Below are 72089 nucleotides of genomic sequence, written 5' to 3' on the forward strand. Positions count from 1 at the left end.
AATTAGGGATGTTGAGCAATTTCTTAAATGTCTTTCAGCCATTTGAGTTTCCTCTGTTGAGAATTCTCTGTTTAGTTCTATAGCCCATTTCTTAATTGGACTGTTGGGCATTTTGATGTCTAATTTCTTGAGTTCCTTATATATTCTGGATATCAGTCCTCTGTCAGAGGTGGGGTTGGTAAAGACATTTTCCCATTCTGTAGGCTGTCACTTTGCCTTGTTGACAGTATCCTTTGCTCTACAAAAGCTTCTCAGTTTCAAGAGGTCCCATTGATTAATTGCTTCTCTCAGTGTCTGTGCTACTGATGTTATATTTAGGAAATGATCTCCTATGCCAATGCGTTCAAGACTACTTCCTATTTTCTCTTCTAGCAGGTTCAGAGTAGCTGGATTTATGTTGAGGTCCTTAATCCACTTGGACTTAAGTTTTGTGCACAGTGATAGATATGGATATATTTGCAGCCTTCTACATGTTGATATCCAGTTATGCTAGCACCATTTGTTGAAGATGCTTTCTTTTTTCCATTGTGCACTTTTGGCTTCTTTGTCAAAAATTATATGTTCATAGGTGTGCGGATTAATGTCAGGGATTTCAATTCAATTCCATTGGTCCACATGTCAGATTTTATTCCAGTACCAAGCTGTTTTTATTACTGTAGCTCTATAGTAGTACTTGAAGTCAGGGATCGTGATGCCTCCATAGGTTGTTTTATTGTACAGGATTCTTTTGGCTATCCTGGTTTTTTTGTTTTTCCATATGAAGTTGAGTATTATTCTTTCCAGGTCTGTGAAGTATTGTGCTGGTATTTTGATGGGGATTGCATTGAATCTGTAGATTGCTTTTGGTAAAATTTCCATTTTTACTATGTTAGTCCTGCCTCTCCATGAGCATGGGAGATCTTTCCATTTTCTGACATCTTCTTCAATTTCTTTTTTCAGGGACTTAAAGTTCTTGGCATATAGGTCCTTCACTTGCTTGGTTAGTGCTACCCCAAGGTATTTTATGTCATTTGTGGCTATTGTAAAGGGTGATGTATCTCTGATTTCCTTCTCAGCCTCTTTTTCAATTGTATATAGGAGGAGGGCTACTGACTTTTTTGAGTTGATCTTGTATCCTGCCATGTTGCTGAAGATGTTTATTTGCTGTATCAGTTCCTTTGTTGAATCTATGGTGTAACTCAAGTATAATATCATGTCATCTGCAAATAGGGAAAGATTGACTTCTTCCTTTATACTTTGTATCCCCTTAATCTCCTTATGTTGTCTTATTGCTCTGGCTAGAACTTCAAGTACTATATTGAATAAGTATGGGGAGAGCCGACAGCCTTGCCTCATTCCTGATTTTAGTGGAATTGCTTTGAGTTTCTCTCCATTCAATTTGAGGTTGGCTGTTGGCTTGCTATAAACTGCCTTTATTATGTTTAGGTATATTCCCTGTATTCTTGATCACTCCAAGACCTTTATCATGAAGGGGTGTTGGATTTTGTCAAATGCCTTTTCTGCATCTAGTGAGATGATCATGTGGTTTTTTATTTGAGTTTGTTTATATGGTGTATTACATTGATGGACTTTTGTATGTTGAACCACCCTTGCATCCCTGGGATGAAGCCTGCTTGATCATGGTGGATAATTGTTTTGATGTGTTCTTGGAGTCTGTTTGCCAGTATTTTATTGAGTATTTTTGCATCAATGTTCAAGAGGGAGATCGGTCTGTAGTTCTTTTTCTTTGTTGTATCCTTGTTTGGTTTAGGAATCAAGGTAATTGTAGCCTCATAGAAGGAGTTTGGTAATGTTCCTTCTGTTTCTATTGTGTGGAACAATTTAGAGAGTATTGGTATTAACTCTCCTTTGAAGATCGGGTAGAATTCTGCGCTGAAACCATCTGGTCCTGGGCTTTTTTTGCTTGGGAGACTTTTAATGACTGTTTTTATTTCCTTAGGGGTTATTGGACTATTTAAATAGTTTATCTGGTCTTGATTTAACTTAAGTATGTGGTACCTATGCAGAAAATTATCCATTTCTTTTAGGTTTTCCAGTTTTGTGGAGTAGAGGTTTTTGAAGTATGACCTGATGATTCTCTGGATTTCCTCAATATCTGTTGTTATGTCCCACTTTTCATTTCTGATTTTGTTAATTTGGATGCTCTCTCTCTGTCTTTTGGTTAGTTTGGATAAGGGCTTGTCTATCTTGTTGATTTTCTCAAAGAACCAACTCTTTGCTTCATTAATTTTTGTATTGTTCTCTTTGTTTCTATTTTATTGATTTCAGCTCTCACTTTGATAATTTCCTGGCGTCTATTCTTCCTGGGAGACTTTGCTTCTTCTTGTTCTAGAGCTTTCAGGTGTGCTGTTAAGTCACTAGTGTGAGATTTCTCCAACTTCTTTATGTGGGCATTTAGTGCTATGAATTTCCTTCTTAGCACTGCTTTCATAGTATCCCATCAGTTTGGGTATGTGGTATCTTCATTTTCGTTAATCTCTAGGAAGTTTTAATTTCTTTCTTTATTTCTTCTTTAACCAATTGTTGATTCAGTTGAGCATTATTCAGTTTCCATGAGATTGTAGGTTTTCTGTAGTTTTTGTTGTTGTTGAAATCTCACTTTAAACCATGGTGGTCTGATAGAACACAGGAGGTTATTCCAATTGTTTTGTATCTGTAGAGATTTGCTTTGGGCCAAGTATGTGGTCCATTTTAGAGAAGGTCCCAAGGCGTCCTGAGAATAAGGTACAGTCTTTTTTGTTAGGATGCAATGTTCTGTAGATATCGATTAAGTCCATTTGAGTCATGACATCAGTTAAGTCCTTTATTTCTCTGTTAAGTTTCGATTTGGGAGATCTGTCTAGTGGTGAAAGTGGGGTGTTAAAGTCTCCCACTATTAATGTGTGGGATTTTATATGTTATTTAAGCTTTAGTAATGTTTCTTTTACATATGTGGGTGCTCTTGTGTTTGAGGTATAAATGTTCAGAATTGAAACTTCATCTTGGTGAATCTTTCCTATGATGAGTATGTAATGCCCTTCTTGATCTCTTTTGATTGATTTTAGTTTGAAGTCTATTTTGCTGGATATCACGATGGCTACACCCGCTTGTTTCTTAAGACCGTTTGAATAGAAAGTCTTTTCCCAGCCTTTTATTCTTAGATAGTGTCTATCTTTGAATTTAAGTTGTGTTTCTTGTATGCAGCAGAAAGATGGGTCATGTTTTTGTATCCATTCTGTAAGCCTATGTCTTTTTATAGGTGAATTAAGTCCTTTGATATTAAGGGATATAAATGTCCAGTGATTGTTCATTCCTGTTATTTTTTGGTGGTAGTGTGTGTGTACTTCTATTCTTTGGGGTTTACTGCTGTGGTTTTATCTATTGCCTGTGTTTTTGAAGATCTATCTGACTTTCTTAGGTTGGAATTTTCCTTCTAGTGCTTTCTGTAGGGCTGGGTTTGTGGATAAGTATTATTTAAATCTGGCATTGTCTTGGAATGTCTTGTTCACTCCGTCTATGATGATTGAAATTTTTGCTGGGTATATTAGTCTAGGCTGGCATCCATGATCTCTTAGTGTCTGCATTACACCTGTCCAGGTCCTTCTGGTATTCAGTGTCTCCATTGAGAAATCAGGTGTTATTCTGATGGGTTTGCCTTTATAAGTCACTTGGCCTTTTCCTTAGCTGTGCATAATATTCTTTCTTTATTCTGTATGTTTAGTTGTTTAATTATTATGTTGCGAGGGAACTTTTTTGGGGGGTCTAGTCTGTTTGGTGTTCTATAGGCTTCTTGTATCTTCATAGGCATTTCCTTCTTTAAGTTGCAAAAGTTTTCTTCTATGATCTTCTTGAATATGTTTTCTGTGCCTTTGAGTTGGTATTCTTCTCCTTCTTCTATCCCTATTATTCCTAGGTTTGGTCTTTTCATGGTGTCCCAAATTTTTTGGACATTTTGGTACATGACTTTGCTGACTTTAGTGTTTTCTTTGACTGATGAATCTATTTCTTCTACTGTATCTTCAACACCAGAGATCCTCTCTTCCATCTCTTGCATTCTGTTGGTTATACTTGCATCTGAAGTTCCCGATCGTTTACTCAGATTTTCTATTTCCAGCATTCCCTCTGTTTGTGTCTTCTTCATTTTTTCTATTTCCCTTTTCAGGTCTTGAACTGTTTTCTTCATTTGTTTCATTGCTTTTTCATGATTTTCTTTCAGTGCTTTGTTGTTTTCTTCCAGGACTTCATTGTTTTCTTCTACTTTATTTGTCCTTTCCTCTAGTTATTTTTATAGCGTTCTTCCCATTTTTTTGTCTTTTCCTCTATATAAGCCTCTACTTTCTTCATGATGTTATTTATAAGGCTGTTTTCTTCTGCTTCTTCCAATTTTTGATGTTCAGGTCAAGATGTTGGAGGAGGGCTAGGTTCTGGTGATGCTGTATTGCTCTTCATTTTGGTGTATATGCTTCTGCCTTGACGTCTGCCCATCTCCCTGTGGTTTGTTCTTGGTCTTATCAGCGCAGTTGGTTTAGACAGAGCTGACAGAATCAGGAAGTCTAGCTCTCTTATTCAGATGGGAGTTCTCTTGTCCAAATGGGAACTCCAGGACAGGATGGGAACTCTTGTCCAGAAGGGAAGTCCGGGGCAGAATGAGAGCTCTTGTCCAGAAGGGAAGTCCGAGGGCAGGATGGGAGCTGGGGGTCTCTAAGTCTCAGGAAGTGGCTGGGTGTCAGGCAGATGGGCCTGGGGGCAGGGCGTGGAGATTGCAGGGTCTGCCGGGGTCTTGGAGAAGGGGAGCCTTCCCAGTAAGGATAGAAGGGAACCTGCCCGGTGGCCAGAACCTGGAGCCAAGTTGGGCAGGTCTTCCCCGGAGTGGCTGGTGCCCAGGGATGGGGTCTAGACTGAGCCCGGACACTCACCTCTGGTACAGAGTGGAAATCCAGGCTCCATAGTTTTCTTTACTGCTTAAGCTTGGCTGTCCTGAAACTTACTCCACAGACCAGGCAGGCCTCAAACTCAGCAATCCACAAGCCTCTGTCTTCCCAGTGCTAGAATAAAAGGTATGAACTTCCTAACCTGACTCTAAGCTTTCTTCACTTCCTTTTCACAACTAGGAAAGTTAGCAGGGTACGACCTTGCCCGGAGGTCATCACTACCTATATTCCATTTTTTTATTCTTTTTTCCTGTATTAAGAAATGTTTTTATTCAATTTACATGCCAACCATGAATCTCCCTCTGTACTCTCCTCCTCCTCCGTCCCCCTGTTCCCCAACCCAACCCCATTCCCTCCTCCAAAAAGCTAAAGCCTCCCATGGGGAGTCAGCAAAGCCTGATGCATTCAGGTGAGGTAGGTTCAAACCCCTCCCCCTGCATCAAGTCTGTGCAAGGTGTCCCACCCTAGGTAATGAACTTCAAATAGCCAGCTCACGCACCAGGCATAGATTCTGATCTTACTGTCAGTGGGCCTTAAGCACACCAAGCTACATAACTGTCTCAGTTATGCAGAGGGCCTAGTCCAGTCCCGTGCAGACTTCACAGCTGTTGGTCTAAAGTTCATTAGTTCTCACTAGATTGATTTGGTTTTCTCTGTAGGTGTCCACATCATGCTCCTTGCTCATAGAACCCCTCTTCCCTCTCTTTGACTGGACTCCTGCAGCTGGGCCTGGTACTTGGCTGTAGATTTCTACATCTTCTTCTATCAGTTACTGGATAAAGGCTCTATGATGACAGTTAGTGTATTTACCAATCTGATTACCAGGGTAAGCCAGCCCAGTCATCCTCTCCACTATTGCTAGTAGTCTAAGATGGAATATGTCTAAAAGGTATATTTCATTTCTTAATCCATTTATATCCTTGAACACAGGATTTAGCTCCATTCTACTTCCTGGTGCTCTTTTTTACCTCAAAATTTACAGTTTGTAATTTACCTTGCTCAGCTTGCTCCTTTCATTATAAATACTGATTAGTGTTACCAATAATAACCACACTATAGTGTCTATAGTAGGATGATTTGAGATTTCCTCTGCCAACAGAATTAATCCAAATCCTTTACTTTATCCTCAGGTAGCAAACGCAGACACTTTCTTTACCAAAGTATCAAAAGACCAGTCTCTAAGACATACTAAAATTCTTCTCCTACAAAACCTCTTGGTCCTCCGTGTAGTTGGAGTTTTCCTGCCTGGCCCACAGTCAGGACAAATCTCTGTCACCCGCCAGTCCCACAGCCACTCAGACCCGACCAAGTAAACACAGAGACTTATACTGGTTACAAACTGTATGGCCGTGGCAGGCTTCTTGCTAACTGTTCTTACAGCTTAAATTAATCCATTTCCATTAATCTATACCTTGCCACATGGCTCGTGGCTTACCGGTATCTTTACATTCTGTTTCTCATCATGGCGGCTGGCAGCGTCTCCCTGACTCAGCTTTCCACTTCCCAGCTTTATTCTCCTCCTTGTCCCGCCTACACTTCCTGCCTAGCCAATGGCCAATCAGTGTTTTATTTATTAACTAATTAGCAACACATTTGCCATACAGAACATTCCACAGCACCTCCGAGTTCATCAAAGCATATTCAGCACCGCTGTATTCCATGCTCCTACTAGGACAGTCCATTGTGCAGCACTGAAAGCATTCAACTGCTTTCCTAACCCAAATTCAGAGTTTATATTACCCTAAACAAAAGCATGGTTAGGCCTGTAGACAAAATTCTAAATGGTCTTATGAAATAAGAAACACAGAGCCAAATACAGAGTTAGGGCCAAGAGTCACTACTACCTTATCTGGCTACCTTGTGCCATTGCTTCCCCCAGAGAGAGAGACCTACTTCCTGTGTGATTGTCTTTTTACTGCCTCTCTGTTCTGCCTTCTCATTGGCTATAATACAGCTACATGACTTCCTTGTCACTGCCTGTCTATACAGACCTCCAGTTTTCTGTGGTATTAAAAGTTCAGGTCACCTTGCTCTGCTATGTTCTTGACCTCACAGAGACTCAGCCTGACATGTGAGCAGGTTAAGGGCATATGCTACAACTGCTTGCCTTCTGCTTAATGGCTATGACCTCTGATATCCAGGCAAGTTTATTAACATACAAATAAAATCATAATATCACCATACAGGCCTAACTCATGAATACCCCAGTCCCTCGTAGCAATGCTTATCATAATTAGACTTTCTATTGCTATGAAGAGACACTATGACCACAGCAAATCTTCTAAGGAAAACACTTAAGTCTGTGAAGCTGGATATCTCAGCTTGTCTTCAGTTTATGTATGAACCTCACAATAGTAGGCTCTAATGCCAGTAAAGGAATAAACTTGCCAGTAAGGGCAAGCAGGCAAAGAACAAGAGCTTCATTATTCCATATCCTTTAGATAAGCTGGCACCAGCACTTGTCACCTGTTATTAAGGTGGATAACCCATCTCAAAAGTTTTAGATTTAAGTTGGGTCTTCATGCGTCAAATGACTCAAACAAGAAAATAAGCCTTCACAAGTGTGTCCCACAATTAAGTTTTAGTTAATTCCAGACATAGTCAAGTTTACACCCCAAATAGGTTATGTTTATTCAATATTATTCAATAACAAGTAGTTGCACCACTAAACTTCTTATAAAAAGACAGTATTACTCTAATTCCAAAACCAGGGAACCATAAAACAAAAAGAGAAATCTGCAGGCAAACATTTCTGACATCTACAGAAGCAAAAAAATCCTCAACAAATAATTTCAAAGCAGATAAAAGTATTTAAACAAATTATGTTGCTAATGGAAATGTAGCACTGGAATTCAAGCAATGATTGCTATTTCAGCAGACCTGGGTTCAGGTTCCAGGACTCACGTGGAAAGTAATAACCCGTAAACTGAGTTCCAAAACCCCAATGGATCAAAGACCTCAATGTCATACCTGAAATACCAAAGCTTTTAGTAGAAAATATACTTAATACTCTAAAAAACAAAGCTTTTGAGATGAAATTTTTGAATAGGACTCCATTAGCTTAGGAGTAAAGAGCAGCAATGAACAAATGACACCACATAGAATGTTCAGTACAACAAAGAAACAAATACCTATTGAAGAGGAAGTACAAAGAGGAGAGAAAACCTTTGTCAACAGGACATTGAATCTGACAGAGAATTACATAGGGGAAAATGCTGGGCTCCAAGAAATGATTTCTGACTACCCTCTTAATCATTATCTTGTATAATGTGATTTTCATAGCCAGATTGGCCTGGAACTCACAGAGTCAATTCTGCCCCTGCCTGTTGATTGATGGAATAAGACCTATCTTTGTGGACAGTAACATGATCCAGTGTTTAAAGTGTTTCTTGTAGAAGCTTGACCACCTCAGTTTGGTTTCAGGACACATGTAGCTTTTGAAAGAAAAACTAATTCCACAAGGTTTCCTCTGTCATCCATATTCACATTGTGACATGTGCATACCCACACTTGTACTCCACTATATCATGCTTACACAATAATCATAAATATTTTTTTTCTTTGAAAGGGCTAATATGTATTTTTAGCAAATTATTGAGAGGTACATACTTGGCTGCATAGACTCGGGTCAATATAACAAAACCTAAAGCCATCATGAGGAAGAAATCTCTATTTTAAAGAAATGTCACCATGATTGGGCTATAGGCAATAGCCTAACGATGACAAGTTTGCCCCAGGATAGTGTGCTGATGCTGTGACAGACTAGACCATGTTGTTTTGGGGAGTGTTTAGAAGATTTTCTAACTCGGCTATAAAAGATATAGGTTTTAAGAGCTCAGTGAACTGTTCTATTGGAGCTTGGGATATAAGAATATTGAGAGCAGTGAAGACGAAGATGTCCTGGTTTGTGAAGTGTCAGATGGAAGCAAAGATGATACCTGGCCATTTGCTCTAAAAATTAGTAATTCTGGTTAGCTGGGGATGAAGAATCAGCTGTGATTAATGAGATATCAGAAGTACTAAAGTGAACACTTTGCTTTCCTGGATAATGGATGCTGGCTATCTGGAGCTAAACAAGCAGTTTTGATCAATGAGTGACCTGCAGCATCATGAAAGTGAAGTCTTCTGGGAAGTGTTTCTTCCTGGTCAGCAGACAAACCTGTGCTCCAGAATTGAACACTTTTGAACCTCCTGTTGGCTACTGATCTTACTAGTCTAAGTGTCACCTAAGTGGCACAGCTTTTGGAGGCATGGAGGAGTCCAGAAGTGTAGTTGAGACTGGCACTGTATGGTTGTGGTGCAGGCTATGAAGAGAGTCCAGCAGAGGCTATTAGTGAAAGTGTAGCCCAGTTTCAACAAGGCTCCCCAGTGTTTTTAGGCTATGAATACCAGGTGATGACCATCATGATCAGTAACAGCAGTGGAATGGAGCCAGTCAGAACCTAGAAGACAAGCTGTGTGTATGTTACAGAGAACAGACCTGAAGAAGTGACCCAGACTCTAGGGAGGTGCCCTGAAGACAGTGAGTTGATTCTAAACATCATAATTTGAGTTTTTAACATATGGGAGTTTGACTTTGCTTTGTGCAAATTGTTCCTTGATTCTTCCCTCTTGAAGAAAGAGAGTATTTTTTTTTTAATTTTTCAGGAACCCACAGTTGAGATATTTTTAAACTTTTGTAAAAATGAAATTTGGGAGCCTCATAGAGAATTCTGATTTTAAAGACACTGGATATTTTTTAAAATACTGAATTTATAAGGCATGGGCCTTTAAGGTTTTTAAAAGACTTATATTGTGAGATATTTATTTATGTGGTTTTATGGGCAAGACCACAAAAGCAAAAGCAGTGACATATTTATGTGTACTTGACAAGGGTTAAAATGTATGGGATAGTGTCCTGTCAACTTCACACAAACTGAAGATACCTAAGAGGAAGGAACCCCAATTTAAAAAAAAAAATGCCTCCATAAATCAGGCTATAGGCAAGCTTGTAGAGCATTTTCTTAATTGCTGATTGTTTGGGGAGGGAACATCCAATTGTGGGTGTTCCCATCCTAGGGCTAAGGTCCTAGGCTCTGTGAGAAAGCTGGCTGAGCAAAATAGAGGTGGCAAACCAATAAACAACACTCTTCCAGTATCTTAAATCAGAAAGGGGCTTCTTATTCTCATTAAATTTATGCCAATTTTATAGCACTGAACATGTGTTACCAGGCCAGTCATCACTGTAGCTTGCAAAGTTCCTAGCTGTGTTAGAGTGATGAATGCTTTTCTCCTCTGGTAGCATGCATAGCATCTTTTATCAGTAAGAAGGTCAGCCACTGAGGACAAAGGTCAGAATTAGGTACCAAATTGTGTCTCCTGGATCTCTGGCTGAGGTATGTGGTATTTTATGCACTAGGGTCTGTGAGTGATATTAAAGGATAATCTCAAACAATGAAAAAGCCATCTGTGGTTCTTTGGAATTTCATTAGCTCACAACATCAAAAAGGGTCATAATTCATTGAACTGAACTCTATTTGCTCTACTGTGGTATCTAAATGGGGTTTTGGGGACCCATTATATGGAAACTTCATTTAACCTTTTTTCTTTTTTAAATTCAATACTTTTTTTGCTTTTAGTTTTAGATAAACCCTAACACAATTTCCTCTCCCTCCACTCCTCCCAGGCTCCCATCCATTTGCCCATATCTGCTCTTCTTCTGTTTCACTTCATAAAAAAGCAGGCCTCCCTGGTATATTAGCTGAACACAGCATTACAAGTTATAATAAGACTAGGTACAAATCATCATGCTAAAATGCTTAGTGAGGACACCTAGTATTATCAACATAGTAAAATGGTCATACTACCAAAAGCAATCTAAAGATTCATTGCACCCCAATCAAAATTCCAACACAATTCTTTAGAGACATTAAAAGAACAATACCTAACTTCAATGGAAAAAAATGGAGGATTCCTAAAACAATGCTAAACAATAAAAGAACTGCTGTAGCTATCACCATACCTGATTTCAGGCTGTGCTACAGAGTTATAGTAATAAAAACTGCATGGTATTGGGATAAGAACTGACATGCTGATCCATTTAAACTCTTTACATTTGTGTGTGTGAGTTTATATATATTATTATTATTATTATCATTAGTAGTAGTAGTAGTAGTAGTAGCTCTGCAAAAGTACTTTTTCAGAAGGTTTTTAACACTATTAATCCCTCCACATGTTTCCTCCTCTGACTTATTCTTCCATCCTTCCCAACAAGTAATACTTTCTGATCCACAATTTCTCTTTCACACTTCTTATAACTCTGTTCTTTTTCTCCTCCCTTGGAAATTGTCCATGGTTCCTTGTTTAAGATCTATCTTTATATAATACAGACTTTTAAGGACTCACCTTTAGTAATCTTTTCCCTTATTTCATGGGATGTACTTTTACCAGGCTTTCTTCAGAAAATAATGTTCTCAAATAAAATGACATTAAAGATTCTTTATTATTTCCTTGGTTGTAGCTGACAATTATAAGGCAAAACCTTTACATGTCATTGATTTTTCAAAAAGCTCATATTTCAAGTTAGCTCTCTCTGCTTCTTTTCTGTGGTTTGAGATATAAGCTGCTACACCAGCAACCTGTTGTTCCCACTCAATATGTAGAAAGATCAAAAATAATTTTGATACTATTATTTTAATTTTGTTTATTTACTTTTGTTATTGTTGAGACAGCTCTCAATATGTAATCCTAGATGACCGGAAATGTACTATGTGGACCTGGCAGGAGTTAAACTCAAAATGAACAATGTGCCTCTACATTTAAAGAGTTGGAATTAAATGCATATGTCACCATGCCTGGAAATTGTTCCGGGAGTCCAAGAGTCCAATTATAAAATAAACACACAGGCGCTTAGATTATTTAAACTGCTTGGCCTAAAGGCTCAGGCTTCTTGCTAGCTGTTATGATATCTTAAATTAACCCATTTCTATTAGTCTATAAGTTGCCACATGGATCGTGGCTTAAAAGTACCTTATATCTTGCTTGTCATGGCAGCGGCTGGTAGTGTCCTATTTGCCCCAGACTTCCAATTCCCAGAATTCTCTCTGCTTGTCCCTCCTATACTTCCTACTTGGCTACTAGCCAATCAGCATTTTATTTATACAGAGCGATATCCACAGCATGAAGTGATTTTAATTCTACTGTTCTACCAATATATCTCAAAATTGAAAAATAAGAGACAAAGTTTCATAGGAGATATATTCTTCAGTGCCACATAATTTATCTTCAAGTATCAAGCCACTGTGTGTGTGTGTGTGTGTGTGTGTGTGTGTGTGTGTGTGTGTGTGTGTGTGTAGTCTCAGTTATTTTGAGCAATTGTGTGTTAGTTTTTATAAACAATACTATTTTTAAGCTGTCTGTAAAACTGATCATTATGATAGGAAAAGAAACTTCAAAATTGTCTTCTTGTTAGGGAGATGGAGGCTATATCAGAGTATATTAGAGGTTCGTGGAAATTCATTATAGCCAAGAAACAGGTGAAGGACCAATGGATGGAAAACTATTAAGTACTGAGGAAGACTCTGGCTCAAGAATGATCAGAGTGATAAGACATCATTTTGAAAATGGGGAGGGATGAGAAGCATATCCCAATGTGCAGGCTAGTGCATACTTGCACCATAAAAATCTCTTGTTAAGTTAGAATTTTGTGTGAAAGTGCACAGATATTCTAAAATAAGTTTCTACAATCCTGAATGAAATTTAATTAAAAAGGAAGGAACGTCATTTTTAGCAGACTTAAGTGTGTTTTGTTGTTCTTGCGATTTTTGTTGTGGTTGTTTTCCCTTATGCTTCCGGATACTGGTCTCTAGAGCTGTATACACTTGACAAGTGCTCTACAGTTGTTCAACAATGTCATTCCAATAATTCAAGGAATTTTTAACAAAATATTCCCCTATCACCTATACCATCCTGTTCCAATAAACAGCAGTCATTTTCATAACTTCAGTTGACAAGTTAGACTAATATTTGTATGAAACAACATGTTCAATTGTTTCAGATCAGTCTTTACGCAAGGAGCACAACTTTCTGATGCTCTCATGCTGAGATAAATTTTGAAATAAAGTAATATAAATATCTTCCTTTACTCAAGATAATTTTATGCTTTGTAGATTCTCATGTTCCCATATAAATTCCTGTGTTAATTTGTCAATAATTCCTAACATTATTGCCAAATATCCTCAAGGATTTCCTTTCTTCATGTCATAACATGGAAACTTTATGCAGTGATTACATCTACCATACTCTATAACATGAGATGGCCTTTCGCACTGAGCATAGCCACTATGTCATGAATCTTCTGTGACATGTGATTTAGTGTCACAGGAATATATTCCTCATCACATTAAAAGTAACAATGAGACAATGAAATAAGCTTGGTCTTGAGAATTGGAGTGAGCAAAACAACTGACTTTTACACCAATCTTCACTTCTCGAACCAGAATCTGTTATTGCGTGGTTTAGTATGTGTAATTTTATTACATACTTACCCTTCCAGGATAACACTTCACTTGTTGAGAAAATACCAGGTTATGTTAAACCTTTTGAATCTGCATAAAATAAAACAAACTAGTTCAATACGAGATTTTTTTCATTCAATGTCAAACATTCCCATGGTCTCAAATACTCATTATAAAACAACACTTAAAAATTATCCTAGTTTCACATCAAAACAATTATCCACCATGATCAAGTAGGATTCATTCCAGGGATGCAAGGGTGGTTCAACATACGAAAGTCCGTCAATGTAATACACCATATAAACAAACTCAAAGAAAAAAACCATATGATCATCTCACTGGATGCAGAAAAGGCATTTGACAAAATCCAACACCCCTTCATGATAAAGGTATTGGAGCGATCAGGAATACAGGGAACATACCTAAACATAATAAAGGCAATTTACAGCAAGCCAACAGCCAACATCAAATTAAATGGAGAGAAACTCAAAGCAATTCCACTAAAATCAGGAACGAGGCAAGGCTGTCCACTCTCCCCATACTTATTCAATATAGAACTTGAAGTTCTAGCCAGAGCAATAAGACAACATAAGGAGATTAAGGGGATACAAATTGGAAAGGAAGAAGTCAAACTTTCCCTATTTGCAGATGACATGATAGTATACTTGAGCGACCCCAAAGATTCCACAAAGGAACTGATACAGCTTATAAACACCTTCAGCAACATAGCAGGATACAAGATCAACTCAAAAAAATCAGTAGCCCTCCTATATACAATGGACAAAGAAGCGGAGAAGGAAATCAGAGATACATCACCCTTTACTATAGCCACAAATGACATAAAATACCTTGGGGTAACACTAACCAAGCAAGTGAAGGACCTATATGACAAGAACTTTAAGTCCCTGAAAAAAGAAATTGAAGAAGATGTCAGAAAATGGAAAGATTTCCCATGCTCATGGATAGGCAGGACTAACATAGTAAAAATGGCAATCTTACCAAAAGCAATCTACAGATTCAATGCAATCCCCATCAAAATACCAACACAATTCTTCACAGACCTGGAAAAAATAATACTCAACTTCATATGGAAAAACAAAAAACCCAGGATAGCCAAAGGAATCCTGTACAATAACACAACTTCTGGAGGCATCACGATCCCTGACTTCAAGCTCTACTATTGAGCTACAGTAATAAAAACAGCTTGGTACTGGCATAAAAACCGACATGTGGACCAATGGAATCGAATTGAAGACCCTGACATTGATCCGCACACCTATGAACATATAATTTTTGACAAAGAAGCCAAAAGTGTACAATGGAAAAAAGAAAGCATCTTCAACAAATGGTGCTGGCAAAACTGGATATCAACATGTAGAAGGCTGCAAATAGATCCATATCTATCACCGTGCACAAAACTTAAGTCCAAGTGGATCAAGGACCTCAACATAAATCCAGCTACTCTGAACCTGCTAGAAGAGAAAGTAGGAAGTAGTCTTGAACGCATTGGCATAGGAGATCACTTCCTAAATAGAACACCAGTAGCACAGACTCTGAGAGAAACAATCAATCAATGGGACCTCTTGAAACTGAGAAGCTTTTGTAGAGCAAAGGATACGGTCAACAAGACAAAGCGACAGCCTACAGAATGGGAAAAGATCTTCACCAACCCCACATCTGACAGAGGACTGATATCCAGAATATATAAGGAATTCAAGAAATTAGACATCAAAATGCCCAACAGTCCAATTAAGAAATGGGCTATAGAACTAAACAGAGAATTCTCAACAGAGGAAACTCAAATGGCCGAAAGACATTTAAGGAACTGCTCAACATCCCTAATGATCAGGGAAATGCAAATCAAAACAACTCTGAGATACCACCTTACACCTGTCAGAATGGCTAAGATCAAAAACACTGAAGACACCTTATGCTGGAGAGGATGTGGAGCTAGGGGAACTCTCCTCCACTGCTGGTGGGAATGCAAGCTTGTACAACCACTTTGGAAATCAATATGGCACTTTCTTAGAAAATTGGGAATCAATCTCCCCCAAGATCCAGCCATACCACTCTTGGGCACATGCCCAAGAAATGCTCAACCACACCATAAGAGCACTTGTTCAGCTATGTTCATATCAGCATTGTTTGTAATAGCCAGAACATGGAAACAACCCAGATGCCCTTCAACTGAAGAATGGATAAACAAAATGTGGTACATATACACAATGGAATACTACTCAGCAGAGAAAAACAATGGCATCATGAGGTTTGCAGACAAATGGATGGATCTAGAAAAAATCATCCTGAGTGAGGTAACCCAGACTCAGAAAGACAAACATGGTATGTACTCACTCATAGCAGGATACTAGACATGAAACAAGGATGACTTGTCTGCTACTCACATCACCAGGGAGGCTACCTGGAAAACAGGACCCCAAGAAAGACACAGGGATCACCCAATGACAGAGAATTGGAATGAGATCTACATGAACAGCCTGGACATGAGTGGGGGTAATGAAAGGCGAGGGTTGAGGGAAAGAGAGCTTGGGGGAGCGGGAGATCCCAGCTGGATCAACAACAGAGAGGGAGAACAAGGAATAGGAGACCATGGTAAATGAAGACCACATGAGAATAGGAAGAAGCAAAGTGCTAGAGAGGCCCACAGAAATCCACAAAGATACCCACACAACAGACTGCTGGCAATGGTCGAGAGACTGCCTGAACTGACCTACTCTGGTGATGGGATGGCCAAACACCCTAATTGTTGTGCTAGAAACCTCATCCAACTACTGAGGGATCTGGATGCAGAGATCCATGACTAGGCCCCGGGTGGATCTCTGGGAGTCCAATTGGCGAGAATGAGGAGGGTTTATATGAGCGAGAATTGTTGAGACCAAGGTTGGATAAAGCACAGGGACAAATAGCCAAATGAATGGAAACACATGAACTATGAACCAATGGCTGAGGGGTCACCAACTGGATCAGGCCCTCTGAATGGATGAGACAGTTGATTGGCTTGATCTGTTTGGGAGGCATCCAGGCAGTGGGACCGGGTCCTGTGCTCATTGCATGAGTTGGCTGTTTGAAACCTGGGGCCTATGCAGGATTGTTTGGCTCGGCCTGGGAGGAGGGGACTGAGTCTACCAGGTTGACCTCAGTCTGTGGGGAAGGCTTTGCCCTGGAGGAGATGGGAATGGGGGGGGGGGGGGTCGGGGGGAAGGTGAGGGGGACGGGAGGGGGGAGAACAAGGGAATCCGCGGCTGATATGTAGAACTGAATTGTATTGCAAAATAAATTAAAAAAAAAATTATCCTAGTTTCAAAGAACTTTCTCCCTTTCTTGAAACACTTACTGAAGGAACACAGCTGCATATCCTGACTTAATGTAGTCTATCCCTTTGAAATTTTTCTGAATCTTGGCCCCTAATTAGTTCTTTCATGTTCCAATTCAATTGCAATAAATGGTTTGAATTTTTTCTTGTCTTAGAAATGTATGAAGTAAACATTATCATGTGAAGTTCAACATGTTTTTAGTTACAAAGTGTCACCTGGTAAGAAGTTAAATCATGTGGGACATCAGTCTTTGTGAGCTAGATCAGGAAAACAACATGAGATAACAACTAAGTGGAGCAGCCACAGAAAGGCTGAATGATTCCCCTTCAAAGTGTCATTTACTAATGAAGGTATTGAAGACACAAGTTAATACTTAATCTCACTGAAACTTACACATAGAAAACAGATGTTAGAATATGTAACCACAAAGTAATGAATGTTGTAATATTTTAAGGGCTTTTATTTTACCTCAAATCTCTGATTTAGGAAGGAAATGTTACAGTATTGGAGAAGGCAAGATAAAACAGCAGAAGTTAAGAAACAAATCATTAAGACCTACTACCCTGATTATCTGATTTATCATTTGTTTATAAATTTTTAAATGTTTATCCATGTAAACTATCCTATCTTCATATGGGAAAAATGAGCTAATGATGACAGAAAAGAGAGATAGGGAGAAAGACAGTAACAGAAACTCTCTGTGTCTATGATTCTTAACATTGAACAGCCAGTGCATTTCTCACATAAGATTTCTGCTGCTCTCTTCTCATAAGCATGTTTATATTATGCTGTACCATTGTGTTTTGTTCTATTGGTCCTATACTTTCTTACTTTATTAAATTATAACTTTATTTACTTGAATATTTGTCAGGATTTCCATATCTGCTTATGGTTATCACTGTGTGCTGAATAGCATTCTATACATATGTAAATAAGAAAAGGTAAAGGGTAGAGTTCCAGTTTTAAAAGCAAAGCAGGGATTTTAGAGATCACATTCTTGGTAATGAATATAAACAGATTTACCAAACACAGATAGAGAAGACTACACTCATAAGACAAAATAAATTAATCTGAATCAGATTTTAGATAAGAAAATTGGTGAGGTAAAAATACTTTATCTTCCTTCATTTCTTCAATGGTGGGTTATTGGTTGTCCTTTCTATAATACAAAATGCCCACACCAAGTAAGTGTAAATGAAGCAGAAAGACAGAAGATTCTCCCAGCTTCTGGAGTCAGTTTACTCAAGGAACAATTTCCTTTCATTCCACTTACCTGATTTTAAATTTCTTCTTGGTTAAACAGAAAATGAGTGTTTGGATTTTGTTTAAATCTTCTGGTGTCTTAGTTAGGGTTTCTATTGCTATGAAAAGACACCATGAGCATAGTAACTCTTATGAGGAAAGGATTTAATTGCAGTGGCTTACTGAAAACCATCTGCACAAACTCCAAACTCTGCTTCTCCATGTCTGATTTGAAAACCCTCTTCAGATCTGCAACTCCATTCAGCTTTGTTGATTACAACACATTTCATTCTCTTGAGCTGGTTCCATTCCCAGTTATCAGTGTTCCTCACTGGATATCCTATGACTCTGGCATTTCTAACATCTTAGGTTTTCCAAGGCAATACAGGCTTCAGTTCCACAGCTTCACCAAATGATATCTCTTGGCCTCCATTCAGGGACACCCACTGACACATGCCTGACCTCAGTATTTTCCTTATGTGAGCAGGCAAAGTCCATAACCACTTTCATTTATGCTTAACTCTAAAGCCAGAACCATATGCCCAAAGCTGCCAAGTTATGCTGCTTGTTCAGGATGGAACATGGCCTTCTCATTCAATTACATCTTCACTAGCTCTCTGTTTTCCATAATTTTTTTTTTACATTGCTACCTATACTAACTGTGTTCTGTTCAAACTATTTTTTCCTTTACCAATGAGTTCAAATTTAAGTTTAAGGCTACTCTATAGCTTTTCTTCTATCAGGTTCAGTGTATCTCCTTTTATGCTGAGGTCTTTGATCCACTTGTAGTTGAGTTTTGTTCAGGGTGATAAGTATGGAAATATTTTTACATGTAGACATCCAATTTGAGCAGCATTATTTGTGGAAGATGCTATCTTTTTTCTAGTGTGTATTTCTGACTTCTTTATGAAAAAATAACTTGTCCATATGTGTATGCATTTATGTCTGGCTCTTCAGCTAGATTTACTTGATCAATATGCATATTTTTGAGACAATGCCATGCTGTTTTTATTACTGTAGTTTTGCAGAACAACTTGAAATCAGGAATGGTGAGACTTCAAACAGTTTTATTTTAGTGATTCTGTGTGTGTGTGTGTGTGTGTGTGTGTGTGTGTGTGTGTGTGTGTGTGTGTGTGTGTTTACAAATGAAATTGAAAATTGTCCTTTCAAGTCTGTGAAGAAATGTTTTGGAATTTTGATGGGAATTGCATTGAATCTGTAGAATGCTTTTGGTGGAATGGACATTTTTCTATATTAGTCTTACTGATCCATGAACATGGGATGAGAGTTCTTTCCATCATCCAATATCTTCTTCAGTTTCTTTCTTCAATATCTTTAAGTTTCTATCATGCAAGTCTTTCACTAGCTTGGTTAGAGATACCCTGAGATATTACTATATTATTTGAGTCTATTGTGAAAGGTGTTGTTTCCCTGATTTCTTTCTCAGTCCCTTTGTCATTAGCATGTAGAAGGGCTACTGATTTGTTTGTTGTTTTTAATCTTGTATCTTGCCACATTACTGAAGGTGTTAATCAGATGTAGGAGTTTCCTGGTATAATTATGGGGTCACTTATGTATATTATCACCTCAGCTGCAAATAACATTACTTTGACTTCTTCCTTTCCAATTTGTATCCTGTTGATCTACTTTAGTTGTCTTATTGCTCTAGCTAGAATTCCGAATGCTATATTGAATAGATATGGAAAGAGTGGACAGCTATGTGTCTTGTTCCTGATTTTAGTGGAAATGCTTTGAATTTTTCTCTGTTTAAGTTGATGTTAGCTATAGGCTTAGGGTAAATTGGCTTTTTTTAATTTAATTTAATTTTATTTTACAATACAATTCAGTTCTACATATCAGTCACGGATTCCTTTGTTCTCCCCCATCCTGCCCCCCTCTGCATCCCCCCAGCCTACCCCCTATTCCCTCCTCATCCAGGGCAAAGCCTCCCCTGAGGACTGAGATCAACTTAGTAGACTCAGTGCAGGCAGGTCCAGTCTCCTCCTCCCAGGCTGAGCCAAGGGACCCTGTATAAGCCCCAGGTTTCAAACAGCCAACACATGCAATGAACACAGGACCCGGTCCCACTGCCTGGATGCCTCCAAAACAGATCAAGCCAATCAACTATCTTACCCATTCAGAAGGCCTGATCCAGTTGGGGACCCCTCAGCCATTGGTTTATAGTTCATGTGTTTCCATTTGTTTGGCTATCTGTCGCTGTGCTTTATTCAACCTTGATCTCAACTATTCTTGGTCATATAAACCCTCTTCTTTCTCGCTAATTGGACTCCCAGAGCTCCACCTGGGGCCTAGCCATGGATCCCTGCATCCAGGTCCCTCAGTCATTGGATGGGGTTTCTAGCACGACAATTAGGGTGTTTGGCCATCCCATCACCAGAGTGGGTCAGTTCCGGCTGTCTCTCGACCATTGCCAGCAGTCTGTTGTGGGGGTATCTTTGTGGATTTCTTTGGGCCTCTCCAGCACTTTGCTTCTTCCTGTTCTCATGTGGTCTTCATTTACCATGGTCTCCTATTCCTTGTTCTTCCTCTCTGTTCTTGATCCAGCTGGGATCTCCTGCTCCCCCAAGCTCTCTCTCTCTTGACCCTCACCCTTCATTACCCCCACTCATGTCTAGGCTGTTCATGTAGATCTCTTCCATTTTTCTGTCATTGGGTGATCCCCGTGTCTTTCTTGGGATCCTGTTTTCCAGGTAGCCTCCCTGGTGATGTGAGTAGCAGTCCAGTCATCCTTGTCTCACATCTAGTATCCTTCTATGAGTGAGTGCATACCATGTTTGTCTTTCTGAGTCTGGGTTACCTCACTCAAGATGATTTTTTCTACATCCATCCACTTGCCTGCAAACCTCATGATGTCATTGTTTTTCTCTGCTGAGTAGTCTTCCATTATGTATATGCACTACATTTTGTTTATCCATTCTTCAGTTGAAGGACATCTAGGTTGTTTCCAGGTTGCGGCTATTATAAACAATGCTGATATGAACATAGCTGACCAAGTGCTCTTCTGGTATGAATGGGCATTCCTTGGGCATATGCCCAAGAGCGGTATAGCTGGATCTTGGGGGAGACTGATTCCCAATTTTCTAAGAAAGCACCATATTGATTTCCAAAGTGGTTGTACAAGCTTGCATTCCCACCAGCAGTGGAGGAGAGTTCCCCTAGCTCAACATCCTCTTCAGCATAAGGTGTCTTCATTGTTTTTGATCTTAGCCATTCTGACAGGCATAAGGTGGTATCTCAGAGTCATTTTGATTTGTGTTTCCCTGACAATTAGGGATGCTGAGCAATTCCTTAAATGTCTTTTAGCCATTTGAGTTTCCTCTGTTGAGAATTCTCAGTTTAGTTCTATAGCCCATTTCTTAACTGGACTGTTGGGCATTTTGATGTCTAATTTCTTGAGTTCCTTATATATTCTGGATATCAGTCCTCTGTCAGAAGTGGGATGAAGATGAAGACCTTTTCCCATTGTGTAGGCTGGTGCTTTGTCTTGTTGACAGTATCCTTTGCTCTACAAAAGCTTCTCAGTTTCAAGTGTTCCCATTGATTGATTGTTTCTCTCAGTGTCTGTGCTACTGGTGTTATATTTAGGAAATTATCTCCTATGCCAATGCATTCAATATTACTTCCTACTTTCTCTTCTAGCAGGTTCAGAGTAGCTGGATTTATGTTGAGGTCCTTGATCCACTTGGACTTAAGTTTTGTGCATGGTGATAGATATGGAACTATTTGCAGCCTTCTACATGTTGATATCCAGTTATGGCAGCACCATTTGTTGAAGATGCTTTCTTTTTTCCATTGTACACTTTTGGCTTCTTTGTGAAAAAATTATATGTTCATAGGTGTGCAGATCAATGTCAGGGTCTTCTATTCGATTCTTTGGTCCAAATGTCTGTTTTTATGCCAGTACCAAGCTGTTTTTATTACCGTAGCTCTATAGTAGAGCTTGAAGTCAGGGATCATGATGCCTGCAGAGGTTGCTTTATTGTACAGGATACTTTTGGCTATCCTGTCTTTTTTGTTTTTCCATATGAAGTTGAGTATTATTCTTTCCAGGACTGTGAAGTATTGTGTTGGTATTTTGATGGGGATTGCATTGAATCTGTAGATTGCTTTTGGTAAAATTTCCATTTTTACTATGTTAGTCCTGTCTATTCATGTGCATGGGAGAACTCTCCATTTTCTGACATCTTCTTCAATTTCTTTTTTCAGGGACTTAAAGTTCTTGTCATATAGGTCCTTCACTTGCTTGGTTAGTGTTACCCCAAGGTATTTTATGTCATTTGTGGCTATTGTAAAGGGTGATTTATCTCTGATTTCCTTCTCAGCCTCTTTGTCAATTGTATATTGGAGGGCTACTGATTTTTTTGAGTTGATCTTGTATCATGCTATGTTGCTAAAGATGTTTATATGCTGTATCAGTTCCTTGGTTGAATCTTTGGGGTCACTCAAATATACTATCATATCATCTGCAAACAGGGAAAGCTTGACTTCTTCCTTTCCGTTTTGTATCCCCATAATCTCCTTATGTTGTCTTATTGCTCTGGCTAGAACTTCAAGTACTATATTGAATAACTATGGGGAGAGCAGACAGCCTTGCCTCATTCCTGATTTTAGTGGAATTGCTTTGAGTTTCTCTACATTTAACTTGATGTTGACTGTTGACTTGCTATAAATTGCCTTTATTATGTTTAGGTATGTTCCCTGTATTCCTGATCACTCCAAGACCTTTATCATGAAGGGGTGTTGGATTTTGTCAAATGCCTTTTCTGCATCGAGTAAGATGATCATGTGTTTTTTTTTTCTTTGAGTTTGTTTGTATGGTGTATTACATTGATGGACTTTCATATGTTGAATCACCCTTGCATCCCTGGGATGAAGCCTACTTGATCATGATGGATAATAGTTTTGATGTGTTCTTGGAGTCCGTTTGCCAGTATTTTATTGAGTATTTTGCATCAATGTTCATGAGGGAGATCGGTCTGTAGTTCTATTTCTTTGTTGTATCCTTGTTTGGTTTAGGAATCAAGGTAATTGTAAACTTATAGAAGGAATTTGGTAATGTCCCTTCTGTTTCTATTGTGTGGAACAATTTAGAGAGTATTGGTATTAACTCTCCTTTGAAGATCTGGTAGAATTCTGCGCTGAAACCATCTGGTCCTGGGCTTTTTTTGCTTGGGAGACTTTTAATGACTGTTTCTATTTCCTTAGGGGTTATTGGACTATTTAAATAGTTTATCTGGTCTTGATTTAACTTAAGTATGTGGAACCTATCCAGAAAATTATCCATTTCTTTTAGGTTTTCCAGTTTTGTGGAGAAGAGGTTTTTGAAGTATGACCTGATGATTCTCTGGATTTCCTCAATGTCTGTTATTATGTCCCCCTTTTCATTTCTGATTTTGTTGATTTGGATGCTCTCTCTCTGTCTTTTGGTTAGTTTGGATAAGGGTTTATCTATCTTGTTGATTTTCTCAAAGAACCAACTCTTTGTTTCATTAATTTTTGTATTGTTCTCTTTGTTTCTATTTTATTGATTTCAGCTCTGACTTTGATAATTTCCTGGCATCTATTTTTCCTGGGAGACTTTGCTTCTTCTTGTTCTAGAGCTTTCAGGTGTGCTGTTAAGTCACTATTGTGAGATTTCCGACTTCTTTATGTGGGCATTTAGTGCTATGAATTTCCCTCTTAGCACTGCTTTCATAGTGTCCCATCAGTTTGGGTATGTGGTGTCTTTATTTTCATTGATCTCTAGGAAGTCTTTAATTTCTTTCTTTATTTCTTCTTTAACCCATTGGGGATTCAATTGAGAATTATTCAGTTTCCATGAGATTGTAGGTTGTCTGTAGTTTTTGTTGTTGTTGAAATCTAACTTTAAACCAGGGTGGTCTGATAGAACACAGGAGGTTATTCCAATTGTTTTATATCTTTTGAGATTTATTTTGTGGCCAAGTATGTGGTCGATTTTAGAGAAGGTTCCATGGGGTGCTGAGAAGAAGGTATAGTCTTTTTTGTTAGTATGGAATGTTCTGTAGATATTGATTAAGTCCTTTTGAGTCATGACATCAGTTAAGTCCTTTATTTCTCTGTTAAGTTTCAATTTGGGAGATCTGTCCAGTGGTGAAAGTGGGGTGTTGAAGTCTCCCACTATTAATGTGTGGGGTTTTATATGTGGTTTAAGCTTTAGTAATGTTTCTTTTACATTGGGTGCCCTTGTGTTCAGAATTGTTCAGAACTGAGACTTCATCTTGGTGGATCTTTCCTGTGATGAGTATGTAATGCCCTTCTTGATCTCTTTTGATTGATTTTAGTTTGAAGTCTATTTTGCTGGATATCAGGGTAGCTATACCCGCTTGTTTCTTAAGGCCATTTGATTGGAAAGTCTTTTCCCAGCCTTTTATTCTTAGGTAGTGTCTATCTTTAATTTGAGATATGTTTCTTGTATGAAGTAAAAAGATGGTTCCTGCTTTCGTATCCATTCTGTAAGCCTATGTCTTTTTGTAGGTGAATTAAGTCCATTGATATTAAGGGAAATTAATGACCAGTGATTGTTCGTTCCTGTTATTTTTTGGTGGTAGTGTGTATGTGTGTACTTCTCTTTGCGGTTTACTGCTGTGATTTCGTCTATTGCCTGTGTTTTCGAAGGTGTATCTGACTTCCTTAGGTTGGAATTTTCCTTCTAGTGCTTTCTGTAGGGCTGGGTTTGAGGATGAGTATTGTTTAAATCTGGCTTTGTCTTGGAATGTCTTGTTCACTCCGTCTATGATGATTGAAAATTTTGCTGGGTACATTAGTCTAGGCTGGCATCCATGGTCTCCTACTGTCTGCATTACATCTGTCCAGGTCCTTCTGGCTTTCAGAGTCTCCATTGAGAAATCAGGTGTTATTCTGATGGGTTTGCCTTTATAAGTCACTTGGCCTTTTCCTTAGCTGTGCATAATATTCTTTCTTTATTCTGTATGTTTAGTTGTTTAATTATTATGTTGCGAGGGGACTTTTTTGGGGGGTCTAGTCTGTTTGGTGTTCTATAGGCTTCTTGTATCTTCATATTCATTTCCTTCTTTAAGTTGGGAAAGTTTTCTTCTATGATCTTCTTGAATATATTTTCTGTGCCCTTGAGTTGGTATTCTTCTCCTTCTTCTACCCCTATTATTTGTAGGTTTGGTCTTTTCAAGGTGTCTCAAATTTCTTGGACATTTTGGTTCATGACTTTGTTGGCTTTAGTGTTTTCTTTGACTGATGAATCTATTTCTTCTACTGTATCTTGTACGCCAGAGATCCTCTCTTTCATCTCTTGCATTCTGTTGGTTATACTTGCATCTGAAGTTCCCAATCATTTACTCAGATTTTCTATTTCCAACATCCCCTCTGTTTGTGTCTTCTTCATTTTTTCTATTTCCCTTTTCAGGTCTTGGACTGTTTCCTTCATTTGTTTCATTGCTTTTTCATGATTTTCTTTCAGTGCTTTATTGTTTTCTTCTAGGACTTTATTGTTTTCCTCTACTTTCTTTGTCCTTTCCTCTAGTTTTTTATAGTGTTCTTCCCATTTTTTTGTCTTTAACTCTATATAAGTCTCTACCTTCTTCATGATGTTATTCATAAGGCTGTTTTCTTCTACTTCCAATTTTTGATGTTCAGGTCTAGATGTTGGAGGAGGGCTAGGTTCTGGTGATCCTGTACTGCTCTTCATTTTTTTGTATGTACTTCTGCCTTTATGTCTGCCCATTTCCCTGTGGTTCGTTCTTGGTCTTATCAGCGCACTTGGTTCAGACAGAGCTGACAGAATCAGGAAGTCTCCCTCTCTTGTCCAGATGGGAGCTCTCTTGGCCAAATGGGAACTCCGGGTCAGGATGGGAGCTCTTGTCCAGACAGGAAGTCTGGGGCAGGATGGGCGCTCTTGTCCAGAAGGCAAGTCCGGGGCAGGATGGTAGCTCTTGTCCAGAAGGGAAGTCCGAGGGCAGGATGGGAGCTGGGGTCTGGTCTCTAAGTCTCAGGAAGTGGCTGGCCTCTGGAATGGATGGGCGTTGGAGCAGGGCATGGGGATTGCAGGGTCTGCTGGGGATCTTGGAGAAGGGGAGCCTTCCCGGTAGTGCTAGAAGGGAACCTGCCTGGTGGCCAGAGCCTGGGGCCAAGTTGAGCAGGTCTTCCCCTGAGTGGCTGATGCCCAGGGATGGGGTCTAGGCTGAGCCGGACACTCACCTCTTGTCCAGAAGGGAAGTCCGGGCTCCATAGTTTTCTTTACTACTTAATCTTGGCTGTCCTGAAAGTTACTCCACAGACCAGGCAGGCCTCAAACTCAGCAATCCACAAGCCTCTGCCTTCCCAGTACAAGAATAAAAGGTGTCAACTTCCTGACCTGGCTCTAAGCTTTCTTTACTTCCTTTTCACAACTAGGAAAGTTAGCTGGGTAGGACCTTGCCTGGAGATCATCACTACCTATATTCCATTTTTTAAATCTTTTTTCCTATATTTAGAAATTTTTTATTCATTTTACATGCCAACCATGAATCTCCCTCTCTACCCACCTCCTGCTCCATCCCCCTCTTCCACAACTCACCCCCATTCCCTCCTCCAAAAAGGTAAGTCCTCCCATGGGGAGTCAGCAAAGCCCAGGACATTCAGTTGAGGTAGGTTCAAACCCCTCCCCCTGCATCAAGGCTGTGCAAAGTGTCCCACCGTAGGTATTGAGCTCCAAATAGCCAGCACGTGCACCAGGGATAGATTCTGATCTTACTGTCAGTGGGCCTTAAGCACACCAAGCTACATAACTGTCTCAGTTATGCAGAGGGCCTAGTCCAGTCCTGTGCAGATTTCAGAGCTGTTTGTCTAAAGTTCATGAGTTATCACTAGATTGATTTGGTTGTCTCTGTAGGTACCCACCTCATGCTCCTTGCTCATAGAATCTCTCTTCCCTCTCTTTGACTGGACTCATGGAGCTGGTTCTGGTACTTGGCTGTAGATTTCTACATCTTCTTCTATCAGTTACTGGATAAAGGCTCAATAATTACAGTGTATTTACCAATCTGATTACCAGGGTAAGCCAGCCCAGTCATCCTCTCCACTATTGCTAATAGTCTAAGATGGAATATATCTAAAAGGTATATTTCAATTGTTAATCCTTTTATCTCTTTGAACACAGGATTTACCTCCATTCCACTTCCTGGTGCTCTTTTTCACCTGAAAATTTACAGTTTGTAATTTACCTTGCTCAGCTTGCTCCTTTTCATTATAAATACTCATTAGCATTACCACTAATAATCACACTATAGTGTCTATAGTAGGCTGTTTTGAGATTTCCTCTGCCAACAGAATTAATCCAAAACCCTTTACTTTAGCCTCAGACAGCAAAACCAGACAATTTCTTTAACAAAATATCAAAAGACTATTTTCTAAGACATACAAACATTGTTCTCCTCCAAAAACTCTTGGTCCTCCGAGTTCATCAAAGCACGTTCAGTACCACTGTCTTCCATGCTCCTGCTAGGATGGCCCTTTATGCAGTGCTGAAAGCATTCCACTGCTTTCCTAGACCAAACTTCCAAAGTGCATATTATCCTAAACAAAAGCACGGTCAGTATTATTTCAGCAATACTCCAGTCCGAGGTAGCAATGTTTATCATAATAGCTTTTCTATTGCTGTGAAGAGACACTATAACCACAGCAACTCTTTTAAGGAAAACACTTACTTGTGGGGGCTGGATTACAGTGTCAGAAGATCAATCCATTATCATCATGGTGGGGAGCATGGTGGCATGCTGGCGAAGTAACTGAAAGTTCTATTTCTTGTAGGCAACAGGAAGTCAATGAGACACTGGGCAGTAACCTGAGCATAGGAAACCTCAAAGCCCACCACCACAGTGACACACACTTCCTCTAACAAGGCTATAGCCATTCCAATAAAGCTACACCTCCTAATAGTGCAACACCCTAGGAGATTATTCAGGCCAATTACATTCAAACAACCACATCTAAGAAATGTGACCATTGATAATTGTACTTCTCAGTCCTCAAAATCTTCTTTATACACCAAACAGAGACTATCACAGTTTTCCATAGTTGTTCCAAATGAAAAGATGTGCCCAACCCTAATGAGTGCATTAAGAATATGATGGCTATACACATGCTCAAGGCTCTGCTTCAAGATTACACAACTTCTAAACATAACAGGAAAGGTGCACCCATTAAATCTCAATGATACAGTTTCCTAAATAAGCTCTCTACTCTGTCTCTACCATTAGACATATCAAGATGGATGGGGTTATTTCACAAGGCCTATTTCATATATAAAGAGCTATGGGAAATCAATGACTGCTACGACAGGGTAAATGAGTTTGCACCAGGGCAGAGGCCCTGGTCATTAGCCATAAACACAAGAATATATTATTCTATATATTATGTTACATTACATTATATTACATACACACATTACATTATACTTTAACAAATTGAATTTAAAATTTTAAATGTCAATTATAAAATAACATGTTAAACATTCACAACTTCATGAATTTATATATATATATATTTCATGAAAATAAAAGGGAAACATGTTGGAAAGAAGGTTTTCAAGAGTAAAAGTTATAAAGATTCAAGTGAGTAATGGTGATATAAGTGACTAAAATGCATTATGTACATGCATGAAATTGTAAAAGAATAAAAAAATAAAGACTAATGAAATGGCTCAGCAGACAAGGTTATTAGTGTTCAACCTTGACAATTTGAGTGTGATCGCTGGAACACATATAAAAGTGGATGTAGAAAACTAAGTCTACAAAATTCTCCTCTGAACTTTATATATGTTCAAAGTATGAACACACACACACACACACACACACACACACACACACACACACACACACACATTCACACAGTATAAAAATTTACTCTATACTGTGTGAAATTCACTGGTGGACGGTAAACACACAGGAGCTCTATCATTGAAGAGAACAGACTCTATATTACAAACAAACCTGCTTTGAACATAGCTGAGCAAGTGCCATCGTGGTATGATTGAGCATCATTTAGGTATATGCCCAAGATTGAGATAGCTAGCTAGGTCTTGTAGTGAACTGGTTTTTAGTTTTCTGAAAAACTGCTACACTAACTTCCAAAGGGGCTGTACTAATTTCCACTCCCACCAGCAATGGAGGAGTGTTTCCCTTATTCCACATTCTCACCATTGTGAGATGTTGCTTGTGTTTTGATCTTAGCCATTCTGACAGGTAAAAGATGGAATGTCAGAGTCATTTTGATTTGCATTTCCCTAATGACTAAGGATGTTGAACATCTTCTTAAGTGTTTCTCAGCTATTTGAGATTCTTCTGCTGAGAATTATCTGCTTAGATCTGTACTCCATTTTTAGTTTGTTTGTTGATCTAGTTTGCTGAATTCTTTATATACTTTAGAAATCAGAGCTCTGTCAGGTGTAAAGTTGGCAAAGATTTTTCCCCTTTCTGAAGGCTACTGTCTTATTCTATTAGTGGTGATCTTTGCCTTACAGAAACTTTTCAATTTCATGAGGTCCAATTTATTAACTGTCCATCTTAGTGCTTGTGCTATTGATGCTCTGTTCAGCAAGTTGTCTCCTATGCAAATGTATTTCTAAAAGGAAACGGAGAGGGAGGAGTGAGTGGGTGTGTAGAAATCGAGGGGAATGGGGGAAGCAATAGCAGGGGAAGAGTGATGGGAAACTGCAGCCTTGATGTAAAATAAATAAATTTATTTAAGTACTATATTGAATAAATATGGGCAGAGTGGACAGCCTTGTCTTTATCCTGATTTTATTGGAATCACTTTGAGTTTCTCTCCATTTAATTTGACGTTGGCTGTGGTACCTATGAACTGGGCAGTGGTGGCACATGCCTTTAATCCTAGCACTCAGGAGGCAGAGGCAGGTGGATCTCTGTGAGTTCAAGGCCACCTTGGGCTACAGAGTGAATTCCAGGAAAAGGCCCAAGCTACACAGTGAAACCCTGTCTCAAAAACAAAACAAACAAACAAACAAAATCCTTCGACTCTGTCTTTGGTAATGAGCCCTGAAACTTGAGGGAATAAGTATGCTAAAGATATCTCATTTAGAATGTAACATTCAGTAATTTCTTAATGTCTGCACGTTGACCCGTTGTGGGCATCTTGGTTAAGCACTTTGTGTGTCAAAAGAACCTTCTCTGATGAGGATTGACGGACACTAATCTATGGGTATAACAATGAAACATTGGATCTTATATAACACTCTGCCCACTTAGTAGGGTAATATTTGTACACTGTTCTTTAGGGTCTATTATCTCTCTAGTAACATATATCTTAACAAATGATACTAGTAAAACTGAATGCTCACATGTCACATGCTGAAGAAGGATATTAGATATTCATCTATCAGGTTGTATAAAAATTCCTGATGGATTGCAGATTTAAAAGTGGAACCTGAAACACTGAAATACCTAGCAGAAAACATAGTTATTGCCATGTATTATGTAGTTGGGGGAAATAATTTTCTGGATAGGATTCCATTTACCCAGTATCAAGTTTAATATTTGACATGTGGGATTTCATAAAACTAAAAAGCTTCGATTCACTTAAAGCAACAATTAGCCAGGTGAAGCACAGGGTCACAGAATAGGAAGGGGTCATAGCCAGCTATATATATGATAAACAATTAATATCCAGAGTATATAAAGCATACAGAAATATAAGGAATCAAAGAAAAAAGAACATTTTTTTAAAAATGGGGCTGAGGCCTAAACAAAGAAGAGAGTTTTCAAGAGAAGAAAACAAGGGGTAAGAATTATCTGGAAAATGTTCATTGTCAATCATAAGTAGAGAAATGCAAATCAAAACCTCTCTGAGACTTCTTACCCCAGACACTCTGGCAAATATCACCAAACATGGGACAACAAACACTGTTAGGGCTGGAAAAAAGAGACCTCACATTGGTGTACAGTGGAACTGGGAGCTCATACTGCGACTACAGAAATCAGCGTGGAGAATTTGAAAACTCTAGGAATAAACCTACCATATGACCTGTGATCCAGCTATAACATATTTTTGTATATGCCCAAATCATTCACCATACTACTTTACAGACAAATACTCACACATTTTCATTACTGATTGATTCACTATACCCAGGATTGGAAATAAACTGAACATATTTCAACTGATGAATGCAAGATGAAAATGTGGACTGTATACATCATAAAATGAGGTTCAGATATAACTTCAGAAACCATGGAAGCAAAATGGAGACATTGCTGTGGATGGGGGTGTGGAGAAAGAAGAATAGTAGGGTCTGAGTGATATGCATGGTGAAATTGGAGAGGGGACCCATAATTAGGATGTGGAAGGGAGACAAATACAGAAAAAGAAGCTAAGAGAGTAAAAAATAAGGAAGGGTATCTAGAAAAGTGTGAGGAAACATGCTATTAACTAGATTCCAAATTACAAATAACTATACTACCTGTATTTATGTGTAGTTCTATGCATATATAGTTTAAATGAAATTTTGTTATTTGCTCTGGCAATGTATCCCTCCAATAGCCAAATATCACCTAGTAAAATTTCCAACAATCAAGAGGAGACCTATTTTGAATTGGTGTTCAAGGTTGCCCAGTTGACTCACAAACAAAACTGGCCAGGTCTAGCAAAGTCATGATTCTGAGGAGAACCCTTAAATACCCACCCCTTTAACAGGCCTGCATAATCCCTTACTACATTGTATATATCTGTCTTTCTACCTGCTGACAAGTGTAGTCCTTACCGTCTTCCAGGAAAATTTCTTTGTAAAAGACAGAGACAAAAAACCACAACCAGGCAATGACTGGTTGCAGGCCCTGTGTCAATGACTATATCTGCATAATTGCAGGCCCTGTTTCATTGGCTAGATCTAAATAACAACTCTAATACATAAGACTCAGGGAAACTGGGAGAGAAGAGGCTGGAATCAAGCTAGTTCAACAATGACTGTCTATCAATGATACAAAATGCAAATATACACTAGATGTTACACCGATTATTCTGGATGTCTCAGCTTGTCTTTAGTATACGTAGGAATCTCACAGTAATAGGTTCCAATTCCAGTAAAGGAATGAACTTGCCAGTAAGGACAAGCAGGCAAAGAACAAGAGCTTTATTATTCCATGTCCTTTAGATAAGCTGCAACCAGAAATTGTTACCCATTCTTAAGGTGGATCACCCATCTCAAAAGATTTAGATTTAAGTTGGGTCTACTCACTTCAAATGACTCAATGAAGAAACAAAGCCTTCACAAGTGTTTCCCACCATTAGGTTATAGTTAATTCCAGAAATAGTCAAGTTTACATCACAAAATAGACAAATGCTTATTAAATTATTTGCTAGATAGTAGTTGCACCACTAAACTCCTTATACAAAGCCAAAATTACTTTAATTCTAAAACCACATAATCTTAACACAAAAGGAGAAATTTGCAGGCTAACATTTATGACATCTATAGAAGCAAAAATTCCTCCATAAAAATTTCAAGGCAAATAAAGGTATACAACAAGCAAAATTTTTGAAATGGAATGACAGCACTGGAGGTTAGAGCATTGAAAGCTTTTTCAGCAGACCTGGGTTCAGGTTCAAGCACTCACAGAAAAATTAACAAAAACTTATGAATCGAGTTCCACAACCACAATGGATCAAAGACCTCAATGTCTTACCTGAAATGCTAAAGCTGTTACTGGAAAATATGGTCAGTACTCAAAAGGACATAGCTGTAGGTATAAACTTTTTGAATAGGACTCTGTTAGATTAGGAGTAAAGACCAGCAATGAACAAATGGCACCACATAGAATGTTCACTACAGCAAAGACTCAAAGGACTGATTGAAGAGGAAGCACAAAGAGGAGAGAAAACCTTTGTCAACAAGACATTGAATCTGATAGAGAATTACATACAGAAAAACACTGTGTTGCAAGAAATGATTTCTGACTACCCTCTTACTAATGATCCTGTATAATGTAATTTTCATAGCCCTGTATCTCCTGAACCTCACTAGATAGATCAGATTGGCCTGGAATTCATGGAGTAAATTCTGCCCTCTTGACAGCAAGGATTAAGACCTATCTTTGAGGACAGCAAGATGGTCCAGAGTGTAAAGTGCTTCTTAAAAAGCTTGACCACCTCATTTTGGTTCCAGGACTCATGTAGCTTTTGAAAGAAAAACTAATTCCACAAGGTTTCCTCTGTCATCCATATTCACATTTTAACATGTGCATACCCACACTTGGACTGACGTACACCACACACACACACACACACACACACTAAACACAAATAATTTTTACTTGGAAGGGGCAAATATGTATTTTTACCGAATTGTTGAGAAGTACATACTTTGCTGGATAGACTCAAGTTATCATGACAAAAACTAATAAGTTTGTACCTGAATAAGGTGCTAATGCTGTGACACTCCAGACCTTGTTGTTTTGGAGAGTTTGTAGAAGGACTTTGGAACCTTCCCTATAAAAGACATTGCTCAGTGAACTGTTCTGTTGGAATTTAGGGAGATAAGAATATTGAGAATACTGAATACAATGAAGACCTAGCTTGTGAAATTTCAGAGGGAATCAAAGACCATTTGCATTAAGATTTAGTAGTTCTAAGCCATGCAACAGTGGCACACACCTTTAATCCCAGCACTTGGGAGACAGAGACAGGCAGATCTCTGTGAGTTGGAGGCCAGCCTGGTCTACAAATCAAGATCCAGGATAGGCATCAAAACTACACAGAGAAACCCTGTCTCAAAAAACAACAACAACGAAAAGAACCAGCTGGGCTTAACAATATATCCAAACTACAAAAGTGAACCCTTTGCTTTGCCGGATAATGGATGCTGGCCACCTGGGGCTAAACAAACAAGCAGTTTTAATGAATGAGTGATCTGAGGCACCATGGAGGTGAAGACTTCTGAGAAGTGTTTCCTCCTGGTCAGCAGACAGAACTGTCCTCTAGAAATAGACAAGTTGAACCTAATGTTGGCTATTGATTTTACTAATTTAAGAGTCACCCAAGTGGCACTGGATATGAAGACGTGGAGGAGTCATGAAGAGCAGCTGAGGCTTGGCACTGTATGGTAGTGTTGGAGGCCTTGAAGAAAGCCCAGTTTTATAGCAATGAACATGTGTTACCAGGCGAGTCATCATTGTACCTTGAAAAGTTCATGGCTGTGTTAGAGTGACGATTGCTTTTCTCCTCTGGTTGCACACCTGGCATTTCTTAGAACTGTGATGGTCAGCCAGTAAGGACAAAGGTTCCGTTAGATACCAGATTGTTTCTCCATGATCTCTGACTCAAGTATGTGGTATGTTAAGCACTATGGTCTGAAATCAATATTAAAGTATATTCTCAAAATATAAAAAAGCCATCTGTGGTTCTTTGGAAATTCATTTGCTGACAACACCAAAAAGGTTCACCATTCCTTGAACAGGCTCTATTTGCTCTGCTGTGGTATCTAAATAGGGTTTGAGGACCCTTTATGAGGAAACCACATTTAAACTATTGTCTTTTTTAATTCAATATTTTCGTTTTAAAATTTTTTCTTTAGTTTTCAGTATACCCCTATTGCTATTTCCCCTCCATCCACACCTCCCAGGCTCCCCTCAATTTGCCTATATCCACTCCTCCTTTTTTTCACTTCAGAAAAAAGCAGACCTCACAGGTACAGCAAGAGAATGCCAAAATACAAGATACAGTAAGACTAGGCACAAACCATCAACCATTGTATCAAGGTACTGTGAGGACACTCAGTAGGACCAACATAGTATAAATGGTCATCCTACCAAAAGCAATCTAAAGATTCACTGCATTTCCAATCAAAATTTCAACACAATTCTTTACAGACATTAAAAGGAAAATACTTAACTTCAATGAAAAAAAATGGAGGATACCTGAAACAATGCTAAACAATAAAAGAACTGCTGTAGGTATCACTATACCTGATTTCAGGCTGTGCTACAGAGTCATAGTAATAAAAACAGCATGGTATTGGCATAAAAACAGACATGTTGATACATTTAAACTCTTTACGTTTGTGTGTGTGTGTGTGTGTGTGTGTGTGTGTGTGTGTGTGTGTGTGTGTGAGTGTGTGTGTGTGTGTGTAAGGAAGCTCTGTATGATAGTTTTTTAAAGGTTTTTCAAAAGGTCTTTATCACTATTTATCCCTCCATATATTTCCTCCTCTAATATATTACCCCATCCTCCACCACATGTAATAATTTCTTATCCATGATTCTTCTTTCACTATTCTGATCCCTATGTTCTTTCTCCCCTCCCTTGGAAGTTATCCATGGTCCATTATTTAAGATCTATCTTTATATACTACAGACTTTGAAGGACTCATCTTTATTAATCATTTTCCTGATTTTAATGGATGTAGATTTACCATGCTTTCTTCAGAAAACTTTGTTCTCAAATAAAATGAAATTGTTTATCTTTATTATTTCCTTGGTTATAGCTGACATTTATGGGGCAAAACCTTTATGCTTCATTGATCTTTCAAAAAGCTCATGATATTTCAAGTTAGCTCTCTCTGCTTCCTCTCTGCAGTTAGAGATATAACTTGCTGGTCTAGCCACTTGCCATTCCCACTCATGAAATGGAAAAAGCAGAAATTATATTTTGATTCTATCATTTCAATTTTATTTATTATTTATTTACTTTTGTTTTTGTTGAGACAGGCTCTCAATATGTAATCCTAAATGGCCTGGAGTGTACTATGTAGACATGGCTGGAGTTAAACTCAAAATGAACTATCTGCCTCCACCTCTAAAGTGTTCGAATTAAATGCATGTGCCACCATGCCTGGAACTTGATAAGAAAATTTTAATTGTTAAAGTAATTCACGATAAATGAAAAGCACATTTAAAATGAGGGGAAAAATTCTGGGCCCATTGGAGCACACATGTAGTTCTATCATTAAAGAGATAGAAGCCAAAGGATTACTACAAGTTTGAAGACACCCTAGGTTACAGAATAAGACACTTTATTTCTGTTTAGAGTAGCCAAAATTACTGATGAAAAATATAAATTTTCTTTCAAAGTCACATTGTTTTTATTTTTATAATTATTTCTCTTCCATGGTTTCATAGTGCACAGTGCAGATTTTCCAATTTCAAAATTGGGAAAATTTTGCATTTCCTTATAAATTACTTTTTCCCATGTAGTCTTTGATCATGTATTATTAGGTCAATATCATGTTACATTTATTTTTAAAAAAATGGAATGTATGCATATTTAAAATTCAGGACTTTATCTAGATTTTTGTTTGTTTGTTTGCATTTTCAGTAGGGATCTAAATTACAGCCTTTCCTAAGCAGATCTAAAGTGGGATATAAATTAAGATTATGTAGTCCATATTGCCCACAAAAACATCTTGAATTTGATCCTGATCAGTTTATACAGGTGTTTATGAAGACCCTCCTTTTCCATACTAGCACAAGGAAAGCTTAAAGCTCATGGATGCCTGCCTTACATCATTAGGTTCAGAAAAGATTATTGAGACCCTGCAGCCTGGCAAACATGCACGCATGCGTGATTGCAGGGAGCTGCTGTCTCAATAGCACAGACTGGGGGTTGGGAATGTGATGAGTCAAGTCAGTGCAGCAGCAGGTCCTGCTCAGAGGAAAGGGAGCCAAAGATGCCTGTCACATCCACCTGAGGAATGGTCAGCAAGACAATGCAGCAACCAAGGTCAGCTCCCTCTGGACCCTGTTGTGTGTTTCATAGACAGATATCATCTTTGCCCATTAATTATTGCAAATCTGTATGGGTTAGAACATTGTTGTATAGATCTATAGTCTTTGGCTCTGAAGAATCAGATTACAAAACTATCAGATCAAGACCATTCTTCCTTTGTTCTACCCTGTATTGTCCTGGCCACACAGTGACCCTCCTCTTGTTCCCTCAATCTGTCCTGTCACTTTATCTCTGTACTCTTCCAGGGTGAACATTAACACTTCAAAGCCCAGGCAGTATTGTGGATTATTAGTGTGTGGGAGTACGGGTTATTTACAAAACAGAAATGAGTATTTGTTCTGTTATATGGATGTTGTACAAAGTCAGCATTCTGAAGAGGAATTAAATTTGGTGTCTGCCATGCAATTAAGGACATAAGGGATGAAATTACTTGAGAGTCAGTATACACATTATCAGCAGAGTGGGGACACCACAGACCGTGATGGTTTGCACCTGCAAGTTTTCAAATGGTTAGAAGGATCAAGTAAGTATTATCTCTGATGCTAGGATACTTACAATAAAGCAAAAGGATTTCCAAAAAAAGTGACTATAGAGTGGTAGACAGAGCGAATTGTGGTGTGTGTGTGTGAGTGTGTGTGTTTGTCTGTCTGTCTGCCTGTCTCTCTGTCTCTGTCTGTCTCTGTCTCTGTCTGTCAGTTTGTGTGTGTGTTGCACTTGAGGATCACTGGTGAGAAGTGGGCATGTCAGCAGAATGGCCAGTGTGTGGAAAGGCAGAGTGTCTTTTGCATAAAGAACTACAATCTACAGTGGTACAAAATAATACTTTTCTATGATCTTATCAGGTGATCTACTTTAAACATTGTGAACATGATTTGGTGTTATTTATTTCTTGTTTATTAGTATATTTATTTTTGAAATGTTGTCCTTATATGATAATAGTCTGACGGTTTGTGAAATACATAGTTTTGATATTTTATCTATTTTATGTTTATTAGATATGCAAATGGTATGGCAAATTTGTCTTTAGGTACCCTCTGAGAGAGAAATCCACCAGGGTGTGTCCCTTTTCTGTTTGTTTGTTGGGGATTTGGGATATTTTTGTAATTATATTTTGTTTTTCATTTCTAAATAGTGTTGGTATTTATTTTTCCCTTTATTGATAATGGATCCTTTCTAATATAATATATAATGATAACATTTTTCCTTCCGTTTACTCCTCCCAGTTCTTTCCCACCTCCCCATGTCTGGGTCCATGTTCATGCTATAACTGGAGTCTGTGTTGACATCCATCCCCCCAATTACCACAGGAGGTCACAGGAACTATAGATGTTGAAATCTGAGGGCTGTGCTGAGACAGCCCTACTATTCAATGGCCCTGAGATGGCCAGCCCTGCACCTGACTAGTCTTTGCAGCAGAAGAGCTGGCCCCATCCCTCATAGGAAAGTCTGAACCAACACTCAGGAGATATGTTCTCACTTCCCACCATTGGCATGTGAGACCTGGCTCCACCACTCACCTGAGGGGGGCAGTCCCAGTGGCAGCTTAAATACCACCCAGGCCTTGAGCTGTCCCACCCTAACATCTACCCCATCCATATCCCAGACCTTGGGTTGGCCTACCCTAATGTCTACCTCATCTATGACCTGATGGAGCATGTGAAGGGTCTGGTCCTACAGAATGATAGCCACAGTGTCTCCATGGCACTGCAACAGCATGTCCAAGAGGAGTTTTGGCGAGGGTCCAGTCATGATTGTGTGCCAGAGGCCAGTAGCCTTGGAGCAGACCAATGACTCATTGCAATGAAAAAGGGTATATTGTGTGTGACAGACCACAGCTCCCAATGTTACACACACACACACACACACACACACACACACACACACACACACACAACACCCAGGTAAAGTCAGTGGACAAACCTTCAGAAATCTATTTTCCCCTTTAACTGTTTGGATTCCAAGGTTTTCACACTTACATTATTCAGGCATCTTTCTGGAGAGAGAAGACAGAAAAAGAGATCTTATTTTCATATACAGCTTATGCATATGTGTTGGAACCATATTGTGATCATACCTGTGTATGATGAATTGTCATCCAGGCAGCATAGTGAGCAGTTATATTTTCTGAAACATTTGTAATATCTTTGTGTTGTTGACCCTCAGTTACTCCCCAGTCACAATGGCTGGTGTATGATACTGAAATCTCAAATCTTCAAATACAATCAGGAAGAAGAGAGAATAGATGATAAACAGTAAACATTGAGAAGAAAAAGGCTGCAAGACTTTTCATCTTAAAACCCACCACCTGTGATGTACTTACTCTAGTAAGGCTATACCACCTAAACCTCACCAAACAGATCCACCACTTGGGAACCAAGTATTCAAACACCAGGATCTGAGGGAAATATTTCTTATACAAACTTTCTCAACTCCTCCCTATCCTGCCACAGTTGCCAATCCAGTTCAATCCCTCTAATAGGCTCCAGGCAAAATGTCATGGTCCTTGCCTTTCCATGGACGAACCTAGCAGCTAAAAAGACCTAGGACTGGGCAAATAACATCTGCCCTCAGCTTGACTTCTTACAGGAGATAAATGAATACTGAACATTCTACTGGAGATAATTGCCTACCCATAGAAAAAATTAAGTTTTAAAAATAAATTTTCAACAAATAATGTTCTCATTATGTAGTCATGACTGATCTGGGCTCAGTATTTAGAACTAACTGGTCTTCACTTCATAGAGACTCACCTCTGTCTTCCCTATGTTGGGACTGAAACCATATGCCCCACACTGAACCTCAAACTTTACCTTTATTATCTGCATTATTTAGCATTTATGTCTTCTATAAAATGCTGCTTAAGCTTAAAAGTTTCCCAGAAGCTTGGTAGTTTAGAATTTGGCTTTTCATAACATTTTCCCAGGCATTCAATGTTCAGTACAAATCTCACATTTATCTGTGTGTGAACCCAGAGAGACACTTTGTCTGCTTGAGCCAGTTCCTGGTGCCATATTGGTTGATTCATCACTTTATGAACTGAATTCCCATGCTAGTCTAAACCCTTTGAACATGATCATATGTATCTACAGTCCACTCAGTAATACTTGTTCTTCCTGCATTGTCTTATATTCCCTCGAAATTCATAGGGACATCTAATACCACCTTCCATATGCTCAGTTACTGCAGGAAGACTTGTTCTTCTGTTGCATTCCACTAACTGATACTCATGGGTGTGGTGATATTGTGTTCCCCAATATATTGTACATCCTAATAAACTTATCTGGGGTCAGAGAACAGAACAGACACCAGAAAATGGTGGCACTCACACCTTTAATCCTAGCATTCCAGAGGCAGAGATCCATCTGGATCTCTGTGAGTTCAAAGCCACACTGGAAACAGCCAGGCATGGTGACTCACATCTTTAATCCAAGGAAGTGATGGCAGAAAACCAAAAGGTATATAAGTTGTGAGGACCAGGAACTAGGCTGGTTAAGCTTTTAGGCTTTGAACAACAGTTCAGCTGAGATCTGTTTGGATGAGGACTCAGAGGCTTACAATCTGAGGAAACAGAAACAACTGAGGAATTGGTGAGGCGAGGAAGCTGTGGCTTGTTCTGCTTCTCTGATCCTTCAGAGTTCACCTCAATACCTTTGTTTTTATTAATAAGACTTTTAAGATTCGTGCAACACATTGCACGGCGGTGGTGGCACACGCCTTTAATCCCAGCACTCGGGAGGCAGAGCCAGGCGGATCTCTGTGAGTTCGAGGGCAGCCTGGGCTACCAAGTGAGTTCCAGAAGAGATGCAATGCTACACCGAGAAACCCTGTCTCGAAAAACCAAAAAAAAAAAAAAAAAAAGATTCGTGCAACACATGGAGACTTTGTATTGCAATAACTAAATGAATCTAATATTTCCTATGATGGAGCAATTTATTTAACATAAGTTGTATAGCTTTTGTGTCAAACAGGGATACTTAGTATATTACTTGGTTTCCTACTTTCCACAGCATTAAGAATGACTTTATCCAGTCCCATGACACTTAGCATCCGGAGGCCAGGTTTAAGAAACTCTTTCATTCAATATTTATAAGTTCCCGACATTTGGGGGTGTGATCATGCAAACGTTTAATCATATCACTTGAGTAACAGAACAGGTGGCTCTCTGTGACTAAAATGCCACCCTGGTATGCATTGCAAGTTACAGACCAGCCAGATCTACACAATGACTTCCTGGCTAAAAACAGCAACAAAAACAATATCAACACACACACACACACAAAAATCTTCATCAATTTAAGCAATTCTGATGCAGAAAGTTCACTATCATAGTTTCCTTACTGGGCCATCTTTAAGGCCCCTGGATATGTAAAGAATCATATGTTTTCACTTTCCGTTTATTAACTGTTGAACCTGAGTAAAATATTTTATCATTTCTGACTCACTTTATCTCTCTTCACTGTATGATTCTTTGTATGGGTTGCAAGTCTTTTGCCCCAAGAAACTGATCTTTAGTAAAATTAGAATGTTATTCTCTTTTCCATGTACATGTAAGCCTATTAAAAATGACCCATTGAGGTCAGATACATACCTTTATTCCCAGGATTCAAAGAGACAAACAGGTAGATCTCTCTGCATTTGAGGCCAGCCTAAACTACATAGCTACACAGTGTCCCCACTCAGAAAGGACTACATAGTAAGAACCTGTTAAAAAGGAAAAACAAAAACAGGCAAGTCAACATCCCATTCCATCCTTCATTTTTACATGCTTTTGCCAAATCACAGGATGAATGCATATTCATGTCTTTTCCTCAGAGTAACTCATCTCTTGCAGAGCAAATAATTTCTTTCCTTTCTTTCCTTTTTTTTTTTTTTTTTGTTTTTTCGAGTCTCTGTGTAGCTTTGTGCCTTTCCTGGAACTCACTCTGTAGCCCAGGCAGGCCTCAAACTCACAGAGATCTGCCTGCCTCTGCCTCCTGAGTGCTGGGATTAAAGGTGTACAACTCAGCATGGCTGGCTATGTTAATGTACATGAACAAGGCCACTCAACAGCTTCCACAACTTAAATATAATCATAATGCATATGCATTACTCTTATGGATGGTGTTATGAAATTTAGTTCTTCAATAATTTTAGGGATATCTCCACTCTTACCAGGTGGATGCTATTCATTATGGAGGCATGCCTTCGAATACAATATATAGGCAGATATCCACACTGGGACATTCCATTCTCTGTTGTCTTAAACATAATGGCACGCCATGACACCCATGAGAAGGAACATACTCTCGCCAATATAGCAAAAAGGCAAATCATCTCATGGTACTTGGGGTAGGCAGCTATCAGAAATTGTCCCATGGACATGCCGTCCTCAATTCTATCAGTACTGCTTGCATGCTTGGTTCCCCATATAGAGGCCGTGGAATCACTTCTCTTTGATATCAGTCACTGTTCATGCTCCAATTTTGTTGCATGAATTGCTGTGTGCAATAATTTATGCCTGAATTTCCACACTACATTCTCAATGAGTGTTATTCTATACATTTTAGATTTATTTATATTGTTTCAAATATCAGGGATATTTTTTCTTTTCTACTGTGGAAAGAGGGAGGAGGGACATGAAATTAGGTGGGTAAGAAGATGGAGAGGATCTAGAAGTTTTTGAGGAGGATAAGAATAATATCAAAACATATTGTATGACTAAAAAAGTGCTTAACAATGATGATAGCACTGGAAGTTCCAAACTGGATAGGCAGTTGTAGATAGCTGGGAGTAGGAGCAGTGATCTCCTCAGGAAAAACACATCAATTCATTGTGCAATTTCAAATAATCATCCATGAAAACATAGATACATGTAACATCATACGGACTGACAGGTTATATATATGAATACGTATGTGAGTAAATATATGTATGTATAAACATACATGCAGTAACTTATGTAGGGAAAAAAGAGCTCATTAATTTGATGGAGAGAGTGGAGGGTTATGAAGTAGAATTTGGAGGAAAGGAATGAAAAAATGTATTTACTGCATAAACTAAAAATATTTAAAATATGTGTTTTTATAAAAAAATACTTATTCATCAAAGAGTAATGAGTATTTAAGGCCATAAAAGATTGGTCAGCTAGTAAAAGTTCTTGCTGCCAGCTTAGTCAACTTGAATTTAAAACCAGGGATCCATGTGATGGAAGAAGAGAAATGCCTATTTTAATGAACCCTTTGACCTCTACACATGAAACATAAAATATGTGTGTTCCTCTCTCTCTCTCTCTCCCTCTATCTCTGTCTCTGTCTCTCCCTATGTCTCTTTCTCTCTCTGTCTCTGTCTCTCTGTCTCTCTCGGTCTCTCTCTCACTGTCTCTGTCTCTTTCTCTCTCTCTCTCTCTCTCTCTCTGTGTGTGCTAATGCATACAAAACAAATGAATGTATAATTTTAAAATTATATAATTTGATGTTTGTCAAATTGTGTTGCTGTGTGTGCATACAATATGCAATAAGTCGGGTATATCAACATTGATTTTATTTGGTTCGGCAGTTTGGTTTTTCAAGAAGGGTTTCTTTGTGTTGGCCTGGCTGTCCTGCATCTCTCTCTGTGGACCAGGCTGGCCTCAAATTCTTGGAGGTCCACCTGACTCTGCCTCTCTGGTGCTGAGGATTAAAAAACATTGGCCACCACACTCAGCTGAAATTGATTTTAAGTCTGTTAAATATTTTGTTTTATTTCTTCTTCCTTCCTTTCTTTCTTTTTTATTTAAACAGACTTATATGTCACAGGCTGGCCTGGAAATTATGTTGTACCAAGAATGATCTTGTACTCCTGATCCCTGTGATTCAACTATGTGAATGCTTGCATTAGAGGTGTGCATCCCTTCTGTTTATGCAGTGTTAACATAAAACCCAGGGTTTTGGGCATGCTAAGCAAGAACTCTTCCAGCTATACACTGGCATCCCACTGGGTATTTTAACCACATTTAAGGCTACAAACCATGCCTAGCAGTGGATGGAAAACACAAAGGAAACATAATGAATTTCTGTAGATTTTTGTCTGCTATTGCTTTGCCTGGGATTTTTTGGTATTGCTAGTCTTTTGCATGTGTATGATGGTGGTTTTATGGGCTCTGTTGTTTATATGATTCTACTATTTTTAAAAAATATTCATGTAATTTTATTCATTTGATTTTTGTTTTAAGAGTAGAAAATAAGAAAGGGTATGAAGTTAGGTAAGAAGACATTTGGGGAAAAGCTAGTAGGACTTTGGAAAGGGGAAATTCTGATCTGAATATTTTGGTGAAATATTATTTTCAATAGTAAATTTATATATATACATACATAGTAAATTTATATATGTATACACACATATATATGTATATATAGTATCTGACTTCCTTCTTGACTGGAATTTAACAGGCTCTTCTATCCATCGGCTCTTATGACTCACGAGATCAAAGGAAAAAGACTTTAGATTTCTATTTTTATATTTCAGTCTTTTATCACCTTCTGAGAACCAACCCCTGACTCAACATCAACTACAAATACAACTGAGTTGTCCTAATAACAGCACACAGTACACTGACAATGTTTCTACTACATATCACTTTTTGTAGCATGTTTCTTTAATTTATATTGAGGTATTTTTAGTTCTCAAAAATATTTTGAAATGACCCTGTATACTTTTTTAAATAATAAAAATAATCCGAATCTACAAATAGGGATATAATAGCCTCTCATTAAACATCTTTCTCTTCTGAATGCCTGCAGAGAAGATCTCCTAATTTACTTAGATGAACTCTTCATGTATTACAAGAGTCAAATTTATTCACTACCTTCATAAAGATTTAGTTTTTCAAATTATAAAATATTGCAGTTTTTTACATCAGGAGAGACTCATTTATTATATCCTCAAAGAAATCCACCTGCATTTTAAACCAAAACTTCATGCAACAAAACAATAAAATATTTAAGTATTAAAAGAATCAAAACAAATTAACTGAGTTCAACTAATTATATTACTTGTTGCCATTGACAGTAATATGTTAAGATAGAATTTATTATTTTGTGAATCTTTATGGTATACTGAAAATTGTGCATACTTTAGAGTAACATTGATACTCTTTAGAATTATTCATTTTATTCTGTGTGTATTTGTGTGTTGTTGGCATGTATCTATATGTACCATATGTATGCCAGGTTAACGCCCAATTCCTTTTTTTTCACTCTTTTTATTTATTCTTTTTATCTTTCACATCATGCATCCCAATCCCACAAATCTCCTATCTACTCTCATCATCAGCCTTCTGCCATGCAACTTCTCCCCTCAAAAATAATACAAGAAATAATTTAAAAGAAAAAGGGAAGAAAGGGAAAATCCCAATGTGGAAGCTGCAGTGTGACACACAAAGAGTGACACAGTAAACCCCTTTATCCATATATCTTTACATGCAATACTTCATTGCAAAGAATCATTGGATAGGTTCAACACCTCTAGTCTCTGCTACTCTATCAACACAGGACTGTCACTGGGACTCTTCCTGAGCATCCTGTTGCTGTCCTGTGTCATGGTGATCCTTAGCCCTGGGTCTACAGGACTATCCCACCACTCCCTGGGCTCCAGCAGATCACAGATGGAAAGGAAGTTGGGATGGGCCAACACTTAACATTTGTTTTGGCCTTGGGTAGTTAAGGGTTGATCAGCCTGCCAAGTCTCCCTTGTCTTTACCAACAGGGTGAGTTCTCCAACATTTCCCTGGATAGTTCACCCCTTGCAGTGATGAGCAAGGGGTACGGTCAGTTCTCCCACTTTCACATCCTCAGGTTAGGTTCTCCCACACCTACACCTTCAGCAACAGCTCTATTGTGTTGCCCAGTCGAGGAGTAGGAGCCTCTATCTGGAGTGCTGCAGCTAATTGGGGGGGCAGAACCACCTCTCCTGTTCTTATAACCTTAGTGCCAGCTCTTCTACCTTCTATCTGTGATCACAAATTCCTTTTTTAAAAGAGGCAGATGGGGTTGTTTTGGGGATGGGCATGAGTGGTACATCTCCCCCATCCATACCACCACATGATAGATGAGTAGTAGGACAGTTCTCCCATCTGCCTCACATATTGAATGGGGCAGGGGGTGGGGGGAGGTCTCTTCCCTACCCATGTTGTCAAATGACAGATGAGTAATGGGGATAATTGTTCATTATTCACAAGGTAAGGACTGGCTCACCCACACCTCTGACCAACCGGGTTGGTACTATTGTCACACAGAGGTTTTTTATTTATATGGTTGGTTTTGGTTTTTTTGAGATAGGGTTTCTTTATGTAATTTTGGTGCCTGTACTGGATCTCACTCTGTAGACCAGGCTGGCCTCGAACTCACAGAGCCCTGCTTGGCTCTGCCTCCCAAGTGCTGGGATTAAAGGCGTGCACCACCACCACCTGGCTGTCACACAGAATTTTTAAAAGGCATCAGATCCTCTGGAACAGATGCACTGAAAACCTGTACCTAAGTGCTAAAAACCAAAGCTGGGACTTCTATAAGAGAAACAAAAACTCCTAACTATCAGGCCATCTCTCCATACAGAACAACCTCTATATTCTTGATTCTTGCTGAAAATACACAAAATTTGGAAGATATACATATTACAACAAAATGATGCAAGAACAGACAGTAGAGCTCATACTAAAACTAAAATAATAATACATGATTTTGAATGCCCTGAACAATTACTATTTCATAAATACAAATTACTATATAAAATGGGAAGACTATAGTAAGTTTGGCTAAGAAGTGTTATGTGACATAGCATGATAATTTTGATTGGTTAGGATGTTGGCTTCTTCAACCAGCCATTTTTACTCCTCTAGTCCACACAAATTCCTTTTTTAAAATAACCCAGTGGCTGTTTCTTCTGTGTCCTCTCCTATCAGTCCCTCCCCAAATCCACTCCTTTTCTGTCCAGGGAAGGGCATGATGTTTCTCATCAATATCAACAAAACATGGCATATCAAATTGCAATAAGACTAAGCATCTCCCCATATATTAAGGCTGGACTAGGTACCCAGTGTGAGGAATAGGGTTCCAAAAGCCAATAAAACAGGCAGGCTCCCACTGTTAGGAATCCCACAAGAGGACCACACTACTCAACTGTAATGTATGTGCAGAGTGCATAGCTCAGTCCCATGCAGGCTCCCTGGTTGTGGGCTCAGTCTCTGTGAGCTACTATAAGCTTAGGTTAGTTGATTCTATGGGTTTTCTTGTGGTGTTCTTGACCCCTCTGGCTCCTACAATCCTTTCTCCCCTCTCTTCTGCAGGATTTCCCGAGCTCTGCCTAATGTTTTGCTCTGAGTCTGCATCTGTTTCTATCAGTTGCTGGATGAAGCCTCTCTGATGACAAATAGACTAGGCAACAATCTCTGAGTATAGCAGAATATCGTTAGGCGTGATTACACTGACTTTTCTTTTTCTTCCAGTCTTCTTTGATTCTATCCTAGGTCTCTGAGTCATCCTGTCTGTGGTTCCTGGTTCTCCTTGCAGGGTCAGGGGTGAGCTTACTCTCCTGGTATGGGTTGTATGCCTGTCCAGTCATTGGCTGGCCACTCCCTCAACCTCTAGGCCAGCCTTACCCCAACACATCCCATAGACAGAACAGTCTGTAGGTTGAAGATAATGTGGATGGGTTGTAGTTCCACTCCCTCCACTTAAGGCCTTGCCTGGTCACAGGAGATGTCCCTTTCAGACTACCTATCTGTTATTGCTAGGTGTTTTAAATGGGTCATCCTTGTAGATATCTGGGACATTCACTTTGCCAGTTTTTTTTTTTTATTTATGGAGAGTGAATACTAGGATTTTAAAGGATTTAAAAGTAGAGAATAATGCCAAAGTCCTGAAAATCATCCGAATGCAGAGACATATAGCCCAGAGACAGAGAACTTGCTAAAAATATATAATGGCCTATGTTAAATCCCTAGAAGCAGGAAATAAAATAAAAACTCCTGAAATTTTTAGGAATAACCTACTCATACCATTCCTTCTGTTATGTGCACAAACACACACACACACACACACACACACACACACACACACAAATCCACATGCAAACACACAAAATTTATTTATTTCTGGTTGTCTTGGAGTGTACAGGCTAATTCTTCTCAAAAATAATTCATGAAAAATGCTTTCCAACACTTCTCATATGTGTAGTTAGTATGTTAACCACATACCAATTAGGGTCTTTTCATCCAAACTTAAAATTTAAAAGGTACATGTGTTTGGAAGTATATTTCAAGGTCCTCTCTTGAATGAAGACATAACTATACATTACATGACAAAGGAATTATTTTTTCCATTATAAAATTCATTTTATTTTCTGTATGAATTATGTAGAATGTGTAATGGTAAAGAATTAAATCATGCAGCCATACAGCAGTATTCGTTAAAAGAGAAAGTATGAGCAAATATTGATATAATTGTTTAGAATATTTATGGTCTCTGTTAAGTTGAAATATCAAAATCAGTAAACTTTCTTTAAAACTCCTGTTAAAATTTATTTGTCATTTTTTTTACTCCACCGCTGATTTTTAAAGAATTTTTTAATTCATTTTACATGCCTATCACAGATCCCCCTCTTCCCTCCTCTCTTCCCCGCCCCCCAGCATTCCCCACCCCCCTCAAACCTACCATCCATTCCCTCCTCCAAAAGGGTAAGACCTCTCATGTGGAGTCAGCAGAGCCTGGTACATTCAGTTGAGGTAGGTCCAATCCCATCCCCCTGTAATTTAATTGTTTCTGGATGAAGTACTTGAAATGGTGCTTTATGGTAGCTAGTATGTTTAACAATTATTTTTAAATTTCTGATGACTAGATTTAGAAATCCAGCAAATCGCGAAAGATTCTTCCTTGGCAATATCAATGGAAAACACCGATATCAAGGCGGAGCACAACCAGCTTCCTTCAGGACTCTCTGCCATCCTTAAACTCCTATCACGGTTTCAGGCTCCCTAGCAAAGACCTGCGACAGGAAATACGTCACTCATCCCGGCGGCGGACCAGCCTCTGGTGTAAGGAAACAACAAAACTACAAGGACCAAAGTTCTTTTCGGTTTGCAACTTCCTCTAAAGCCAAACACTGGCTTGCGTTAAATTTCTCTATTTGCAGGAGAGTAAATTTGACCGCATTTCTTCTTTCTTTTTTCAAGGAATTCATTGTCTTAATCATGAATTTGAAGTTATACGGATTTTACGACCTCCTTGTTCTGTTAAGCGTGTTTTCTTTAGCTATAAATTGACAAATACGTCCTAAAGTTTTGGTTTTTTAAGTAATGAAACGAAGCATTCAGTGTTAATTCTGGGGTTAGAGAGGTCATCCTATGTGTCAGTCGGCCTTCTAGTTTTAATATAAAATTGTTGCATGGAATTTTCAGCAATTTTGTGAACGTCTTTTCTTCCTTCCCTCCCTCCCTCATTCCTTCCTTCCTTCTTATCCTTCTTCCTTCTTTGTATTATTAATTTTACATTAATTTAGATGTGATTCCTTAAATCAATGCGGATGTGTACCACACAAATTGATTTTTATTCTACTGTTCTGTAATAATTCTACCAATATGTCTCTAAATAAAAAAGTGAGTGACAAAGTTTTACAGGAGATATTTTCTTCAGTTTCACATTATTCATATTCACATTTAACTCATTGAGTGTGTGTGTGTGTGTGTAGTCTCATTTAATTTCAGGAATTGTTTTATTTTCTAAAAATTAATACTTTTTAAACTCTTTAAAAATGTTCATTGTGGTAGGAAAAGAAACTTCAACATAGTCTTCTTATTATGGAGACAGAGGTTATATCAGAGTACATCCGAAGTTTTTGAAATTCATTTATAGCCAAAAAGCAGATCAAGGACCAGTGGATGGAAATGTATTAAGTACTGAGTAAGACTCTTGCTCAGGAAGGATCAGAGCGATAAGACATCATCTTGAAATGGGGAAGGATGAGAAACATACTAGGCTGTAGAGGCTGGTGGATTCTTGCACAATGAAAAATGTTTCTTGTTAAGATAGAATTTTATGTGAAAGTGTACAGATATTTTAAAATAAGTTTCTACAATCCTGAATGAAATTTATTTAAAAAAAGGAATGTCATTTTTAGGAGGATTAAGTGGTTTGTTGTAGTTTTGCAGGTTTTGTTGTGGTTGTTTTCCCTTATACTTTCAGGTACTAGTCTCCAGAGCTGTATACATGCTTGCTAAGTACTCTACTAGTGTTTGACAATGTCATTCAAATACTTCAAGGAATTTTTTCAAAATATTCCCCTATCACCTATACCATCCTGTTCCAATTTCATGACTTCAGTTGACAAGTTAGATTAATATTTGTTTGAAACAATATGTTCAATTGTTTCAGATCAGTCCTTTCACAAGGAGCACAACTTTCTGATGCTCTCATGCTGAGATAAATTTTGAAATAAAGTAATATGAATATCTTCCTTTACTCAAGATGATTTTATGCTTTGTAGATTCTCATGTTCCCATATAAATTTCTGTGGTAATTTGTCAATCATTCCTAACATTATTGCCAAATATCATCAGGGATTTCCTTTCTTCATGTCATAACATGGAAACTTTATGCAGTGACTACATCTACCATCCTCTATGACATGAGATGGCCTTTCACACTGAGGATAGACACTATGTCATCAATCTTCTGTGACATGTCATTTAGTGTCATGGGAATTTATTCCTCATCACATTAAAAGTAACAATAAGACAATGAAATAAGCTTGGTCTTGACACTTGGAGTGAGCAAAACAACTGATTTTTACTCCAGTCTTCACTTCTCAAACCAGAATCTGTAACTGCTTGTTTAGCATGTGTAATTTTATAACATTCTTACCCTTCCAGGCTAACACTTCACTTGTTGAGAAAATACCACCTTATGTTAACCCTTTTGATTCTGCATAAAATAAAGCTATAATGATTGAAAATGGACTAGGTAATTCTGGTAGAACTACAGACCTCTTCCTCATTTCAGAAAACCATAACCCATTAAACTCGAGGTCTCAATGAATCCTGTCGTCAAAATTCCACCTACAATCCAACAAAATGAAAAAGTTTAGGGAAAGGCCATTTAAGTTATGAAAAGGTGCCTTAGGAAAAAATTACTGTGTTCAGTAGAGAAGAAGTTTTCACTTTTTATTTCAGTATGAAATGTAATAGGTAATTGCTAGAGTAGAAGGATCCTATTCAGGCTTCCTTATAAAGAAAGAAGTAATATTTGACAATGTCATCTTTTCCTACCTTTTCCTACACATACTGTGAATACTAAAACTCAAATGAATACTATTAGACTGTGTTTATTTTATTTACAAATATGGAGGAACAAAAGAATATTAACAAATGCACATATATAGTTCATAATTGTCAGGAAAATGTATTCAGATGACCTTGCACGTTCATATTTATTCTTGATCAAGTATATGCTATGATTCTATAAATAGCATTTATCTCTTCTGTTGCTTTATGGTTCACAAGACTAAGTAATTCTCTTAACTTAACGCTTTAATGGATTTTCAAGTGTGATGGATGTCACAGAGTGGTCTGAATATTCAGTGAAGTCTCCTGGCCCCTGTTACCCTGTTGAAATCTGCACTGGATAGCTACAGAGGTGGGAAGCACCATTTCCAATGATTCTGCCATCCTTCTAGGAAACTGAAGGTTTGGGGGCCTGGTGGTCAGGTGGTAAAGCTGGACAGAAGGTTCAATATTTGGTTTCCACTGTGAGGGCACGATGAGAAGAGTAGTGGTGACCCTCTCCATCTGATTTCCTTTGGCTCATCTTGAGTCTATTTAAACAAGCTTCTGGAAAATTCCCACAGGTCTAAAACATACTACCAAGTCTTTCAACATGTAACCCACAGTGAAAAAGTTCACAACTTTTTCTTCCTGGCAGTTTCAATCTTTTGTTACTTAATATTTTCTCAATTTCATATTGGTTACATTTTTCCCTGAAAAAAATATGTAGTATTTGCTGAGTAAAGCACTAATAATATCTGTAGAATTATAACATAATGAGGGAATTTCCTATCCTACCTCTTCAATATTGAAGATTTTCATGTATCTATATTGTCTTAATCTGAAAACCCTAAACATTATAACATTATGAGTAACATCAGTGTTCTTTTTTAGATACTGTATTGTGCTTTTTTAAATTCTTTTATTTAGCAATTGTATCTTTTAATTTGTAATTTTTAAACAAACTACTTCTATATAAGATTTGTTTGTTCACAGTCAAACATTTCCACGGTCTCAAATATTCGTTATAAAACAACATTTAGATAGCATCCTAGTTTTAAAGTACTTTTTTCCTGTCTCTGAAACAGTTACTGAAGGATCACAGGTTCATATCCTGACTTAATGTAGTCTGTGCCCTTGAAATTTTTCTGGATCTGGGCCCCTAGTTGGTTCTTTCATTTTCCAATTCTGTTACAATAAATGCTTGGATTTGTTTTCTTATCTTTTAAATGTACAAATTAAACATTATCATCTGGAGTTCAATATGTTTTTAGTTACAAAGGGTCACTTAGTAAGTAGTTAAGTCAATGTGAGAAATCGGTCTTTGTGAGCTAGATCAGGAAAACAATGTGAGATACCTGCTGAGTGGAGCAGTCAGAGAAAGGCTGAATGATTCCGATTATAGTGTTATTTACCAATGAAGGCATTGAAGACACAAGTTAATATTTAATCTTGCAGAACCTGTCACATAGAAAATAGATGATAGAATATGTAACCACAAAGTAGTGAATGATGTAATATTTTTAAGAGCTTTTATTTTACCTCAAACCTCTGATTTAGGAAGGAAATGTTACAGTATTGGAGAAGGCAAGAAAAAAGAGCAGTTAAGAAATGAATCATTAAGACCTGATACCCTGATTATCTGATCTATCATTTGGCTATAAATTTTTAAATGTTTGTCCATATAAACTACCTATCTTCATAGGAGAAAAATGACCTAATGATGACAGAAAAGAAATGTAGGTGGAAAGACAGTAACAGAAACTCTGTCTGTGTCTAGGATTCTTAACATGGGAAAACCAGTGCATTTTACCCACATTAGATTCCTGCTGCTCTCTTCCCATAAGAATGCTTGTATTATGGTGTACCATTGTGTATTGTTCTATGAGTGCAATATTTTTTTACATTATTAAAATTTTGAGTTTATTTACTTGGATATTTGTCAGTATTTACATATCTGACCACAGATATTACTGTGTGCTGAATAGCATTCTATACATATGTGAAAAAGTAAAGGAAAATGGTAGAGATCCACTTTAAAAAACAAAGCAGGAATTTTAGGGACCACATTCTTGGTGGTGGATAAAAACAGATTTACCAAACACAGATAGGAAAGACTATATTCATAAGACAAAATAAATTAATCTGAATAAGATTTTAGATAAGAAAATTAGTGAGGTAAAAATACTTTGTCTTCCTTCATTTCTTCAAAAGTGGGTAATTGGTTGTCCTTTCTATAATACAAGATGCCCACAGCAAGTAAGTCTAAATGGAGAAGAAAGAAGATTCTCCCAGCTGCTGGAGTCAGTTTACTCAAGGAACAATTTCCTTTCATTCCACTTACCTGATTTTAAATTTCTTCTTAGTGAAACAGAAAATGAGTGTTTGGATTTTGCTTAAATCTTCTGGTGTCTTAGTTAGGGTTTCTATTGCTATAAGAAGACACCATTACCCTGGTAACTGTTATAAGGAAAACATTTAATTGAGGTGGCTCACTGAAAATCACCTGCACAAATACCAAAAGCCGCTTCTCCATGTTTTATGTCAAAACCCTCTTCAGATCTGCAGCTCCATTCAGCTTTGTTGACTACAACACACTTGTTCTCTTGGGCTTCTTCTATTCCCAGTTATTAGTGCTCCTCAGCAGGTATCCTATAACTCTGGCATTTCTAACATTATGGGTTTTCCAAGGCAATACAGGCTTCATTTCCACAGCTTCACCAAATGATATCTCTTGGCCTGCATTCAGGGCAACCCATGACACATGCCTGGCCTCAGTATTTTTCTTACATGAGCAGGCAAACTCCAAAACCACTTTAATCTATGCTTAACTCTAAAGCCAGAACCACATGCCCAAAGATGCCAAGTTATGCTGCTTGTTCAGGATGGAACATGACCCCCTCATTCAATTACATCTTCACCAGATCTCTGTTTTCCATTGTTTTCTTCATTGCCTAAGTTTGGCTGTCCTGAAACTTGCTCTGTCGACCAGGCTGGTATCAAACTCAGAGATCCACAAGCCTCTGCATTCACAGTGCTAGGATAAACGGTATGAACATCCTCACCTGTCTCTAAGCTTTTCCTTAATTCCTTTTCATAACTAGGAGACTTATCTGGCTGAGATATTGTTCTGAGATCATCACTATCTATATTCCATTTCTATTTTTTCTTTTTTAAGAAATTTTTATTTATTTTACATATCAACCACAGATCCCTCACTCTTCACTCTTCCTACTTCACTCCTCCCACATTCCTTCTCCAACTTAAACTCCATCACTCCTCAAACTGATACTTTCAGTTGAGGTAGGTCCAAGCCTTCCCCCACCACATATCAAGGCTATATAAGATATCTCATCATAGGTAATGGGTTCCAAAAAGCCAGCTCATACACCAAGGATAGATCCTGATCGTACTGCCAAGGTTCCCTTAAGCACATCAAGCTACACAAATGTCTCAATTATGCAGAGGGCCTTGTCAGTCCCATGCAGACTTCACAGCTGTTGGTCTAAAGTTCATGAGTTCCCACTAGCTTGGTTTGGTTGTCTCTGTAAATTTCCACATCATGATCTTGATGCCCCTTGGTTATAGAATTCCTCTTATGTCTCTTTGACTAGATTCCTGGAGTTCATCCTTTTGCTTGTCTGTAGATCTCTGCATCTGCTTCCATTGGTTAATGGATAAAGGCTCTATGATGATGACAGTTAGGGTATTCACCAATCTGATTTCCAGGGTATGCCAGCTCAGTCACCCTCTCCACTATTGCTAGTAGTCTAAGATCAAATACATCTAAAAGGCATAGTCCATTCCTTAATTGATTTATCTCCTACAACATGGGATTTAACTCCATCTCACTTCCTGTTGCTCTTTTTCACCTCAAAATTTACATTTTGTAATTTACCTTGCTCAGCTTGCTCCTTTTCATTATAAATCTTCATTAGACTTATCACTAATAACCACACTCTAGTGTCTATAGTAGGCTGTTTTGAGATTTCCTCTGTCAACAGAGTTAATACAAAGCATTTTCTTTTAGCCTCAGGCAGATTCTTTGAACAAGGGCAAAAACAGACACTTTCTTCACCAAAATATCACAAGAACAGTCTCTAAGTCATACTAACATTCTTCTCCTCCAAAACCTCTTGATCCTGCAAGTTCATCAAAGCACGTTCAGCACCACTGTCTTCCATGCTCCTACTAGGATGGCCCTTTTTGCAGCAGTGAAAGCATTCTACTGCTTTTCTAACCCAAACTTCCAAAGTGCATATTACCCTAAACAAAAGCATGGTTAGGCCTGTAGACAAAATTCTAAATGGTCTTATGAAATAAGAAAGACAGAGTCAAAAACAGAGTTAAAGCCAAGAGATCAGAACAAGAGCCACTACTACCTTATCTGACCACCTTGTGCCATCGCGTCCCCCAGAGAGAGAGAGACCTTCTTCTTGTGTGATTGTCTTTTTATTGCCTTTCTGTTCTGCCTTTTCATTGGCTCTACCCCAGCCACATGGCTTCCTCTTCACTGCCTGTCTATACAGACCTCCAGTTTTCTATGGGATTGAAAGTTCAGGTTACCGTGCTCTGCTATGTCCTTGATATCACAGAGACTATGCCTGACATATGGAGCAGGTGAATGGTGTGTGCTACCACTGCTTGACTTCTGCTTAATGACTATGACCTCTGATCTTCAGGCAAGTTTATTAACATACAAATAAAATCATAATATCACCATACAGGCCTATCTCATCAATACCCCAGTCCCTGGTAGCAATGCTTATCATAATTAGACTTCCTATTGCTATGAAGAGGAACTATGACCACAGTAAATCGTCTAAGGAAAACACATAAGTCTGTGAAGCTGGATATCTCAGTTTGTCTTCAGTATATGTATGAATCTCACAATAGTAGGCTCTAATGCCAGTAAAGGAATGAACTTGCCAGTAAGGGCAAGCAGGCAAAGAACAAGAGCTTCATTATTCCATGTCATTTAGATAAGCTGCCACCCACAGTTATCACCTGTTCTTAAGACCCCATCTCAAAAGTTATAGATTTAAGTTGGGTCTTCTTGCTTCAAATGACTCAAACAAGAAAATAAGCCTTCACAAGTGTGTCACACCAGTAAGTTTTAGGTAATTCCAGACATAGTCAAGTTTACACCCCAAATAGGTTATGCTTATTCAATATTATTCAATAACAAGTAGTTACACCACTAAACTTCTTATAAAAAGACAGTATTACTCTAATTCCAAAACCAGGGAACCATAAAACAAAAAGAGAAATCTGCAGGCGAACATTTCTGACATCTATAGAAGTAAAAACAACCTCAACAAATAATTTCAAAGCAAATAAAAGTGTTTAAACAAATTATGTTGCTAATGGAAATGTAGCACTGGAATTCAAGCAATGATTGCTGTTTCAGCAGACCTGAGTTCAGGTTCCAGCACTCACATGGAAAGTAATAACCCTTAAACTGAGTTCCAGAACCCCAATGGATCAAAGACCTCAATGTCTTACCTGAAATGCCAAAGCTGTTAGTAGAAAATATACTTAATACTCTAAATGACATAGCAGTTGAGATGAAATTTTTAAATAGGACTCCATTAGCTTAGGAGTAAAAACCAGCAATGAACAAATGACACCACATAGAATGTTCAGTACAGCAAAGAAACAAATATCTATTGAAGAGGAAGCACAAAGAGGAAAGAAAACCTTTGTCAAGAAGACATTGAATCTGACAGAGAATTACATAGGTTAAAATGCTGGGTTCCAAAAAATGATTTCTGAATACCCTCTTAATCATTATCTTTTATACTGTGATTTTCAGAGCCAGATTGGCCTGGAACTCGCAGAGTCAATTCTGCCTCTGCCTGTTGATTTCTGGGATTAAGACCTATCTTTGTATAGTAACATGATCCAGGGTATAAAGTGTTTCTTGTAGAAGCTTGACCACCTCAGTTTGGTTTCAGGACTCATGTAACTTTTGAAAGAAAATCTAATTCCACAAGATTTCCTCTGTCATCCATATACATTTTGACATGTGCATACCCACACTTGTACTCCACTACATCATGAATACACAATAATCATAAATAATTTTTTCTTTGAAAGGGCTAATATGTATTTTTAGCAAGTTATTGAAAAGTACATACTTGGCTGTATAGACTCAGGTCAACATCACAAAACCTAAAGTCATCATGTGGAAGAAATCTCTATTTTAAAGAAATGTCACCATGATTGGGCTATAGGCAATAGCCTAACGATGACAAGTTTGTACCAGGATAGTGTGCTAATGCTGTGACAGACCAGACCGTGTTGCTTTGGGGAGTGTTTAGAAGGATTTTCTAACTCGGCTATAAAAGATATTGGTTTTAATAGCTCAGTGAACTGTTCTTTTGAAGCTTGGGATATAAGAATACTAAGAGTAGTGAAGACAAAGATGTCCTGGCTTGTGAAGTGTCAGATGGAAGCAAAGATGATACCCGGTAATTTGTTCTAAGAATTAGTAGTTCTGGTTAGCTGGGGATGAAGAATCAGCTGTGATTAATGACATATCAGAAGTACTAAAGTGAACCCTTTGCTTTGCTGGTTAACGGATGCTGGCTATCTGGGGCTAAACAAGCAGTTTTGATCAATGAGTGGCCTGAAGCATCATGAAAGTGAAGTCTTCTGGGAAGTGTTTCCTCCTGGTCAGCAGACAAAAGCTGTACTCCAGAACTGAACACGTTTGAACCTCCTGTTGGCTACTGATCTTACTATTTTAAGAGTCACCTAAGTGGCACTGGTTTTGGAGGCATTTAGTAGTCCTGGAGAGCAGCTGAGACTTGGCACTGTATGGCTGTGGTGGAGGCTCTGAAGAGAGCCCAGGAGAGGCTATTAGTGAAAGTGTAGCCGAATTTCAGCAAGGCTCCCCAGTGTTTTTAGGCTATGAATACCAGGTGATGACCACCACGATCAGTAGCAGCAGTGGAAAGGAGCCAGTCAGAACCTTGAAGACAAGCTGTGTGTATGTTACAGAGAGCAGAGCTGAAGAAGTGACCCAGACTCTAGGGAGGAGCCCTGAAGATAGTGAGTTGATTCCAGACATCATATTTTGAGTTTTTAACACATTAGTGTTTGACGTTGCTTTCTTCAGATTGTCCCTTGATTCTTCCCTCTTGAAGAAAGAATTTTTTTATTTTACAGGATCCCACAGGTGAGATATTTTAAACTTTTTTAAAAATGAAATTTGGGATCCGCCTGAGCCCCAAGCCTCTTCCTGAGACTTAGAGGCCGGCCCCCAGCTCCCATCTTGCTCCAGACTTCCCTTTTCGAACACAGGTTCTGGCCACCGGGCAGGTTCCCTGCTAGCCCCACCGGGAAGGATCCTCTTCTCCAAGACCCCTGGCAGACCCTGCAGTCTCCACGCCCTGCCCCCACACCCATCCACCTGAGCCACAAGCCTCTTCCTGAGACTTAGAGGCCGGCCCCCAGCTCCCATCTTGCTCCGGACTTCCCTTTTGGAACACTGGTCTGTCTGAACCAATTGTGCGGATAAGGCCAAGAATGAACCACAAGGAGATGGGCAGACGACAAGGCAGAAACATATACAACAAAATGAATAGCAATACAGCATCACCAGGCCCTAGCCCTCCTCCAACACCTAGACCTGAACATCAGAAATTGGAAGAAACAGAAGAAAACAGCCTTATGAATGACATCATGAAGAAGCTAGAGGCTTGTGTAGAGGAAAAGACAAAAAAATGTGAAGAACACTGTAAACAACTAGAGGAAAGGGCAAACCAATGAGAAGAAATCAATAAAGTCCTGGAAGAAAACAATAAAGTACTGAGAGAAAATCAAGAAAAATCAATGAAACAAATGAAGGAAACAGTCCAAGACCTGAAAAGGGAAATAGAAAAAATGAAGAAGACACAAACAGAGGGAATGCTGGAAATAGAAAATCTGAGAAAACGATTGGGAACTTCAGATGCAAGTATAATCAACAGAATGCAAGAGATGGAAGAGAGAATCTCTAGCGTTGAAGATACAGTAGAAGAAATACATTCTTCAGTCAAAGAAAACATTAAAGTCAACAAAGTCATGAACCAAAATGTCCAAGAAATTTGGGACACCATGAAAAGACCAAACCTAAGAATAATAGGGGTCGAAGAAGGAGAAGAATACCAACTCAAGGGCACAGAAAATATATTCAACAAGATCACAGAAGAAAACTTTCCCAACTTAAAGAAGGAAATGCCTATGAAGATACAAGAAGCTTATAGAACACCAAACAGACTAGACCCCCCAAAAAAGTCCCCTTGCCACATAATAGTTAAACAACTAAACGTACAAAATAAAGAAAGATTATTAAGAGCAGCAAAGGAAAAAGGCCAAGTGACATATAAAGGCAAACCCATCAGAATAACACCCGATTTCTCAATGGAGACTTTGAAAGCCAGAAGAACCTGGACAGATGTAATGCAGACACTAAGAGACCATGGATGTCAGCCTAGATTAATATACCCAGCAAAATTTTCAATCACTATAGATGGAGTGAACAAGACATTCCATGAAAAAGCCAGATTTAAACAATACTTATCCACAAACCCAGCCCTACAGAAAGCACTAGAAGGAAAATTCCAACCTAAGGAAGTCAGATACACCCTCGAAAACACAGGCAACAGATAAAGCCACAGCAGTAAACCCCAACGTATAGAAGTACACACACACTACCACCAAAAAATAACAGGAATGAACAATCACTGGTCATTAATTTCCCTCAATATCAATGGACTTAATTCACCTATAAAAAGACATAGGCTTACAGAATGGATACAAAAGCAGGACCCATCTTTCTGCTGCATACAAGAAACACATCTCAAATTCAAAGATAGACACTACCTAAAAATAAAAGCCTGGGAAAAGACTTTCCAATCAAACGGTCTTAAGAAACAAGCGGGTGTAGCCATCCTGATATCCAGCAAAATAGACTTCAAACTAAAATCAATCAAAAGAGATCAAGAAGGGCATTACATACTCATCACAGGAAAGATCCACCAAGATGAAGTCTCAATTCTGAATATTTATGCCCCAAACACAAGGGCACCCACATATGTAAAAGAAACATTACTAAAGCTTAAATCACATATAAAACCCCACACATTAATAGTGGGAGACCTCAACACCCCACTTTCACCACTGGACAGATCTCCCAAATTGAAACTTAACAGAGAAATAAAGGACTTAACTGATGTCATGACTCAAATGGACTTAATCGATATCTACAGAACATTCCATCCTAACAAAAAAGAATATACCTTCTTCTCAGCACCCCATGGAACCTTCTCTAAAATTGACCACATACTTGGCCACAAAACAAACCTAAACAGATACAAAACAATTGGAATAACCTCCTGTGTTCTATCAGACCACCATGGTCTAAAGTTGGATTTCAACAACAACAAAAACTACAGAAAACCTACAATCTCATGGAAACTGAATAATACCCAACTGAATCACCAATGGGTTAAGGAAGAAATAAAGAAAGAAATTAAAGACTTCCTAGAGATCAATGAAAATGAAGACACCACATATCCAAATTTATGGGACACTATGAAAGCAGTACTAAGAGGGAAATTCATAGCACTAAATGCTCACATAAATAAGTTGGAGAAATCTCACCCTAGAGACTTAACAGCATACCTGAAAGCTCTAGAACAAGAAGAAGCACAGTCTCCCAGGAAAAATAGACGCCTGGAAATTATCAAAGTCAGAGCTGAAATCAATAAAATAGAAACAAAGAGAACAATACAAAAAATTAATGAAACAAGAGTTGGTTCTTTGAGAAAATCAACAAGATAGACAAGCCCTTATCCAAACTAACCAAAAGACAGAGAGAGAGCATCCAAATCAACAAAATCAGAAATGAAAAGGGGGACATAACAACAGACATTGAGGAAATCCAGAGAATCATCAGGTCATACTTCAAAAACCTCTATTCGACAAAACTGGAAAATCTAAAAGAAATGGATAACTTTCTGGATAGGTACCACATACTTAAGTTAAATCAAGACCAGATAAATTATTTAAATAGTCCAATAACCCCTAACGAAATAGAAACAGTCATTAAAAGTCTCCCAACCAAAAAAAGCCCAGGACCAGATGGTTTCAGCGCAAAATTCTACCAGATCTTCAAAGAAGAGTTAATACCAATACTCTCTAAATTGATCCACACAATAGAAACAGAAGGAACATTACCAAACTCCTTCTACCAGGCTACAATTACCCTAATTCCTAAACCAAACAAGGATACAACAAAGAAAGAGAACTACAGACCGATCTCCTTCATGAACATTGATGCAAAAATACTCAATAAAATACTGGCAAACAGACTCCAAGAACACATCAAAACAATTATCCACCATGATCAAGTAGGAATCATTCCAGGGATGCAAGGGTGGTTCAACATACGAAAGTCCGTCAATGTAATACACCATATAAACAAACTCACAGAAAAAAACCATATGATCATCTCACTGGATGCAGAAAAGGCATTTGACAAAATCCAACACCCCTTCATGATAAAGGTATTGGAGCGATCAGGAACACAGGGAACATACCTAAACATAATAAAGGCAATTTACAGCAAGCCAACAGCCAACATCAAATTAAATGGAGAGAAACTCAAAGCAATTCCACTAAAATCAGGAACGAGGCAAGGCTGTCTGCTCTCCCCATACTTATTCAATATTGTACTTGAAGTTCTAGCCAGAGCAATAAGACAACATAAGGAGATTAAGGGGATACAAATTGGAAAGGAAGAAGTCAAGCTTTCCCTATTTGCAGATGACATGATAGTATACTTGAGCGACCCCAAAGATTCCACCAAGGAATCGATACAGCTTATAAACACCTTCAGCAACATAGCAGGATACAAGATCAACTCAAAAAAATCAGTAGCCCTCCTATATACAATGGACAAGGAAGCAGAGAAGGAAATCAAAGATACATCACCCTTTACTATAGCCACAAATGACATAAAATACCTTGGAGTAACACTAACCAAGCAAGTGAAGGACCTATATGACAAGAACTTTAAGTCCCTGAAAAAAGAAATTGAAGAAGATGTCAGAAAATGGAAGATCTCCTATGCTCATGGATAGGCAGGACTGACATAGTAAAAATGGCAATCTTACCAAAAGCAATCTACAGATTCAATGCAATCCCCATCAAAATACCAACACAATACTTCACAGACCTGGAAAGAATAATACTCAACTTCATATGGAAAAACAAAAAAACCCAGGATAGCCAAAGGAATCCTGTACAATAACACAACTTCTGGAGGCATCACGATCCCTGACTTCAAGCTCTACTATAGAGCTACAGTAATAAAAACAGCTTGGTACTGGCATAAAAACCGACATGTGGACCAATGGAATCGAATTGAAGACCCTGACATTAATCCGCACACCTATGAACATATAATTTTTGACAAAGAAGCCAAAAGTGCACAATGGAAAAAAGAAAGCATCTTCAACAAATGGTGCTGGCAAAACTGGATATCAATATGTAGAAGGCTGCAAATAGATCCATATCTATCACCGTGCACAAAACTTAAGTCCAAGTGGATGAAGGACCTCAACATAAATCCAGCTACTCTGAACCTGCTAGAAGAGAAAGTAGTAAGTAGTCTTGAACGCATTGGCATAGGAGACCACTTCCTAAATAGAACACCAGTAGCACAGACTCTGAGAGAAACAATCAATCAATGGGACCTCTTGAAACTGAGAAGCTTTTGTAGAGCAAAGGATACGGTCAACAAGGCAAAGCGACAGCCTACAGAATGGGAAAAGTTCTTCAGCAACCCTACATCTGACAGAGGACTGATATCCAGAATATATAAGGAATTCAAGAAATTAGACATCAAAATGCCCAACAGTCCAATAAAGAAATGGGCTATAGAACTAAACAGAGAATTCTCAACAGAGGAAACTCAAATGGCTGAATGACATTTAAGGAATTGCTCAACATCCCTAATCATCAGGGAAATGCAAATCAAAACAACTCTGAGATACCACCTTACACCTGTCAGAATGGCTAAGATCAAAAACACTGAAGACACCTTATGCTGGAGAGGATGTGGAGCTAGGGGAACTCTCCTCCACTGCTGGTGGGAATGCAAGCTTGTACAATCACTTTGGAAATCAATATGGCGCTTTCTTAGAAAATTGGGAATCCATCTCCCCCAAGATCCAGCCATACCACTCTTGGGCATATACCCAAGGAATGCTCAACCACACCATAAGAGCACTTGTTCAGCTATGTTCATATCAGCATTGTTTGTAATAGCCAGAACATGGAAACAACCTAGATGCCCTTCAACTGAAGAATGGATAAACAAAATGTGGTACATATACACAATGGAATACTACTCAGCAGAGAAAAACAATGACATCATGAGGTTTGCAGGCAAATGGATGGATCTAGAAAAAATCATCCTGAGTGAGGTAACCCAGACTCAGAAAGACAAACATGGTATGTACTCACTCACAGCCGGATACTAGACATGAAACAAGGATGACTTGTCTGCTACTCACATCACCAGGGAGGCTAGCTGGAAAACAGGACCCCAAGAAAGACACAGGGATCGCCCAATGACAGAGAAATGGAATGAGATCTATATGAACAGCCTGGACATGAGTGGGGGTAATGAAAGGCGAGGGTCGAGGGAAAGAGAGCTTGGGGGAGCGGGAGATCCCAGCTGGATCAACAACAGAGAGGGAGAACAAGGAATAGGAGACCATGGTAAATGAAGACCACATGAGAATAGGAAGAAGCAAAGTGCTAGAGAGGCCCACAGAAATCCACAAAGATACCCACACAACAGACTGCCGGCAATGGTCGAGAGACAGCCCGAACTGACCTACTCTGGTGATGGGATGGCCAAACACCCTAATTGTTGTGCTAGAAACCTCATCCAACTACTGAGGGATCTGGATGCAGAGATCCATGACTAGGCCCCGAATGGAGCTCTGGGAGTCCAATTAGCGAGAATGAGGAGGGTTTATATGAGCGAGAATTGTTGAGACCAAGGTTGGATAAAGCACAGGGACAAATAGCCAAATGAATGGAAACACATGAACTATGAACCAATGGCTGAGGTGTCCCCACTGGATCAGGCCCTCTGAATGGGTGAGACAGTTGATTGGCTTGATCTATTTGGGAGGCATCCAGGCAGTGGGACCAGATCTTGTACTCATTGCATGAGTTGGCTGTTTGAAACCTGGGGCCTATGCAGGATTGTTTGGCTAGGCCTGGGAGGAGGGGACTAGACCTACCTGGACTGAGTCTACCAGGTTGACCTCAGTCTGTGGGGAAGGCTTTGCCCTGGAGGAGATGGGAATGGGGGGGTTGGGGGGGAAGATGAGGGGGATGGGAGGGGGGAGAACAAGGGAATCCGTGGCTGATATGTAGAACTGAATTGTATTGCAAAATAAATTAAATTTAAAAAAAATGAAATTTGGGAGCCTCATAGAGAATTTTTATTTTAAAAGACACTGGATATTTATTAAAATACTGAATTTATAAGCCATGGGCCTTTAAGGTTTTTAAATGAATTATATTGTGAGATATTTATTATTGTGGGTTTATGGGGAAGACCAAAAAAGGAAAATCAGTGATATATTTATGTGTCAACTTGACATGGTTAAAATGTATGGGTTGGGGTTCTGTCAACTTCACACAAACTGAAGATACCTAAGAGGAAGGAACCCCAATTTAAAAAAAATGCTTCCATAAATCAGGCTATAGGCAATCATGTAGAGCATTTTCTTTATTGCTGATTGTTTGGGGAGGAAACATCCAAATGTCAGTGTTCCCATCCTAGGGCTAAGGTCCTAGGCTCTGTGAGAAAGCTGGCTGAGCAAAATAGAGGTGGCAAACCAATAAACAACACTCTTGCAGTATCTTAAATCAGAAAGGGGCTTCTTATTCCCATTAAATTTATGCCAGGTTCACAGCATTGAACATGTGTTACCAGGACAGTCATCATTGTAGCTTGCAAAGTTCCTAGCTGTGTTAGAGTGACGAATGTGTTTCTCCTCTGGTAGCATGCATAGCATCTTTTATCAGTAAGAAGATCAGCCACTGAGGACAAATGTCCCAATTAGGTACCAAATTCTTTCTCCTGGATCTCTGGCTCAGGTATGTGGTATTTTATGCACTAGGGTCTGTGACTAATATTAAAGGATAATCAAAAACAATGAAAAAGCCATTTGTGGTTCTTTGGAATTTCATTAGCTCACAACACCAAAGAGGTTCATCATTCCTTGAACTGAACTCTATTTGCTCTACTGTGGTATCTAAATGGGGTTTGGGGACGTGTTATATAGAAACTTCCTTTAAACTTTGTTTTTCATTTTTAAATTCAATAGTATTTTTTTGGTTTTTTTGGGTTTTTTTTCTTTTAGTTTTCAATATACCCTAATGCAATTTCCCCTCCCTCCACTCCTCCCAGGCTCCCCTCTATTTGCCCATATCTGCTCTTCCTCTGTTTCACTTCAGAAAAAAGCAGGCCTCCCTGGTATAATAGCTGTACACAGCATTACAAGATACAATAAGACTAGGTACAAATCATCATGCTAAAATGATTAGTGAGGACACCCTGTATGATCAACATAGTAAAATTGTCATCCTACCAAAAGCAATCTAAAGATTCACTGCATCCCCAATCAAAATTCCAACACAATTCTTTAGAGACATTAAAATCAAAATATTTAACTTCAATGAAAAAAATGGAGGTTTTCTGAAACAATGCTAAAAAATAAAAGAACTGCTGTAGCTATCACCATACCTGATTTCAGGCTGTGCTACAGAGTTATAGTAATAAAAACTGCATGGTATTGACATAAGAACTGACATGCTGATGCATTTAAACTCTTTACATTTGTGTGTGTGAGTTTATATATTATTATTATTATCATTATTATCATTATCATCAATATTATTAGGAAGCTCTGCAAAAGTACTTTTCAGAAGGTTTTTATCACTATTAATCCCTCCACATGTTTCCTCCTCTTACTTATTCTCCGATCCTCCCCAACAAGGAATACTTTCTGATTCACAATTCCTCTTTCACACTGCTTATCACTCTTTTCTTTTTCCCCTCCCTTGGAAGTTATCCATGGTTCCTTGTTTATGATCTATCTTTATATAATTCAGACTTTTAAGGACTCATCTTTTAGCAATCTTTTCCCTTATTTCATGGGATGTAGTTTTACCAGGCTTTCTTCAGAAAACTATGTTCTCAAATAAAATGACATTAAAGATTCTTTATTATTTCCTTGGTTGTAGCTGACAATTATAAGGCAAAACCTTTACATGTCATTGATTTTTCAAAAAGCTCATATTTCAAGTTATCTCTCTCTGCTTCTTTTCCGTGGTTTTAGATATAAGCTGCTACACCAGCAACCTGCTGTTCCCACTCCATATGTAGAGAGATGAAAATATATTTTAATACTATTATTTTAATTTTGTTTATTTACTTTTGTTATTGTTGAGACAGCTCTCTATGTGTAATCCTAGATGACCTGGAATGTACTATGTAGACCTGGCAGGAGTTAAACTCAAAATGAACAATGTGCCTCTACATTTAAAGAGTTGGAATTAAATGCATATGTTACCATGCCTGGAATTTGATCCTAAAATTTTAATTGTAAAAGTAGTTAATGATAAAAGCAAGAAGCACATTTAAAATGGGGAGGGGGAATATTCTAGGAATATTAGCTCAAACATATAGTCCTATCATTCAAGAGATAAAAGGCAAATGATTACTACAAGTGTGAGGATGCCCTATGTTACAGAATAAGACTCTTTCTCAAAGTCCTAAAATAAAGATAGTATGGAGGACAGAATAAATTACATATAAGAGAAAAGAAAGAAAGGGAGGACTCCAATATTCAGAGCCAAGGAAAAGGCAAGAGATATGAATAAAATAACTGTCACATGTAAACTAGAATTATGTGCAATAAAAACAGGGATTTGGGAGAAAATGAGTCTAAACAAAGAAGACTTCTATCAGGAATGACAAAAACAGTAACTAGGCATTTCTTTATATTCCCAGATAGTGTACCCGGTATCATATGGTAGAATTTAAGATCTGTTAATTCCACACTGCAAGGACTATTCTAAATATCCATGTTAACTAACAAATGAATTAGGTCAGCATAAACACACATCATTATACAGATGTGATAAGCAATACACAGAAAGTTAAGTAACTCACTGAGCTAAAACTATTCACAAAGGTAGAACTGAAATCAAAGGCACACATTACAAAGGCATGTATTTTACCAATAGAGTTTCACATTATAGATTCATTCCCACACCTCATACAGTTAATTGAATTCTTAGATACTATTGTGATTGTTATTCTCTATTTCCAACTTGATGAGATCTAGAATTACCTGGAAGACAAGCCTATGCCATGATTGAGCAGGATTATCTGAATTAATTTAAGTGAGGTGAAAAGGCATGTCCAGGACTCTGCAATAATGGAAAATAGTAGCTGAGCTGTGTCCTTCATTGCTCTCTGCTTCTTGATCACGATTTACCACCAGCCTCAAGTTTCTGTCACTGTGACTTTTTTCCACAAGGATGGGATCTGTGAACCAAACTTAACCCTTCCTACCTAAAGGGTAGGGTATTTTATCATAGAACCAGAAAATGTAACTAAGATGTTTACTTACAAGTTAAGAAAAAAGTTCCCAGACGTGCAGTGTTGGAAAATTCCTTAAATCCCAGCACTCCAGAGGCAAAGGCAGGTGGATGTTTCTGAGTTAAAGGCCAACCTGGTCTATAGAACTAGTACCAGGACAGCTGAGGCTACTCACCGAAACCATGTCTCAAAGAAAATACAGCATCAAACAAAGAAGAATCATGCTTTGATTATACTTCATAGATATTTGTGAAAACAAATTATTATACTTTGAGAAAACACGGTAAAACCAAGCTGCTATATTCTAGAACTTTTTTTGCCAAATTGGGAATCCTTAGTAAAGGCGTTTACACTAAACAATTGACTTTATGTGTCCTAGTCAGGAACTTACAACACAGTGCCTTCAAAACCAACATACTGTCAATTTTACAAATATATCCACAATTAGTCATAACTTGTAGGATTGAAACTGTATTTTATTTTAAAATGCAGGGATTTAAATAGGTGTTTTCAGAGTCCTAATGCCACCTTGACCTACAATATATAAGTAGATGCAAAGGAAAATCATTTGGTTTTCTGTTTTCCTAGCTTCTAGCAAATCCTTGACTAATGTATAAAATCTGGAAATCAGATTAGTCATAACAGAATAACTTTTAATCTCAGTGTTAGGAGGCAGATGCAGGTGGAATGCTATAAATTCAAGGCCAGCCTGGTCTACAAAGCTGCTTCCTGGTCAGATAGTGCTATTGAAGGCAATGATGTCTTTAATAATAACAGAACAGCTAAGTCTTAGTGAAAACTTGCAGCCAGGCATCCTCTCAAATTTTAAAAAAGAAAGCTCTACTGCATTGTAGTTTCCCTGGCTTTTCTCATGTTAGGAATCAATATTTGTAAGGCATATTGACAATGCAAGATGACAGGAGTATCTTTTCAGCATAATTTAAAGTTCTCAAACTTGGCAGCAGCTGCAGAGGGATAGACTGTCCAGAGCATGGTGGTTTGAGGGTGGCCATCCCCTCCTCACAGTATTGCATTAGGAAAGATACAAACGTCCTTATCTGTTCATTCCTACATTGCAGCAAATTCAGCCACACCAGGAAAACTCCTGAAAGTGCTGCCATGGGACAGGAAACAGAGTATGTGCGAACAGGAGTTGAGACAGCTGTCCTTCCTATTGTAAGAGGAGATTGTAAGAGGCTGTGCACCTCTGACCTAGGAGAATGGCAGCTGTTTTTCACTTGGCTGCTACAGAAGCTACTCTTTGTCTCTTTCCCCTATTTCCACAGGCACAACTTAATGACATTCTTAAAGGCACTCTCCCTACATTGACTACATGGAGGAGGGAGCTGAATAAGGCAAAGGCTAGGGCTTTGTTTACCCATGTATCAGCAGTGAAAGATTCTCTCTAAAAATCCCTGTGTTCTTCTTTCCTCTTCCTTTTCAAACTGGAGTGGAAAATCTTAACAGGGACAGTACTTCCAAAGGAGTACCTTATGTCTATTTGGAGTAGCAAACTTTACTGATGGAAAATATAAATTTCCTTTCAAAAACACATTTTTATTTTTACCGATCTTTCCCTTTCATTATTTAATAGTGCAGAGTTCAGGTTTTCCAATTTCAAAGGCCACTCAATATTTCCCTATGAATTTCTTTTTCCCATGTAGTCTTGGATCAGGTAATATTAGGTCAATATCATGTTACATTTATTTAAAAAATAGAATTTATACATATTTATCTAGATTTTGTTCATTTGTTTGTTTGCATTTTCAGAAGGGATCTGACTTACCAAGGCATAAAAGTGAATAGGAGAGCTGAGGAGATGATTCAGCTGTTAAAAGCAACTAATACTCTGCAAGAGGGCTAGAGTCCACTTCCCAGCCCCATGTCAGGAAGCTCAAAATAACTCCAGCTCTGGGAGCATACAGAGTCATGCACTCCATTAACACATCTACATGTGTGTTTACTTCACAGAGAGAGAGAGAGGGAGGAAGGGAGAGAGAGAGAGAGAGAACACATACATAATTAAAAATAATAAAATCCAGCTAATCCTGATGGAACATGCCTTTACTTGTACCCCTCAAGAGGCAGAAGCTGGTAGATCACTTTGCATATAACCTCAGCTTGATCTACAAACTGCATCCCCAGACCAGCAAGCTCTAACCAGTGAGACTGTCTAAAAAAATAAATAATTAACATAAAATCTACATCACAGCAAGGATTTTTTTAAAAAGTGAGTAAAGAAATTTCATCATTGAATAGAAACGCAACACTTTCATGAGAACAATAATTATTATGTCCATGGTAAGGATTTCACTTTACCTGAACAACTTAAAACCTTAAAAATAATAAAAGAACAAAAGTTAAACCTAACTAATGCAGAATGCTTTAAATATGGCATCTTTTAATTGTTAGAGATTTCTCTTGCCAATGCTTCAAGTATCAAGCATTTTGTACCTTCTCTGGTTTGGGTTACATTTTTCCTAAGCAGCCTTTCCTAAGCATATCTAAAGTGGGATATAAATTAAGATTATGTAGTCCATATTGCCCACAAAAACATCTTGAATTTGGTCCTGATCAATTTATACAGGTGTTTATGAAGACCCTCCTTTTCCAACTAGCAAAAGGAAAGCTTAAAGCTCATGGATGCCTGCCTTATGTCATTAGGTTCAGAAAAGATTATTGAGACCCTGCAGCCTGGCAAACATGCACGCATGCGTGATTGCAGGGAGCTGCTGGCTCACTAGCACAGGCTGGGGGTTGGGAATGTGATGAGTCAAGTCAGTGCAGCAGCAGGTCCTGTTCAGAGGAGAGGGAGCCAAAGATGCCTGTCACATCCACCTGAGGAATGGCCAGCAGGACAATGCAGTAACCAAGGTCAGCTCCCTCTGAGCCCTGTTGTGTGTTTCATAGACAGCCATCATCTTTGCACATTAATTATTGCAAATCTGTATGGATTTAACATTGTTATATAGATCTATAGTCTTTGATCAGAAACCTATCAGATCAAGACCATCCTTCCTTTGTTCTACCCTCTGTTGTCCTGGCCATACAGTGCCCCTACTCTTGTTCCTTCAATCATTCCTGCCACTTAATCTCTGTACTCTTCCATGTTGAACATTAACACTTCAAAGCCCAGGCAGTGTTGTGGATTGTTGCTGTGTGGGAATACGGGTTATTGACCAAACAGAAGTGAATATTTGTTCTGGTACAGGGATGTTGCACAAAGTCAGCATTCTGAAGAGGAATTAAATTTGGTGTCTGCCATGCCATGAAGGATGTGAAGGGATGAAATACTTGAGAGTTAACATACACATTAACAGCAGAGTGGCAACACCACAGACCGTGGTGGTTTCCAAATGCAAGTTTCGGAATGGTTAGAAGGATCAAGTAAGTATGATTTCTGATGATAGGATAGTTATAATAAAGGAAAGGGGTTTCCAAAGTTACTGTAAATTAGAGTGGTTGACAGAGTGAATTGAGGTATGTGTGCCAGTCTGTTACTCTGTCTGTGTGTTACACTTGAGGATCACAATTGAGGAGTGGGCATGTCAGCAGAATGGCCAGTGTGTGGAAAGGCAGAGTGTCTCTTCCACACAGAGCTACAGTCTACAGTGGTAAAAAATGATAATTTTCTCCATGATCTTGTCAGGTGATCTATTTTGAACATTGGGAACATGCTTCGGTGTCTTTATGTATTTTTTTTTATTTATTGGCAAATTCATTTTTTGAAATGTTGTCCTGATATGACAATAGACTGATGCTTTGAGAAATACATGGTTTTAATATGTCATCTATTTCATGTCTATAAGATATGCAAATGGTATGGAGAATTTGTCTTTAGGCACCCTCTGACACAGAAATCCACAAGGATATATATCTTTTTTGTTTGTTCGTTGGAGGTTTGGGGTATTTTTTGTAATTGTACTTTTTTTCATTTCAAAATGGTCTTCATATATTTTTTCCTTTCAATGATAATTGATTCTTTTCTAGTACAATACATCATGATAACAATTTTCCTTCCTTCTACTCCTCCAAGTTCTTTCCCACCTCTCCATGTCTGGGTCCATGTTCATGCTGTAATTGGAGTTTGTGTTCATATCCATGGCCCAAATTACTACAGGGGCGCATAGGATTTATGGGTGTTGTAATCTGAGGGCTGTGCTGAGACAGCCCCATTATTCATTGACCCTGAGATATCTGGCCCTGCCCTTGACCAGGCTCTGCAGCAGAAGAGTTGGCCCCACCTGTCATGGGAAAGCTGGCCTCCACACTCAGGAGATTTGTGTTTCTAAACCTTCACCATGGGTATGTGAGAGCCGGGTCTACCCCTCACCTGTAGGCGCCAGTCCCAGTGGCCAAGGCTAACCAGCTCAGATATCACCCAGGCCTTGGGTTGTCCCACCCTAACATCTACCTCATCCACATCCCAGG

General features: G+C 38.5%; 2 long non-coding RNA genes across 2 annotated transcripts; one reads left to right on the forward strand and one right to left on the reverse strand.

Moving 5' to 3' along the window:
• Positions 1–38550: 38550 nt before the first annotated feature.
• Positions 38551–48562, reverse strand: LOC128102862 (uncharacterized). Its single transcript, XR_008215577.1, has 4 exons — positions 48369–48562; positions 41294–41406; positions 38780–38915; positions 38551–38698 (listed from the first exon to the last, which is right to left on the reverse strand). It is a non-coding gene; the product is annotated as an uncharacterized LOC128102862 (long non-coding RNA).
• LOC128102863 (uncharacterized) lies at positions 48341–49327 on the forward strand. The gene is made up of 2 exons (XR_008215578.1): positions 48341–48439; positions 48553–49327. It is a non-coding gene; the product is annotated as an uncharacterized LOC128102863 (long non-coding RNA).
• The last annotated feature ends 22762 nt before the right edge of the window (positions 49328–72089 follow it).

Source organism: Peromyscus californicus, unplaced genomic scaffold, assembly GCF_007827085.1.
Source record: "Peromyscus californicus insignis strain IS unplaced genomic scaffold, ASM782708v3 Scaffold_89__1_contigs__length_172444, whole genome shotgun sequence".
NCBI classification, from domain to species: Eukaryota; Metazoa; Chordata; class Mammalia; order Rodentia; family Cricetidae; genus Peromyscus; species Peromyscus californicus.